The sequence below is a fragment of the Petromyzon marinus genome, chromosome 43 (assembly GCF_048934315.1).
Source record: "Petromyzon marinus isolate PM22_M1 ecotype Great Lakes invasive population chromosome 43, UKy_Petmar_22M1.pri1.0, whole genome shotgun sequence".
NCBI classification, from domain to species: Eukaryota; Metazoa; Chordata; class Hyperoartia; order Petromyzontiformes; family Petromyzontidae; genus Petromyzon; species Petromyzon marinus.
The window spans coordinates 11,194,636-11,253,735 of NC_133709.1; the positions used below are offsets into that span (position 1 = coordinate 11,194,636).

Consider the following 59,100-nt stretch of genomic DNA (forward strand, 5'->3'; position numbering starts at 1 on the left):
CGAAAATCTTGGGGGGGGGGGAGGTGAATTTTTTTATTCGTCATTAAAACTGTGGCCTTTAAATAATGTTTGTAAAACGTATATACATGTACATTCAGGTCGGTATTCTATTTCACGTCAATAATTTGTTTATTTATTTAGTTTTGAAGTCGGCGGCGAGGGGGGCGGGGTGTTTAACTCTCGTGACGTCACGTAGTCGCGCAGGATTGGCTCATTCGGGCACGTGCACAGCGGGTAGGCGTGACTGAACCGTGTGACCCTAATCGATTCTAGACCGATTCATCAACGATTCGATTCCAATTGTCGCCTGCTCATCCCTTTCGCATTCGATCTGTTTAACAATCAGATTTTTTGTGTTCATCCTTATGGGAATCCGATGAGCTGCGAAGCTCTTATTCACTCACGTCCAGTTAAGGGATGGGGGCGGATCAGAATGTTGGCCTGCCATACGCAAAGAACGAGAAACCGGTTTTTAACCGGGTGGCAACTCTTGGTACCAGGAGGTTCATCTCGTTTGCAAGAGTGACCCGTTTTCACCAATGTGACAAAAACAGAGGGGCCGTCCATAAATGACGTCACGCACCTGGGGGGGGGGTCAGACATTTGTGACGAGGGGAGGGGGGTGAAAAATGTGACGTCACATCAAAATGCGCAACTTTAAATAAATATAGACAACACGTTCTACTTAAATATACTTTTGAATAAATGTTTTCTCCTACAACATCAGAGTGCAGCGCCACATTAAATACGCACTACAATGACAATAGTTTGAAGCATGTTATATTTGGGGGGGGGGGGTGCAGAGCTTTGTGACGTCATATTTGAGAGGGGGGGGGGGGTCTGACTTTTTGTGACGCCGTGTGACCGAGGAGGGGGGGGTAAAAAATCGTCCAAAATTAAGCTACAAAAACATGAAACATATGTGGGGTGACTGGTATTAATATGTAAACAGACAAAGGTATGTGTGTCAAATGAGATTGGAAAACTCTAAAAAAGCACTGCATCCCTCCGCAATAGAGGCTGGCCCCCCACAGAGCTGGACAGCACAGAACTACTTCAGAGCTCCTGTTTGCTTGCCGTTTGTTAATAAGTCGGGTCGCCACGGTGGCTAGGAGATGTTAATACCATCGCCTGGTGTCCAGGAGGTCGTGGGTTCGATGCAGACCCTAACGCCTGCTGCTGTATATGTGGAGTTTGCGTGTCTCTCTCTCTCTCATCATCATCACGGTGGCTAGGAGATGTTGACACTCTCGCCTGGTCTAGAGGAGGTCGTGGGTTCGATCCCGACCCTGACGCCTGCTGTATATTTGGAGTTTGCGTGTCTCTCTCTCTCATAATCATCACGGTGGCTATGAGATGTAGACTACCTCGCCTGGTATACAGGAGGTCGTGGGTTCGATCCCGACTCTAACGCCTGCTGCTGTATAATTGGAGTTTGCGTGTCCCTCTCTCTCATCATTATCACGGTGGCTAGGAGATGTTAACTACCTCGCCTGGTATACAGGAGGTCGTGGGTTCGATCCCGACCCTGACGCCTGCTGTATATTTGGAGTTTGCGGTGTCTCTCTCCCATCATCATCACGGTGGCTATGAGATGTTAACTACCTCGCCTGTCCTACAGGAGGTCGTGGGTTCGATCCCGACCCTGACGTCTGCTGCTGCTGTATATTTGGAGTTTGCTTGTCTCCCTTCCCGTGGTCGTGTGGATTTTTTCTCCGGGTCCTCCGGTTTTGTCCCTGCATATTTACAATCAACATGCGTTTACAGTATTTGGGCTGATATACATTTCAACATGATAAGCCACTTTGTTGAGCTATCATTACTGGCAAGGTCGCTTCTGAAAAAGTCGGCACCGCATGGCATTCAGAACAGGGTCTCAAGGAACCTTTGTTCAGTCAAGTTGGGCAGTACCACCTGGTGAGGAAGACGTTTCCATTACGCCCCCACCACCACCACCGCCTCTTGAACGAGGCTCAGTTGGAGCTGCAAACTTTTCCACCGTCGAACCAAACTCCAGAGATTTCTCAGTGAAGTCCTAAGTTCCGTCAAAGTTTGTGCAACAATATTAATAATACAAATAGTTTGGGTTAGAACGCGGGAATGCAATTGTGTCGTTAAGCCCGCCACCGCCCGCCCGCCCGCCCGACACAGCCAATGAGTAAGGTTTGTCACGTGAACAAAAACGTTCCAAATGAGTTACTACTTCAGCACTGGCCGCTGTTTAAATGTGGGCAAAGCAGCAGCAGCAACAACACAGTCCCAGACCACACCAAGATAACACCACACACTAGTCGCTAAATCAAATGGCACATCAACATTGATGTGATTCTCATCAGGACCCACATTGATTCAAACCAGTGCGATCTCCAACTCGTATCACACACTGTCTCTCCACTCGCGCCTCTATTTACGTGCTATGAAGCAGGGGCGTTGCCCGAAACGTTGCCTATTAAATGTATGTTTTTTTTCCTTTTAAGGCCACACACGCACACACGCACACGCACGCGCGCGCAGTGTTATTGATTGCGGAACGTACTTGAGTTTATTTTTAGCCGTGAAACATATTTGCGATCGAGAGATGAATTGCTCACATGGAATCATTGTTCGCATTGGCTACCCTTGGAAGGGAGCGATAGCACGTTATTCTGCTGCCAAGGGGTTGGCTCAAAGGTTGTGAAGAGAGGCGCCCGTTGCTGGTTATGCAATAGAGCATTCATAACATTGACCAGATAATTCAATTATCCCAGCGATACTCGTGAAACATTGCCAATTCGTGCAAGCGTGACCTGGGTCACATTTAAATAGAGTACGCAGACAATAACCTCCTTCCAACCTCTCACGACACAGAACCTGGCCATATCATTGCACGGTCTAAGGGGTCGTGCATAAATGACGTCACGCACCTCGGGAGGGGGGGGGGTGAGACATTTGTGACGATGTGTGACGTCACATCAAAATGCGCAACTTTAAATAAATAAAGACAACACGTTCTACTTAATTAAATAGACTTTTAAATAAATGTTTTCTCCTGCAACATCAGAGTGCAGCGCACATTAAATACGCACTACAATGACAATAGTTTAAAGCGATTTGAAGCATGTTTAATTTTTTTTGGGGGGGGCACAGCATTGTGACGTCATATTTGAGGGGGGGTCTGACTTTTTTGTGACGCCGTGTGACGAAGGGGGGGGGGGGTCAAAAATCGTCCAAAATCGCGTGACGTCATTTATGGACGGCCCCGAAACCGTTTGGGTAGACAGCTGTAATTGTAAAGCATTATGTAAAGTTGATGGAGCATGTGTTTTACATTTATGATGTCTAATGGATAACCTTCCAAGCTGCAGTTTTGTGGGCTTTTAGATTGTAAACATTTTAATAAAAATGTTTTTAAAGATGTCTGCGTGACCTCGTGACCCCCGTGATCGCACGGGCTGCCCCCCTGAACGTTGCTGTTGCCATGCGGTGGACTCAAGAGTCGGGCACGTGACCGCTGCGACCAATCACGCAGGGTGGTATGGGAGGGGCGGGGTCTGAGGGGCGGGGTCTGGGAGGGAAAGGGCGGGGTTTGGAGGGCGGAGGGGCGGGGTCTGGGTGGAAAGGGGCGGGGTCTGGGTGGAAAGGGGCGGGGTCTGGGCACTCCATGTGATAACCGAGATCAGTAGGGGAGGAGACACTGAGACAGCGCACCCGCCTGAGTGTCCGTGAGTATCTGCACGTGTCCCTGTGTCTCTGTGAGCGAGTCTGTGTCTCTGTGAGCGCGTCTGTGTCTCTGTGAGGGAGTCTGTGTCTCTGTGAGGGAGTCTGTGTCTCTGTGAGCGAGTCTGTGTCTCTGTGAGGGAGTCTGTGTCTCTGTGAGGGAGTCTGTGTCTCTGTGAGCGAGTCTGTGTCTCTTTGAGCGAGTCTGTGTTCTCTATGAGGGAGTCTGTGTCTCTGTGAGCGAGTCTGTGTCTCTGTGAGGGAGTCTGTGTCTCTGTGAGCGAGTCTGTGTCTCTGTGAGAAGTCTGTGTCTCTGTGAGGGAGTCTGTGTCTCTTTGAGCGAGTCTGTGTCTCTGTGAGGGAGTCTGTGTCTCTGTGAGGGAGTCTGTGTCTCTGTGAGGGAGTCTGTGTCTCTGTGAGGGAGTCTGTGTCTCTGTGAGGGAGTCTGTGGCTCTGTGAGGGAGTCTGTGTCTTTGTGAGGGAGTCTGTGTCTCTGTGAGGAAGTCTGTGTCTCTGTGAGCGAGTCTGTGTCTCTGTGAGGGAGTCTGTGTCTCTGTGAGGGAGTCTGTGTCTCTGTGAGCGAGTCTGTGTCTCTTTGAGCGAGTCTGTGTTCTCTGTGAGGGAGTCTGTGTCTCTGTGAGCGAGTCTGTGTCTCTGTGAGGGAGTCTGTGTCTCTGTGAGCGAGTCTGTGTCTCTGTGAGAAGTCTGTGTCTCTGTGAGGGAGTCTGTGTCTCTTTGAGCGAGTCTGTGTCTCTGTGAGGGAGTCTGTGTCTCTGTGAGGGAGTCTGTGTCTCTGTGAGGGAGTCTGTGACTCTGTGAGGGAGTCTGTGTCTCTGTGAGGGAGTCTGTGTCTCTGAGGGAGTCTGTCTCTCTGTGAGCGAGGCTGTGTCTTTGTGAGCGAGTCTGAGTCTCTGTGAGCGAGTCTGTGTCTCTGTGAGGGAGTCTGTGTCTCTGTGAGCGAGTCTCTCTCTGTGAGCGAGTCTGTGTCTCTGTGAGGGAGTCTGTGTCTCTGTGAGCGAGTCTGTGTCTCTGTGAGGGAGTCTGTGTCTCTGAGCAAGTCCCTCGTCTTTTTGAGGGAGTCTGTGTCTCTGTTAGCAAGCCTGTGTCTCTGTGAGCGAGTCTGTGTCTCTGTGAGGGAGTCTGTGTCTCTGTGAAGGAGTCTGTCTCTCTGTGAATGGGTCTGTGTCTCTGTGAGCGAATCTGTGTCTCTGTGAGCGAGTCTGTGTCTCTGTGAGGGAGTCTGTGTCTCTGTGAATGGGTCTGTGTCTCTGTGAGCGAATCTGTGTCTCTGTGAGCGAGTCCGTGTCTCTGTGAGGGAGTCTATGTCTCTGTGAGGGAGTCTGTGTCTCTGTGAATGGGTCTGTGTCTCTGTGAGGGAGTCTGTGTCTCTGTGAGGGAGTCTGCGTCTCTGTGAGCGAGTCTGTGTTCTCTGTGAGAAGTCTGTGTCTCTGTGAGGGAGTCTGTGTCTCTGTGAGGGAGTCTGTGTCTCTGTGAGGGAGTCTGTGTCTCTGTGAGCGAGTCTGTGTCTCTGTGAGGGAGTCTGTGTCTCTGTGAGGGAGTCTGTGTCTCTGTGAGGGAGTCTGTGTCTCTGTGAGGGAGTCTGTGTCTCTGTGAGGGAGTCTGTGTCTCTGTGAGGGAGTCTGTGTCTCTGTGAGGGAGTCTGTCTCTCTGTGAGCGAGGCTGTGTCTTTGTGAGCGAGTCTGAGTCTCTGTGAGCGGGTCTGTGTCTCTGTGAGGGAGTCTGTGTCTCTGTGAGGGAGTCTGTGTCTCTGAGGGAGTCTGTGTCTCTGTGAGGGAGTCTGTGTCTCTGTGAGGGAGTCTGTGTCTCTGTGAGGGAGTCTGTGTCTCTGTGAGCGAGTCTGTGTCTCTGTGAGGGAGTCTGTGTCTCTGTGAGGGAGTCTGTGTCTCTGTGAGGGAGTCTGTGTCTCTGTGAGGGAGTCTGTGTCTCTGAGGGAGTCTGTGTCTCTGTGAGGGAGTCTGTGTCTCTGTGAGGGAGTCTGTGTCTCTGTGAGGGAGTCTGTGTCTCTGTGAGGGAGTCTGTGTCTCTGTGAGGGAGTCTGTGTCTCTGTGAGCGAGTCTGTCTCTCTGTGAGCGAGTCTGTGTCTCTGTGAGCGAGTCTGTGTCTCTGTGAGGGAGTCTGTGTCTCTGTGAGGGAGTCTGTGTTTCTGAGCAAGTCCCTCGTCTTTTTGAGGGAGTCTGTGTCTCTGTTAGCAAGCCTGTGTCTCTGTGAGCGAGTCTGTGTCTCTGTGAGGGAGTCTGTGTCTCTGTGAGGGAGTCTGTCTCTCTGTGAATGGGTCTGTGTCTCTGTGAGCGAATCTGTGTCTCTGTGAGCGAGTCCGTGTCTCTGTGAGGGAGTCTGTGTCTCTGTGAGGGAGTCTGTGTCTCTGTGAATGGGTCTGTGTCTCTGTGAGGGAGTCTGTGTCTCTGTGAGGGAGTCTGTGTCTCTGTGAGCGAGTCTGTGTTCTCTGTGAGAAGTCTGTGTCTCTGTGAGGGAGTCTGTGTCTCTGTGAGGGAGTCTGTGTCTCTGTGAGCGAGTCTGTGTCTCTGTGAGCGAGTCTGTGTCTCTGTGAGTGAGTCTGTGTCTCTGTGAGCGAGTCTGTGTCTCTGTGAGGGAGTCTGTGTCTCTGTGAGGGAGTCTGTGTTCTCTTTGAGAAGTCTGTGTCTCTGTGAGCGAGTCTGTGTCTCTGTGAGCGAGTCTGTGTCTCTGTGAGGGAGTCTGTGTCTCTGTGATGGAGTCTGTGTCTCTGTGAGTGAGTCTGTGTCTCTGTGAGCGAGTCTGTGTCTCTGTGAGCCAGTCTGTGTCTCTGTAAGGGAGTCTGTGTCTCTGTGAGGGAGTCTGTGTTCTCTGTGAGAAGTCTCCGTCGTCTTCCCATGTGTCTGTGCATCTGTGTGGTGGTGGTGTAGGTCGAGTTAACCTCAAATGAGTACTTGGTGCGGTGCGTGAAAACATCGCCACTGGGAAGAAGAGAGACAAAGGCGGCCGGGTGTGGTGCTGGGAAACCCACCCCCTCGAGTGCAGTGTCGGCCTTCACAAGGTGCTGCTCGCAAAAAAAGCACTTGCCCCAACATTCCGCGAAGGCTACACGGGGAATCTTTTTAGCCTCAGATGAGTTGCTGTACCAGCATCGCTGTGCGTAAACATCAGCGCCGGGGGAGACAAAGGCGGTCGGTCTGGTGAGGTGTTCGATAGCAGCACTTGCCCCCTACAGTCTCTTATTGTCTACACGGGGAAGCGTTGTGCTCGTGGTGTACGTGATTATGTAATTGCAGGATGTTTGCGAGTCACGTGGGTGTACGGTACGCAATTGTGTGTGTACGTGGGGAGCGGTGGCGCTTCGGTTAGCGCGCCGCGAACCCAATTCGATTACCGCTCACGGCCACCACCAACACCCGGTGACGATTATCTTGAACCGGTCCTGGGCCTCCCCTAGGTCGACTCGGCCTCAGATTTAGTACCTGGTGCGATGTGTAAACATCGCCGTTAAGGAGACAAAGGCGGCCGGGCGTGGTGCTGCTCGCTAACAGCACTTGCCCCAACGGTCTGCCAAGGCTATAGGGGTGATCTTTGTCTCGGATCGGCTCTGCTCGGCTCAAGCTTGAGCCGCTCAGTCGCTTCCCATGAGTGAGCGGCTCAGGCTCAGCCTCGTGGAAATGCTGAGCCTGGCTGGGAGCGTGGCTCTGAGCCGGCTCGAGTTTGGCTCTGGCTCTGAGCCGGCTCGAGTTTGGCGTGGCTCTGAGCCGGCTCGAGTTTGGCGTGACTCTGAGCCGGCTCGAGTTTGGCGTGGCTCTGAGCCGGCTCGAGTTAAGCGTGGCTCTGGCTCTGAGCCGGCTCGAGTTAAGCGTGGCTCTGAGCCGGCTCGAGTTAAGCGTGACTCTGAGCTGGCTTGAGTTTGGCGTGGCTCTGAGCCGGCTCGAGTTAAACGTGGCTCTGAGCCGGCTCGAGTTAAGCGTGGCTCTGAGCTGGCATGAGTTACACATGGCTCTGAGCCGGCTCGAGTTTGGCTCTGGCTCTGAGCCGGCTTGAGTTACGCGTGGCTCTGCCTCTGAGTCGGCTCTAGTTAGGCTTGGCTCTGGCTCTGAGCCGGCTTGAGTTACGCGTGGCTGTGAGCTGGCTCGAGTTAAGCGTGGCTCTGAGCCGGCTCGGGTTTGGCTCTGGCTCTGAGTCGGCTCGAGTTAAGCTTGGCTCTGGCTCTGAGCCGGCTCGAGTTAAGCGTGGCTCTGGCTCTGAGCCGGCTCTAGTTTGGCTCTGGCTCTGAGCCGGCTCGAGGTCAGCAGTGTGTTAAAGGCTAAACGGGGGATCTTTGTTCGCGTGGAGCGTTTTGTGGGCACCGATTACATTTGCGTGCTGCTGCGAGTGTCTTACGCCTGTTTCTATCAGTCTTGTGTGAGGTGCACCTAGCCTGGCACAGGACTTGTGAATGACAGCTGCTGTTGGGGTAGTTTTAGAATGCAATGGGGAGCGGTGGCGCAGTGGTTAGCGCACTGCGAACCCGGCGACCCTGAATTCTATTTTCGGCCACGGCTAACATCAGTGGCGAGTGACACTTGAACCCCGGTGGGTTTTGGGCATCCCCCTTAAAATGAGTACCGCTGTCGCTGTGCGTAAAACATCAGAACTGGGGAGACAAAGGCGGTCGGTCTGGTGAGGTGCTCGTTAGCGACACGGGGGATATTTGTGCCTGTGTGGACACGTTGTATCTGTTTGGTGGTGTACATGATTATATAATTGCAGGATGTTTGCGAGTTATGTGTGTGTACGGTATGTAAGTGTGTGTGTGTGTACGTGGGGAGCGGTGGCGCAGCGGTTAGGGCGCTGCGCTGCGAACCCGGCGACCCGGGTTCGATTCCCGCTCAAGCTCACGGCCGCCAACACCGGTGACGATTATCTGAATCGGTCCTGCCCCCCTCCTCCCTCCTAGGTCGACTCAGCCTCAAATGAGTACCTTGTGCGGTGTGTAAACATCGCCACTGGGGAGACAAAGGCGGCCCGGCGTGGTGCTGGCGACCTGCCCATCCCGTCGTGTGCCACAGTGCCGGCATTCATAGTTGCATCGCCGACAGCACTTGCCCCAACAGTCTGTTCAGGCTTCACGGGGGGGGGGGGTCTTTGTCTTTGTGTGTGGGCGTGTATGTGTGTGGGTGTGTGTGGGTGTGTGCGTGTGTCGTTGTGTGTAAGTGTGTAAGTGTGTGGGTGCGTGGGTATGTGTGCGTGTGTGTGGGTGTGTGCATGTGTGGTTGAGTGTGTTGTCGTTGTGTGGGTGCGTGGGTATGTGTGTTTGGGTATGTGTGTGTGGTTGTGTGCGTGTGTGTGCGTGTGTGTGCGTGTGTGTGGTTGTGTGTGTTGTCGTTGTGTGTAAGTGTGTGTGTGGGTGAGTGTGTATCCAATTTGGGGGGGGGGGGGGGGTGGTGGTTCTGGTTTCCCGATCAGACCAGACGCTGGTTACATAACGATCCACGGTTTGGTTGACTTTTCCCTCACCCCAACCCCAACGATGCCAACTCAAACAGCAGCAACAACAACAATCCCATTTTTTTTTATATCGACCAGCGTTCTTCTTAACTCATTTTCGGGGGGGTGGGGGGGGCACATGATAAGACATAATCAGTGTGAAGCGATGCTTTTTTGTAGATGAAACGCGGATCCGAGAGCTTCTTAGCTCACAGGGTACTTCAAAATATACTTCACTGATGCGAGGACTGCCGCCACGTCATTTGAAACCATTGGGGGGTTTGACAGCAGCACGATGATGGGGGGGGGGGTGTGGGGCTGCACATCAGGGGGCCCGTACTAAAGGCCACCAGGGGCCCGCCAGTGGCCCACTTGGGCCTGGCAGTGAAGAACCGCCGCTCTAGCCTATAGCCTGCACTCTGAACCCTGACCCAAACACGAACCATAACCCTCACTTTATCCGTAGCCCCTCACCTTAACTCCAAGCTTAATCCTGACCCGAGCCCTGACTAGCCCGAACCCTACCCTTAACTCGAAGCCTCGCGCTTTGTCTTTGAACTCGGTAACCTGACTGCAACCTAGGCCATATTGCTGACCGGCGCTGACCCCGTCCCTACCACGAAGTCTGCCCCTGACCCTAAGTCCTCACCCTAACCATATTCCTCCCATGAACTGGGCCCGAACCTAACAGCAACCCTAACTCTGACCATGCCCCTCTCGTACCACTCACTCTACCCTAAAATTATGAACACCTAGCCCTGACCTTGTCCCGAGCCCGAACCCCATGGAAATGGTTCTCTCTACGTGGGTCTTTGTGTTTCTGTGTTGAGTTTGTGGGCCGCGGTCTGCGGTCTCTGTGCGAGTTTGTGGCTGTCTGTGTAAGTCTCTGGTCTCTGCGTGAGTCTGTGTGTTTCTTTGTGAATCTGTAAGTCTCTGTGAGTCTGTGTTTCTGTATGACTGAGTCTGTGTGGGTCTCTCCGTTTATGTGAGTCAGTGGGTCTCTATGTTAGTCTCGGTGGGAGTCTCTGCGTGAGTCAGTGGGTCTCTTTGTGCGAGTCTCTGGGTGAGTGTCTGCCTGAGTCTCTGGGTCTCTGCGTGAATCTAAGTGTGAGGCTGTGCGTGAGCCTCTGTGTCAGTCTATGACTCTCTGCTTGAGTCTCTGGGTGAGTCTCTGGGTTAGTCTCTGCGTGAGTCTATGTGCGAGTACCTGCGTGAGACTGTGCATCTCTGCGTGAGTCTGTGGGTCACTGTGAATCTCTTCGTGAGTCTGTGGGTCTCTGAGTCTGTGGGTCACTGAATCTCTGCGTGAGTCGGTGCGTCTCTGCGTGAGTCGGTGCGTCTCTGCGTGAGTCTGTGCGTCTCTGCGTGAGTCTGTGGGTCTCTGTGGGTCTCTGCGTGAGTCTGGGTCTTTGAGTCTGTGGGTCTCTGCGTGAGTCTATGGGTCTCTGTGAGTCTGTGGATCACTGTGAATCTCTGCGTGAGTCTGTGGGTCTCTGTGAGTCTGTGGGTCTCTGCGTGAGTCTGTCGGTCTCTGTGATTCTCTGCGTGAGTCTGTGAGTCTCTGAGTCTGTGGGTCATTGTGAATCTCTGCGTGAGTCTGTGGGTCACTGTGAATCTCTGCGTGAGTCTGTGGGTCTCTGTGAGTCTGTGGATCTCTGTGAGTCTGTGGGTCTCTGCGTGAGTCTGGGCCTTTGAGTCTGTGGGTCTCTGCGTGAGTCTATGGGTCTCTGTGAGTCTGTGGATCACTGTGAATCTCTGCGTGAGTCTGTGCGTCTCTGTGAGTCTGTGGATCACTGTGAATCTCTGCGTGAGTCTGTGGGTCTCTGTGAGTCTGTGGGTCTCTGCGTGAGTCTGTCGGTCTCTGTGATTCTCTGCGTGAGTCTGTGAGTCTCTGAGTCTGTGGGTCATTGTGAATCTCTGCGTGAGTCTGAGGGTCACTGTGAATCTCTGCGTGAGTCTGTGGGTCTCTGCGTGAGTCTGTGGGTCTCTGTGAGTCTGTGGGTCACTGTGAATCTCTGCGTGAGTCTGTGGGTCTCTGTGAGTCTGTGGATCTCTGTGAGTCTGTGGGTCTCTGCGTGAGTCTCTGGGTCTCTGTGAGTCTGTGGGTCTCTGCGTGAGTCTATGGGTCTCTGTGAGTCTGTGGATCACTGTGAATCTCTGCGTGAGTCTGTGAATCTCTGTGGGTCTCTGTGAGTCTGTGGGTCACTGTGAATCTGTGGGTCTCTGTGAGTCTGTGGGTCTCTGCGTGAGTCTGTGGGTCACTGTGAATTTCTGCGCGAGTCTGTGCGTCTCTGCGTGAGTCTGTGGGTCACTGTGCATCTCTGCGTGAGTCTGTGGGTCTCTGTGAGACTGTGGGTCTCTGTGAGTCTGTGGGTCTCTGTGAGTCTGTGGATCTCTGTGAGTCCGTGGATCTCTGCGAGTCTGTGGGCTCTCTGAATCTCTGCGTGAGTCTGTGGGTCTCTGTGAGTCTGTGGGTCTCTGTGAGTCTGTGGGTCTCTGTGAGTCTGTGGATCTCTGTGAGTCTGTGGGTCTCTGTGAGTCTGTGGATCACTGTGAATCTCTGCGTGAGTCTGTGGGTGTCTGTGGGTCTCTGTGAGTCTGTGAATCTCTGTGAGTCTGTGGGTCTCTGCGTGAGTCTGTGGGTCTCTGTGAGTCTGTGGATCACTGTGAATCTCTGCGTGAGTCTGTGTGTCTCTGCGTGAGTCTGTGGGTCACTGTGAATCTCTGCGTGAGTCTGTGGGTCTCTGTGAGTCTGTGGGTCTCTGTGAGTCTGTGGGTCTCTGTGAGTCTGTGGATCTCTGTGAGTCTGTGGGTCTCTGTGAGTCTGTGGATCACTGTGAATCTCTGCGTGAGTCTGTGGGTGTCTGTGGGTCTCTGTGAGTCTGTGAATCTCTGTGAGTCTGTGGGTCTCTGCGTGAGTCTGTGGGTCTCTGTGAGTCTGTGGATCACTGTGAATCTCTGCGTGAGTCTGTGTGTCTCTGCGTGAGTCTGTGGGTCACTGTGAATCTCTGCGTGAGTCTGTGGGTCTCTGCGTGAGTCTGTGGGTCTCTGTGAGTCTGTGGATCTCTGTGAGTCTGTGGGTCTCTGCGTGAGTCTGTGGGTCTCTGAGTCTGTGGGTCTCTGCGTGAGTCTATGGGTCTCTGTGAGTCTGTGAATCTCTGCGTGAGTCTGTGAATCTCTGCGTGAGTCTGTGGGTTTCTGTGAGTCTGTGCGTCTCTGTGAATCTCAGCGTGAGTCTGTAGGTCTCTGTGGATCACTGTGAATCTCTGCGTGAGTCTGTGAATCTCTGCGTGAGTCTGTGGGTCTCTGTGAATCTCTGCGTGAGTCTGTGAATATCTGCGTGAGTCTGTGAGTCTGTGGGTCACTGTGAATCTCTGCGTGAGTCTGTGGGTCTTTGTGAGTCTGTGCGCGAAAGGGAGAGATTATGATTACGCAACTGACAGCAACCGGGACTTCCAATGTCCCCGGGGAGACCTGGCAGACCTCCCCGGGACGGCAGCTGCCTTCTCACCAAGTGGACGATCCAGGGGGAAACCAGGGACAGGTGGCAACCCCGTTATGACGAGGGGGTGGCGGTGGTGGTTTATTTGACAGCGGGCCCCATCGCATTCCTGGCGCTAGGGCCCATGCCAACCGCGCTGCATCGCTGCCTCTCCACCCTCCCCACCCACTGACTCCCCCCCACTCACCCCCCCACTCGCCCCCCCCCAATCCATCCCTTCTGTGCGGGCTCCGCAGGCTCTCTGCGTGTTTGCCGACCGCGGGGAAGAAGGCGCCGGAGACGAGGGGGGGAGGGGGGCACGGTGAGAGTGGCGACGATGGCCTCCATCCCCGTGGGCAGCCTCGTGGCCAAGAATGACTACTACAGGAGTGCGTGGCCTGCCCCTCGCCTGCCCTGCCCCTCACCTGCCCTGCCCTCACCTGTCCTACTCTTACCTCCCTTCACCTGCCCTCACCTGCCCTGCCCTCACCTGCCCTGCCCTCACCTGCCCTGCCCTCACCTGCCCTGCCCTCACCTGCCCTGCCCTCACCTGCCCTGCCCTCACCTGCCCTGCCCTCACCTGTCCTGCCCTCACCTGCCCTGCCCTCACCTGTCCTGCCCTCACCTGCCCTGCCCTCACCTGCCCTGCCCTCACCTGCCCTGCCCTCACCTGCCCTGCCCTCACCTGCCTTGCCCTGTACTCACCTTCCCTGTCCTCACCTCCCCTCATCAGCCCTTCCCCTGCCCTCTTCTCCACTCAACTGCTCTGCCCTTACCTTCCCTACACTGCCCTTGACCTGGTGTGGGGTGTAAACATCATCACTGGGGAGACAAAGGTGGCCGGGCGGCGTGGTGTTGTGACCACCCGCCTGCTCATGAGCCGTGCCAGCCTTCAGAGGAACTATTGACAGCACTTGCCCCAACCGCCTGTTAAAGGCTACCCGGCAGATCTTTGTCTGTACGTACGTGTGCGTGTGGGGAGCGGTAGGGTAGTGGTTAGCGCGCTGCGCTACGAACCCAGCGTCCCGTGTTCGATTCTTGGCGCTGTCCAACACCAATGTTGATTATCTGGACCGATCCTGGGCCTCCCCTGGGTCGACTCGGCCTCAAATGAGTACCCGATGTGTGAATATCGCCACTGGGGAGACAAAGGTGGCTGGGCGTGGTGTCGCCCCCACCCCCTCGTTTGCCGTGCCGGCCTTCATAGGTGCTGCTCGCTAACAGCACTTGCCCCAACAGTCTTGTTAAGGCTACACGGGGGACTTTTGTCTGTGTGCAGAGCGTCTGGGTTCCGCTTCCAGCGTGTCGTCTTGTGGCTCCACCAGCAGCAACGAACACCTGGAGGGCCCTCACCACCCTCACCACCCTCACCCCGGTGAGTACACTCACCACACACACACACGCTCACCACACACACGCTCACCACACACACACTCACCACACACACACGCTCACCACACACACGCGCTCACCACACACACGCTCACCACACACACGCTCACCACACACACACGCTCACCACACACACGCTCACCACACACACGCTTACCACACACACGCTCACTACACACACGCTCACCACACACACATACACTCACCACACACACACGCTCACCACACACACACTCACCACACACACACGCTCACCACACACGCGATCACCACACACGCGCTCACCACACACACGCTCACCACACACACGCTTACCACATACATAAACGCACTGACTACACACACGCTTACCACACACACACGCACTGACTACACGCACGCTCACCACACACACATACACTCACCACACACGTGCTCACCACACACGTGCTCACCACACACACACGCTCACTACACACACGCTCACCACACACGCTCGCCACACACACGCTCACCACACACACGTGCTCACCACACACACGCTTACTACACACACGCTTACCACACACACACACACGCTCACCACACACACACATACACTCACCACACACACACGCTCACCACACACACATACACTCACCACACACACACTCACCACACACACTTACCACACACACACACACACGCACTGACTACACACACACTCACCACACACACATACACTCACCACACACGTGCTCACCACACACACACATGCGCTCACCACACACCCACACGCGCTCACTACACGCACATCACACACACACGCTCACCACACACACTCACCACACACACGCTCACCACACACGTTAATCATCCTGATCCAAATGTGTGTACACGTGCGTGTTATCTTTTCATCAGCTGCGAAATGCTGTGTGGAAGCTTCCTTGTCTGTCGCTCCGCACGAAGCCACAGTCATGCCCTCCCTTCTCTATGCTTGTGAAACGTGGACCTCTAATGGAACATCTGTGCTGGTTAGAAACATTGAGGCTGGCCTCCCTGCGAACCATTGTGGGTTTAACCAGGCTGGCTTGTGTGAGTAGCTCACAATTCCTTGAAAGATCTGGACACATTCTCATCAGTGAGCTCCTCCGGCAGGTTGCATTAGCCTGGGTCATGTAGCCCACAAGCTCGGCTACTGCATGCCCAAGCAGCTTTTGTTTGGCCACATCGAGTGGGCTCAACGGGTACGACATGGGCTGGATAAGAGATGGACCTGATGCGGTCCAAGAGGATGTGGAGCTCGGTGGCCTTGCCATGCCAGCGGCGTGAAGATCGGCCTCTGTGGATGAGGCTCGTGAAGGACGCTGCTGCTGCTGGGCAGTTGGAGGCAGTCGCCTCTCCTGCAACAACGGAGGGCAGAGGAACGATGCTCACAACAACCAGTGAAGCGCCGGGCGGATAAAACGAAGCGAGTTGATACAGTGGAGGACCACGGGTGGTGCGCCTGCCAGCCATCTCAGTCGGTCAACCCATGGCACCTGGGTCTGGTCCGTGACCTCCTGTCAGCGAGCCTTGTACACTTCACGTGGCCTCCAAGTGCACCTGGCCTGGCACAGGCACCGTGGTGACGTCACCGTCACTCAGTGGCGAATGGCGGCTGTTGGTATTGGTGTGGCACAGTGGTTAGCGCTCTGCGCTACGAACTCGGGCGAGCCGAGTTCGATTCCATTACCATTGACAGCGAATATGTGAACTGGTCCTGGGCCTCCCCTAGGTCAGCTGACCCTTAAATGAGTACCTAGTGCAGTTTGTTATAAACATCAGCACAGGGCGTGGTGCTGGCCACCCACCCCCTCGTGTACAGGGCCGGCCCCTACACTCTGTTAAATACACACTATGGGGTGTCTTTGTGTGTACACTTGGGTATACATACGTGTATGCATGTACTGTATGCATGTACTGTATGTATGTATACACGCGTATGTGGCACAAGCGTCATGGTGACGTCACCGCCACTTAGTGGCGAATGTCGGTTGTTGTTGTGTTCACGCGTGTGTATACACGCGTGTGCGTGTGTGTATACACGCGTATGTGTTCACGCGTGTGTATCCACGTGTGTGCGTGTGTATGCGCAGCCCTGCCCAGCCATTCCCCCGGTAACTGGTGGCTTGGCTTCTTCTTCAACAAGAACCCCCCCCTCACCCCCCCCACCTCCACCCCCCCGGGCCACCACGGGACCCCCTTGGAATCGTCGGAGTTAGTCCCGACCTCCCAGCAGCCCCCGATTCTACCGGGGCTCACGGAGCACTGGGGTGCCGCCCCCCCTGAAGAGGAGGCGGGGGCGGCGGGGGCGGCGGGGGCGGCGGGGGCGGCGGGGGCAGCGGGGGCAGCGGGGGCAGGGGGGGCAGCGGGGGCGGCGGGGGCAGCGGAAGCAATGGGGGGGACAGGGGGTGCGGCTCCCCCCGGACTGCTGGCGGGGTTCACGGCGCGCATCACCGCTCACGTGGTCCCCCGCCGTGGATCTGCAGCCACGGACGCCCTGCATGGGTACGCACACCACATGCACACGCTCGCACACGTGCGCACACACTCACACTCACCCGCACACTCACCCGCACGCCCTGCGTTGGTATGCACCGGGTACACACGTGTTTACCGCGAGCAGGTGAGCAAGTGGGCGAGTCTCACCGTGAGTGAGTGAGCAAGTGGGCGAGTCTCACCATGAGTGAGCGAGCGAGCGGGCGAGTCTCACCGTGAGGGAGCGAGCGAGCGGGCGAGTCTCACCGTGAGGGAGCGAGCGAACGGGCGAGTCTCACCGTGAGGGAGCGAGCGAGTCTCACCGTGAGGGAGCGAGCGAGCGGGCGAGTCTCACCGTGAAGGAGCAAGCGAGCGGGCGAGTCTCACCGTGAAGGAGCGAGCGAGCGGGCGAGTCTCACCGTGAGGGAGCGAGCGAGCGGGCGAGTCTCACCGTGAGGGAGCGAGCGAACGGGCGAGTCTCACCGTGAGGGAGCGAGCGAGCGGGCGAGTCTCACCGTGAGGGAGCGAGCGAGCGGGCGAGTCTCACCGTGAGGGAGCGAGCGAGCGGGCGAGTCTCACCGTGAGGGAGCGAGCGGGCGAGTCTCACCGTGAGGGAGCGAGCGGGCGAGTCTCACCGTGAGGGAGCGAGCGGGCGAGTCTCACCGTGAGGGAGCGAGCGGGCGAGTCTCACCGTGAGCGAGCGGGCGGGCGGGCGGGCGGGCGGGCGAGTCTCACCGTGAGCGAGGGGGTGAGTGGGCGAGTCTCACCGTGAGTGAGCGGGTGAGTGGGCGAGTCTCACCGTGAGTGAGCGGGTGAGTGGGCGAGCCTCACCGTGAGTGAGCGGGTGAGTGGGCGAGTCTCGCCGTGAGTGAGTGGGTGAGTCTCACCGTGACTGAGTGGGCGAGTCTCACCGTGAGTGAGTGGGTGAATGGGTGAGTCTCACCGTGAGTGAGTGGGTGAGTCTGACCATTTCGGGGGCCTCTGCTTTGTCGTTGCAGCGCCGCTGACCTCGAGTTGACCTCTGCCACGGCCATGATGGCCGCCCTGGCACCAGCGGGCAACCTCACCCAATCCGACGGCACCCACCCTGGGCCCTGACCCATGAATCGCTCTACCCATCTCCTGGGCCCTGGACCCTGAATCACACCTCTCCCCTCATCTCCCTGACCCCGGGCCCTGACCCATGAATCGCTCTACCCATCTCCTGAACCCTGGACCCTGAATCACTCTACCCATCTCCTGGGCCCTAACCCATGAATCACTCTTCACATCTCCTGGGCCCTGGACCCTGAATCACACCTCTCTCATCTCCCTGACCCTGTGCACTGACCCATGAATCTATTTTTAAAATATTTGTATTTTATCAAGTAAGGCCCACTGGGCTTTACAGCGTTTTTTTAGAAGCGACAAATTGAAGCTTAATGAAGTGACTTATCGTGTGAACATTTATAGCAGACAAATAGTCTAAACGCATGATTCTAAATGTGGAGGCGATCACGGGGAGAGAGAGAGAGATACACTGCAAACTCCAAATATACAGCAGCAGGTGTCAGGGTCGGGATTTAACCCATGTCCTCTTGTATACCAGGCGAGGTAGTTAACATCACCTAGCCGCCGTGGGGCCCACGTGGTTGGCATTTGCCATCGATTTGTGCGCCATCGTCGGACAGGGCGAGGGTTGGGGTTGTAGTTCAGGGAGCCGACCTAGCGTCGAGTTGTTGGGTTAGGTTCAGGGTTAGGATTGGGGCAGAGTTATGGTCAGGGTTCGGGGCAGAGGTAACGATCAAAAGTTTAGGGGTTAGGATTGTGGGGGGTGAGGGGTTGGGTTTGGGGGGTGACCAGCGTTAGGATGGTGGCAGGACCCATATGTTTATGATTCTGTGCGTAGGTTATAATCTTTAGGGGGCGATTCCGCACACCAATGTACAATCGCAATGATTCCATCATCAGCTGTCGCTCACGCGTTTCCTCTCGGATGGCGGACAGACTCGGACTGATGGTCTGTCTGACTACTGTGGTGATGTCTGAGGTATGTCGGTGTCTGTTGAGCTGTGTGTCCAACTGTGAGTCCAAACGCGGTAATGGGTCTGTCGATACGTGGTTTTGTCTGTGGGTCTGTCTAACTGCGGGTCCGTCTAATTGTGGGACTGTCTTACTGTGGGTCTATCTTCACTGTGCGTCTGTGTAACTCTGGGTCTGTCTAACTGTGGGTCCGTCTAGTTGTGGGACTGTCTTACTGTGGGTCTATCTTCACTGTGTGTCTGTGTAACTCTGGGTCTGGATAACTGCGGGTCCGTCTAATTGTGGGACTGTCTTACTGTGGGTCTATCTTCACTGTGTGTCTGTGTAACTCTGGGTCTGGATAACTGTGGGTCCGTCTAATTGTGGGACTGTCTTACTGTGGGTCTATCTTCACTGTGTGTCTGTGTAACTCAGGGTCTGGATAACTGTGGGTCCGTCTAATTGTGGGACTGTCTTACTGTGGGTCTATCTTCACTGTGTGTCTGTGTAACTCTGGGTCTGGATAACTGTGGGTCCGTCTAATTGTGGGACTGTCTTACTGTGGGTCTATCTTCACTGTGTGTCTGTGTAACTCTGGGTCTGGATAACTGTGGGTCCGTCTAATTGTGGGACTGTCTTACTGTGGGTCTATCTTCACTGTGTGTCTGTGTAATTCTGGCTCTGGATAACTGTGAGTCTTAACTGTGTGGCGTGTCTGTACATAGTTTGTCAGTCTGCCGGGAATAGGTGTGGTCTGTGTGGATATTCGCCTGTATCGATGTGTGGGGAGCGGCCGTGTAGCGCTATGAACCCGGCAACCCGAGTTCAAAGCCCGCTCACGGCTAACATCGGCAACGATTGTTTGATCTGGTCCTGGGCCTCCCCCTAGGTCGACTCAGCCTCAAATGAGTACCTGGTGCGGTGTGTAAACATCACCACTGGGGAGACAAAGGCGGCCGGGCGTGGTGCTGGCCACCCACCTCCTCGTGTGCCGTGCCGGCTGTCATAGGTGCACTTGATTGACTGTTGACCTGTCTGGTTGTAGTCTGGGTCTGTCCGACTAAATTTTGCATTCTGCCATTTTCTGCTGAAATAAAGTTTACAGTCGCTGCCCTGCCTCTGTGCATTGTGCAGGTGTGTGGCGCAGGTGTGTGGCGGCACACACCTGCGCCACACACCTGCGCCACACACCTGCGCCACACACCTGCGCCACACACCTGCACAATGCGCGCGTTAACGACACCCATCTCTGCTCACCACACCATTTGAGAGCTATGTCACCTGAGGACGGCACCTGAGCACACACCACCTGCACGCCAACTAAATAAAGCCAGCACCTCGGGGTTGCACCTGGGGGGGGGGGGGCGTACATAAATGACGTCACGCATCTAGGGGGAGGGGGGGTTGAGAAATGTGACGTCACATCAAAATGCGCAACTTTTAATAAATATAGACAACACGTTCTACTTAATTAAATAGACTTTTTAATAAAATGTTTTCTACAACATCAGAGTGCAGCGCCACATTAAATACGCACTACAATGACAATAGCTTAAAGCGATTTGAAGCATGTTTTATATATTTTTTTGGGGGGGCAGAGCTTTGTGACGTCATAGTTGAGGGGGGGGGGTCTGACTTTTCGTGACGCCGTGTGACTAGGGGGGGGGGGGTCAAAAATCGTCCAAAATCGCGTGACGTCATTTATGGACGGCCCCTAGTACAAAAAGGGTGACGAGATGTTAACCATCTCGCCTGATATGCAGGAGTTTGTGGATTCGATCCCGACCCTGACACTTGCTGCTGTATATTTGGGAGTTTGAGGTGTGTGTGTGTCTCACTCTCTCTCTCTGTCACTGTGGGCCCGTGGATTTTTCTCCGGGTCCTCCGGTTTTCCCCTCCGCATTCGGAATCAGCATTTGTCCACGTTGATGATAAGCCCACTTCGTTAAGCTATCGTTTGTGACCGCCAGGTGACTTCTGAAAAGAGAGCCGGGCAGCTCGGTGGGCCCTGACCTGGTACAATAAAAAAATATATATACTTTAGTTTTTATGTAAAAAAAGAAACACACGGGCAAGCATCATGGACGAATGTCTCGCGTTACGCGCAGAGTGTGCAGAGCTGCGTAGTGAATGGGTTGTCCCAGGTTGTCTCGGGTTGTCCCGTTCTCACTGCGCAACTGATGATAATAAACAATCCGAGTTGCGGGTGGGGGGGGTGTGAATGTCCCGGGGAGACCGACAGATCTAACGGGACAGCAACTGCCTCAACAACACGAGGACGGTCCTGGGGGAAACCGGGACAGGTGGCAACCCTACTCACCCACCCACTGGGGGAAACCGGGACAGGTGGCAACCCTACTCACCCACCCACTGGGGGAAACCGGGACAGGTGGCAACCCTACTCACCCACCCACTGGGGGAAACCGGGACAGGTGGCAACCCTACTAACCCACTCACTGGGGGAAACCGGGACAGGTGGCAACCCTACTAACCCACCCACTTGGGAAACCGGGACAGGTGGCAACCCTACTAACCCACTCACTGGGGAAAACCGGGACAGGTGGCAACCCTACTAACACCCACTGGGGAAAACCGGGACAGGTGGCAACCCTACTAACCCACTCACTGGGGGAAACCGGGACAGGTGACAATCCTACTAACCTACCCACTGGGGAAACCGGGACAGGTGGCAACCCTACTAACCCACTCACTGGGGAAAACCGGGACAGGTGGCAACCCTACTAACACACCCACTGGGGAAAACCGGGACAGGTGGCAACCCTACTAACCCACTCACTGGGGGAAACAGGTGACAACCCTATTAACCTACCCACTGGGGAAACCGGGACAGGTGGCAACCATACTAAGCCACTCACTGGGGAAAACCGGGACAGGTGGCAACCCTACTAACACACCCACTGGGGGAAACCGGGACAGGTGGCAACCCTACTAACACACCCACTGGGGAAAACCGGGACAGGTGGCAACCCTACTAACCCACTCACTGGGGGAAACAGGTGACAACCCTATTAACCTACCCACTGGGGAAACCGGGACAGGTGGCAACCATACTAAGCCACTCACTGGGGAAAACCGGGACAGGTGGCAACCCTACTAACACACCCACTGGGGGAAACCGGGACAGGTGGCAACCCTACTCACCCACTCACTGGGCAAAACCGGGACAGGTGGCAACCCTACTAACCTACCCAGTGGGGGAACCGGGACAGGTGGCAACCCTACTAACCTACCCATTGGGGGAAACCGGGACAGGTGACAACCCTACTAACCCACCTACTGGGGAAACCGGGACAGGTGGCAACCCTACTCACCCACCCACTGGGGAAAACATTGCCACTGTCTCCCCAGTGGCGATGTTTACACAGCTACAAAATACTCGCTCCAGGCTGAGCCGACCTAGGAGACGCCCATGACTGGTTCAGATATTCGCTGTCATCGGTCGCGGTCGGCAATCGCCATTGGTCACGAAGGGGCAGTGACGTCACTACAGTGCTTGTGCCAGGCTAGGTGCACCTGGAGGCAGGGCCTTATTAACATTGTGTAGGCCCCTGGCTCCAGGTATTGTGAGACAACCCCCCCCTCCCCCCCCGCGCAGTAATATTTTCAAAAATAAAAACAAAGTTAAAGGAAAATCAAATTTTATTTTTACAAGGCTAACAAACAAAATTCAACCTTGATTTGAAGCTTGCGTGACCGCGGGAATCCATACTCTCTGGTTCGTTCGGTAAAGTCACGTGGGTAGAGAAAATAAAATACAATCACGACGTTTCGGGCGCAACACAAGCGTCCGTCACCAGGTGGGAAAGCGCCACGCGGGAGGGCGACGCTTGTGTTGAGCCGCCCGAAACGTCGCGTGATTAATTTTGGTTAGTTCATAGCCTACGTGACTTTACCAAAATCAAATTCGGCGTTCACAAATGGAATAACTTTTCACTTCATCTCTGGAGGCCCCTAAAGCCCCCCCCACCCCCACCGTGCCTTGATCGGGCCCTGCCTGGCGCGTGTCGCGTGAAGTGTCGGAGGGGTCAGCCCCCCCCCCCCCCTTGCACGAGGTCACAGGGACAGGCCCAGCGGGTGCTTTGGGTTGGGCGAGGGGACTCAACAGATGCAACACCTGTGCCCAGCCACACGAGATCCCCTCCCGCTATAGCCTACCACAGACTTCGCTGGGGCAAGTGCACGGTACAGGCCCGGCCGCCTTTGTCTCACCGGTGCTGATCTTCACTTCACAACCCAACAGGTATTTATTTGAGGCCGAGTCGACCTAGAGGGGGGGGGGAGGGGGGGGTGGCCCAGGACCGGTGTAGATTATAATCGTCACTGGTGTTGGTTGGTGGCGGCCGTGAGTAGGAATCGATTACCCCCACACACACACACAAGACAAAGATCCCCCGTGTAGCCTCGACAAACTGTTGGGCCAAGTGCTGTTAGCGGAGCAGCGCCTATGAAGGCCGCCAGGGCGCACGAGGGAGTGGGGTGGCCACAACGCCACGCCCGGCCGCCTTTGTCTCCCCCCCCACCCCAGCGGCGACGTTTACCACACCGCACCGGGTATGCGTTTGAGGCTGAGTCGACCTAGAGGAGGCCTATGTGCGGTTTAGACAATCGTCACTGGTGTCGATGGTGGCCGCGAGCGGGAATCGAACTCGGGCTGGCCGGGCTTCACAAGTGGTGCCAATCACTGAGCCCACCGTTCCCCACGTTGCCGGACACACAAAACATCCCCCCCACCAGCACTACCCCCCACCAGCACCCCCCCACCAGCACCCCCCCACCACCAGCACCACTACCCCCCCACCAGCACCCCCCCCACCAGCACCCCCCCCACCAGCACCCCCCCCACACCAGCACCACTACCCCCCCACCAGCACCCCCCCCACCAGCACCCCCCCCACCAGCACCCCCCCACACCAGCACCACTACCCCTCCCGACCAGCACCCCTCCCACCACCACTACCCCCCCACCAGCACTACCCCCCCACCAGCACTACCCCCCCCACCAGCACTCAGATGGACTCGCCCAATGAGACGCGCTGGGACCCGTGTGACAGGTAACTCGTGTGACAGGTAACTCGTGTGACAGGTAACTCGTGTGACAGGTAACTCGTGTGACAGGTAACTCGTGTGACAGGTAACTCGTGTGACAGGTAACTCGTGTGACAGGTAACCCGTGTGACAGGTAACCCGTGTGACAGGTAACTCGTGTGACAGGTAACCCGTGTGACAGGTAACTCGTGTGACAGGTAACTCGTGTGACAGGTAACTCGTGTGACAGGTAACTCGTGTGACAGGTAACTCGTGTGACAGGTAACTCGTGTGACAGGTAACTCGTGTGACAGGTAACTCGTGTGACAGGTAACTCGTGTGACAGGTAACTCGTGTGACAGGTAACTCGTGTGACAGGTAACTCGTGTGACAGGTAACTCGTGTGACAGGTAACTCGTGTGACAGGTAACTCGTGTGACAGGTAACCCGTGTGACAGGTAACCCGTGTGACAGGTAACTCGTGTGACAGGTAACCCGTGTGACAGGTAACTCGTGTGACAGGTAACTCGTGTGACAGGTAACTCGTGTGACAGGTAACTCGTGTGACAGGTAACTCGTGTGACAGGTAACTCGTGTGACAGGTAACTCGTGTGACAGGTAACTCGTGTGACAGGTAACTCGTGTGACAGGTAACCCGTGTGACAGGTAACCCGTGTGACAGGTAACCCGTGTGACAGGTAACTCGTGTGACAGGTAACTCGTGTGGCAGGTAACTCGTGTGACAGGTAACTCGTGTGACAGGTAACTCGTGTGACAGGTAACTCGTGTGACAGGTAACTCGTGTGACAGGTAACTCGTGTGACAGGTAACTCGTGTGACAGGTAACCCGTGTGACAGGTAACTCGTGTGACAGGTAACCCGTGTGACAGGTAACTCGTGTGACAGGTAACTCGTGTGACAGGTAACTCGTGTGACAGGTAACTCGTGTGGCAGGTAACCCGTGTGACAGGTAACTCGTGTGACAGGTAACTCGTGTGACAGGTAACTCGTGTGACAGGTAACTCGTGTGACAGGTAACCCGTGTGACAGGTAACTCGTGTGACAGGTAACTCGTGTGACAGGTAACTCGTGTGGCAGGTAACTCGTGTGACAGGTAACTCGTGTGGCAGGTAACTCGTGTGACAGGTAACTCGTGTGACAGGTAACTCGTGTGACAGGTAACCCGTGTGGCAGGTAACTCGTGTGACAGGTAACTCGTGTGACAGGTAACTCGTGTGACAGGTAACTCGTGTGACAGGTAACTCGTGTGACAGGTAACCCGTGTGACAGGTAACTCGTGTGGCAGGTAACTCGTGTGACAGGTAACTCGTGTGACAGGTAACTCGTGTGACAGGTAACCCGTGTGGCAGGTAACTCGTGTGGCAGGTAACCCGTGTGGCAGGTAACCCGTGTGACAGGTAACCCGTGTGGCAGGTAACTCGTGTGGCAGGTAACCCGTGTGGCAGGTAACCCGTGTGACAGGTAACTCGTGTGACAGGTAACCCGTGTGACAGGTAACTCGTGTGGCAGGTAACTCGTGTGGCAGGTAACTCGTGTGACAGGTAACCCGTGTGACAGGTAACTCGTGTGACAGGTAACCCGTGTGACAGGTAACTCGTGTGACAGGTAACTCGTGTGGCAGGTAACTCGTGTGACAGGTAACTCGTGTGGCAGGTAACTCGTGTGACAGGTAACCCGTGTGGCAGGTAACTCGTGTGACAGGTAACTCGTGTGACAGGTAACTCGTGTGACAGGTAACTCGTGTGACAGGTAACTCGTGTGGCAGGTAACTCGTGTGACAGGTAACTCGTGTGACAGGTAACTCGTGTGACAGGTAACTCGTGTGGCAGGTAACTCGTGTGACAGGTAACTCGTGTGGCAGGTAACTCGTGTGACAGGTAACTCGTGTGACAGGTAACTCGTGTGACAGGTAACTCGTGTGACAGGTAACTCGTGTGACAGGTAACTCGTGTGACAGGTAACTCGTGTGACAGGTAACCCGTGTGGCAGGTAACTCGTGTGACAGGTAACCCGTGTGGCAGGTAACCCGTGTGGCAGGTAACTCGTGTGACAGGTAACTCGTCTGGCAGGTAACTCGTGTGACAGGTAACTCGTGTGACAGGTAACCCGTGTGGCAGGTAACTCGTGTGACAGGTAACCCGTGTGACAGGTAACTCGTGTGACAGGTAACTCGTGTGACAGGTAACTCGTGTGGCAGGTAACTCGTGTGGCAGGTAACCCGTGTGACAGGTAACTCACTCGTGTGACAGGTAACCCGTGTGACAGGTAACTCGTGTGACAGGTAACTCGTGTGACAGGTAACTCGTGTGACAGGTAACCCGTGTGGCAGGTAACTCGTGTGACAGGTAACTCGCCTACCGCCGCTGTTGTAGTGCGAACCCTGCACGCTCATCGCTGCTTCACCACGTGGGGGGGGGGGGGGGAATGGGGGGGGGGCGTGGGTGGGTCACCCCCCTCCCCCCCCCAACACCGCGCCCGAGTGAACGTGCCCAGAGAACGCCGGGACACGCATCGAGCGCCCGCCACGATCCGTAGAGGCGGGCGCCGCAGACCGCTGCCCGCCCCTCCCCCTGCACTTTGCTGGCAGACGGCACTCACTGTCGGAAGGAGTTGTGGGTGGGTGGGAGGGTGGGAGGGAGGGAGTGGTGGTGGGGGTGGGGGGGGAAAGAGCTTCACAGCTAATCGGATTCCTCCAGTCCGAATAAAGATTGAGATTCTGGACACCGGCGAGTGAGTGAATGTATGTCAGGGGCCGTCCATAAATGACGTCACGCGATTTTGGACAGCTTTTGACCCCACCCCCTCGTCACACGACGTCACAAAAAGTCAGACCCCCCCCCCTCAAATATGACGTCACAAAGCTCTGCCCCCCCCCTGCCCCAAATAAAACACGCTTCAAATCGCTTTAAACTATTGTCATTGTAGTAGTTGCGTATTTAATGTGGCGCTGCACTCTGATGTTGTAGGAGAAAACATTTTATTTAAAAGTCTATTTAATTAAGTAGAACGTGTTTGTCTATATCGTCACAAATGTCTGACCCCCCCCCAGGTGCGTGACGTCATTTATGGTCGGCCCCTATGTTGAACTTTTTTTTAGCACCGTACGTAGGCCAACCGCGCTCATCGGAGGTGTGTGAACTCCTTCCAAGTGTGGAATGTAAAGAAACCTACCATCCAGGGTTTCCCAAAACTCCAATCCTCGCCACCCATGCCCCACTCACCATCACATCGCTCTAACCTACTAACTCCCTGCCCCCCCCCCCCCCCCCATTCGAATACTAATTTCTACTCGGTTACCTAATTAACGCAGGCAGCGGTTAACCGGTTAACCTTCATCATGAACTAACTTTACTACCCGGCTTCGCCTGAGACTTGGATTCTTGTCTTGGATTAATACACGGCCTACAGGGAGGGGGGGGGGGGGGTGGGTGGGATGCGTGACGTCACTATGCACACTGCGTGACGTCAGAAGGCACACTGCGTGACGCTGCCGCATGCGGGTGACATCACAGATGTGACGTCACCGCTCACTTGCCGTGCAAAATATATCCATTATTGCGCTCGCCCTCCACCCCCCCCAAAATACAAAAGTATATTTTTATACTTTTTCCATTGTGTACAGTCTGGAAGCTACCCACATGCCAAATTTCAAGTTTGTTGCATGCTGGGAAGCATGCTAAACATTTCGAACAGACGCACACATTCACAAATTTCCCTTTCTTACATATATAGATAATTTTGGTCGCGACTTCTCCACTACAAGTCACACGCAACGAGTTGCAAAAAACCTCAGCATCCCCCCGACGTGTCCGGTCCGCAAGTCGTGCCAACTCTACGGCTCTCAACCGCACGTGACTCGTGCATTGGCCCGAAGTTGCTGTGCAGTCGTACGGATGTCCCTCGCTCTTCGCGGTAGTCGCGGCAGTGGTGGTGGTGGATGCGTTTCAAAACAAATGGGGGAGGGGCGCACAAAGCGAACCCGCACGAGAACACATAGCTGCTACCTAAGACGAAGATCCCCCGTATGGCCCGTAACAAACTGTAGGGGCAAGTGCTGTTAACGAGCAGTATCTATGAAGGCCGGCACGGCACACGAGGGGGGTGGGGTGGGGTGGGCAGCACCACGCCCGGCCGCCTTTGTCTCCCCGTTGGCGATGTTTACACATCGCGTTTGAGGCCTAGTCGACCTAGGGGAGGCCCAGGACCGGTTCAGATAATCGTCACCCGGTGTTGGCCTTGAGCGGGAATCGAACTCGGTTGGCCGGGTTCGTAGCGCTAACCGCTGCACCACCGCTCCCCATACACACGCAGTACAAAGCGTCCCACGTCCGAACCGCATAGCCGTGAATCTGAGCGAGTTCAAACCGCATAGTAGAGCGAATTTTGGGGGCTAGCTATGTCGGTTCGCCGCATATACACAGCGCGAAGTCGCGCAAACCGAACCCACACAAAGCGAGGGAAACCTTGTGTGTATATATATATACTGCCTAGGGTTGTTGATAGATCCATTTCTACATAACCCCCCAAAAAGCATGAAAAACCGGTAAAACCGGTTACCGGTTTGCCGCTCGAATAAACATGTCTTGCAAAAAAAAAAGACGTTCAAATTTTTAGTTTTTTCGGTAAAGTCACGTTGAAGAGAAACAACAAAATAATAAAATATATATAAAACAATAAAAAATTCTCACGACGTTTCGACCATAACTCAAACGGTCATCTTGAGATACCTGAAGATGACCGTTTGAGTTATGATCGAAACGTCGTGAGAATTTTTTTTATTGTTTTATATATATTTTATTATTTTGTTGTTTCTCTTCAACGTGACTTTACCGAAAAAACTAAGAATATGAATTACTGCAGTCACGAAAGCTTTAAATCAAAACGTTCAAATTCGTTTACATTTTTTTACAAAAACTTTGAGAAATGACGAGAAATGCTGCAACACCACCACCAACCACGCGGGTGACTTGGAGGTGCCGTGCCGTTTCCGACTTTCGTAACCGCTAACCGATACCGGTTTAGCCGGTTACCGATTAAAAAAGAAACCCAACAACATCGGCAGCGCGAGTCCTCGCTTCGCGCGTGGCGCTGTTCACATTGCGACGCGGTTTCGCTGCAACGCGGTTCTTCCATTGGAGAACGTCTCTCGCACAACGCGAATCGCGCGTGCCGCTCTAACGCTGAACACGCGCTCCACTATAACACTGAACACGTGCACCACCATAACACTGAACACACGCACCACTATAACACTGAACACGTGCACCACTACAACACTGAACACGTGCACAACTATAACACTGAACACGTGCACCACTACAACACTGAACACGTGCACCACTATAACACTGAACACGTGCACCACTATAACACTGAACACGTGCACCACTACAACACTGAACACGTGCACCACTATAACACTGAACACGCGCTCCACTATAACGAGCTACTTTGTTGAGCTGCGCGGCTGAGCGGTACGGTACAGAACGAGGAACGTTCCGGTGAACGTGGTGGCTTACCCTCAGCTATTCGGCCCGGCACATCTCAGCGTGCGCGTGAGCAGTGGTGTATCGTACCTCGCCAAACTCTACCGCGACTACTACTTTGTTTGATGGGGACATTGCATCGGCCTGACGCGTTTTTTTCGCTTTGCGGTGTGTAAAATAATCGCCACTGGGGAGACAAAGGCGGAACGGGCGTGGTGTTGGCCAATCCATCCCCTCGTGTGCCGTGCCGGCCTTAATAGTTGCACACTTACAGCACTTGCTCCAACATCTTGGCAAGGCTATACGGGGGACCTTTGTCTGTGGTATGTGTGTGGGCTCTGGTGTGTATGCGCTGTGTGTGTGTGTGTGCGCTGTGTGTCGGGGGTGTGTGGTATATAGGTGTGTGCTGCGAGGTTTGTGGGGTGTGGTTTTGTGTCACGGTTGTCTGCGTGTGTTCGCAAGTGTATGGGGTGTGTTTGTACGTGATTAGGTGTGTCATTAAACCTACGTGTTAATCATGAGGTCGTAAGTGGCGTCCTGTGTAAGGGGTGTGTGTGTGTCAGTGCGTGCGAGTGTGTGTCATTGTCAACTTCGGTGGACGTCAGTGTGTGTATGGATGCATGTGTTTGTTGGGGAGCGGTGGTGTAGCGGTTAGCGCGCTGCGAATACGAACCTGGCGATCCGGGTTCGATTCCCGCTCACGGCCAACATCAGTTAAGATTGTCTGAACCGGTCCTGGGCCTGCCCTAGGTCGACTCAACCTCAAATGAGTACCTGGTGCGGTGCGTAAAGACATCGCCAGTGGGGAGACAAAGGCGGTCGGGCGTGGTGCTGACCACCCACCCCCTCGTGTACCGTGCCGGCCTTCATAGGTGCTCGCTAACAGCACTTGCCCCAACAGTCTGTTAAGGCTACACGGGGGATCTTTGTGTATGTGTAGAGCAGTCGAGCTTGCTTGTTGTTACTGTGTTGTCAGGCACTTCACAATGTTTTTATAGATTATAATCGTTTCTTACACTCGCGATTAGACACACCTTTAATATATTTGCCTTATCTCGTATACCCAGTGCTTAAGTCCCGAACAGTCCGCAATTTATTTTGGCCACACCACATATTCATCTCGATTTACATTGCCCTACACCTGTTCACACGACTGATTAAATGATAACTTAACATAGGGTACTAAAATACAGGAGCATTTAGCATATGCATATACCATACGAACTCTCGTGGTGTGTATGTAATTGCGTTGGACTTCTTTCGCACCGTACGCAGCCAACCGTGCTAATCGGAAACAATGGCGGAGCCAGGATTTTCAGGTGGGGGGGGGGGGGCATCCTCCCCTCTAGCAATGGAATATGCTAGGAGTTGTTAGTAAGTAAGGAGTTGTTAGTAGTAAGTAAGGAGTTGTTAGTAGTAAGCAAGGAGTTGTTAGTAAGTAAGGAGTTGTTAGTAAGTAAGGAGTTGTTAGTAAGGAGTTGTTAGTAAGTAAGGAGTTGTTAGTAAGTAAGGAGTTGTTAGTAATAAGTAAGGAGTTGTTAGTAAGTAAGGAGTTGTTAGTAAGTCAGGAGTTGTTAGTAAGTACGGAGTTGTTAGTAAGTAAGGAGTTGTTAGTAAGTAAGGAGTTGTTAGTAAGTACGGAGTTGTTAGTAAGTAGTTGTTAGTAAGTAAGGAGTTGTTAGTAAGTAAGGAGTTGTTATTAAGTACGGAGTTGCTAGTAAGTACGGAGTTGTTAGTAAGTAAGGAGTTGTTAGTAAGTAAGGAGTTGTTAGTAAGTAAGGAGTTGCTAGTAAGTAAGGAGTTGTTAGTAAGTAAGGAGTTGCTAGTAAGTAAGGAGTTGTTAGTAAGTAAGGAGTTGTTAGTAAGTAAGGAGTTGCTAGTAAGTAAGGAGTTGCTAGTAAGTACGGAGTTGTTAGTAAGTACGGAGTTGTTAGTAAGTAAGGAGTTGTTAGTAAGAAGTTGCTAGTAAGTAAGGAGTTGTTAGTAAGCAAGGAGTTGTTAGTAAGTAAGGAGTTGCTAGTAAGTAAGGAGTTGTTAGTAAGTACGGAGTTGTCAGTGGTAAGTAAGGAGTTGTTAGTAAGTACGGAGTTGTCAGTAGTAAGGAGTTGTTAGTAAGTAAGGAGTTGTTAGTAAGTACGGAGTTGTTAGTAAGTACGGAGTTGTTAGTAAGTAAGGAGTTGTTAGTAAGTAAGGAGTTGTTAGTAAGGAGTTGTTAGTAAGTAAGGAGTTGTTAGTAAGTAAGGGGTTGTTAGTAAGTAAGGAGTTGTTAGTAAGTAAGGAGTTGTTAGTAAGGGTCGAATTCGAACCGCGTGGTGTGATCGGCATCATGCTCGCTGAAGGTGCTGATGCCTTCAGGGAAGTCGTGTCCTGTATACACAACTACGCACAATTCTGTGAGTCACTTGTAAACTGCTTTGCCGTTACTTATTGCCAATGATGGACCTAGACTATTGTCCTATCATCTCATAGAGTCCCTGGCACGTAATAATAATAATAATATGCTACACAGTGGCAGTCGCAGAATGCCGATGTATTACTAATAAACCCAAATGATCCGATCGAAATTAGGGATTTCGATCGGATCATTGGGGGGGGGGGGGCACGTGCCACCCCCCCCCCCCCTTACTGACTCCGCCAGTGATCGGAAAGATGCGGGGGAAGGACGACAACAAACGAAACGCAAAAAGCAGTTCTATAAGAAATGGGTTTTAAATGTATATTTTAAAGTGCTTCCTAATATCGGTACGAAAGAGCGTTCCAGACGGCCGCAGAAGCGCATGGTCGTGCCTTACGCCGTGAAGTAAATCCTCAAAGGCAAGTTTATATTGGTTAAACTTACTTTGGCTAAATTTTGATTTAAAGCTTTCGTGACTGCAGTGATTCATATTCTTGGTTCTTTCGGTAAAGTCACGTTGAAGGGAAACAATAAAATAATAAAATATACATAAAAAATACAATTCTCACGACGTTTCGACTGCAACACAAGCAGTCATCATCAGGTGTGAAAACCAACGGCAAGAAACATTTGAAAGAGGTGGCGGTTTGTATATATATATTTTTTTATTTTTTACTTTGGCTAGACCAGGTGAGAAGGCAGGAGGCCGGGATGATGGAGGTTCATTTGCAAGAGAGCGGCCTGGCTCACCAGATAAACACAAACACGCTGGCGTCGTTCCCGCAAATATCACGCGTGGAGGTGAGGCCCCGATTATGATAGACATTGAACTGACTGTGTCCACGGTCTCCAGCAGAAGATACTGAGCGATGCAAAGTTACAAGATCACAGCGTGACATGGGAAGGAGGAGATGGAGAAGAAGGAGATGTAGGGAAGAGGACGTACATGGGGAGGATGAGGAAGGAGACATGGGGAGATTTTGGAGACATGGGGAGGAGGAGGACACGGGGGAAGAGAAGAGAAACAGGGATTGGACGGTTAAGAGACCAAACAATTCCGAAATCAAAATCGCAACCTCGAATCGCAACGATTAATCGAATCGCGACGTGCCAATTCAAGAAAACGCATTTGCTCTCATATATTACAATCATAGTGCTGCTTGTTGCTGGCCGTTTGATGTTTGGGGCGGTGGACCTTTGGCTTGTGCCCCAGCAATTCTATAATACAGGTAACTCCTCTAGTTACGACCATTTGACTTACGAACTTTCAGAGATGCGAACAAACCTGTCCCTATGTCGAGATGCCTGTTCGGATCGACAGTCGTAAATCCAACCGCCGCGTAATGAATGACGGTGGTGACATCTGCAGAACGTGAAAAACCAGTGGCATCGACAGGAGATTATGCAACATTTAAAGACATTCCCCGTGTGTAATGTACGCGCCGTAAAACACGTTTGGAATCGACAGGAGTAAAAGTTGGACTTACGAACAGACCTCTGGAACCTAACTCGTTCGTAGGTAGAGGAGTCCCTGTAGTAATAATAATAATAACCATATACGAGTCGAGGCTGTGGCTGGCCCCGGTCGCATTGAGGCCCAGGGGTACGGGATTGGTGGTGGTGATGGTGGTGGTGGTGATGATTTAGATAATGATGGTAATGATGTTGATGTAGGTACTGTACGCATATGGCGGTGATTTGATGTGTAGGTGATTAAAGTGATGATAGTTTAGGGTGATTATGGTGATTATCATATGTAGGTAATGATGATGGCGGTGGTGATGATTAAGATGTGTAGATGATGGGAATTTATTGTGATCCGGATGTGTAGATGATGATGGTGGTGGTGGCGATGATACATTTGATATGTAGGTGATGGTGATTTAGGGTGATGATGGTGATTTTCACATGTAGATAATGATGAAGGCAGTGGTGATGATTAAGATGTGTAGATGATGATGGTGGCGGTGATGATGACGACATGGGGTTAGGATGATAGTGATTTAAACGATGATGATGACGACGACGATGGTGGTGGTGATTTAGATGATGATCATCATGGAGACGAGGGTTATCGATTATTATATAAAAATGTTATTCATCGCGGGGGCCAAAGGCGGCCGCTGGTGGCCTTTAATGCGGCTCCCGAACAATACAGAGAGAGTGAAAGCACCCACCCCAAAGGCTTCAAATGTGTGGCGGAGGCACCCTTACACTGATGATGTCTTCTTATCGGCGAAATGCCTCCCCCCCCACCTCTGAAAATGAGTGATCACTGCTGCAGAACTTGGCGGCGGCAGCGGCGATGATGATCATGGTGATGTTAATGACGCGATGTGATGGTGATTTAAATTACGATGATTGATTTAGACTCTTGGTAATACGAGATAATAGTGGCGATGACGATCTCAGGGTGATGATCTCAAGGTGTTGATGATCTCATGGTGATGATCTTATTGTGGTGATCTCACGGTGATGATGATCTCATGGTGATCATGATCTCAGGGTGATGACATCATGGTGATGATTATCTCATGGTGATGATTATTTCATGGTGATATCTCATGGTGATGATCTCACGGTGATCATGGTTATCTCATGGTGATGATTATTATCTCATGATGATCTCAGGGTGATGATGATCTCATGGTGATGATGATATCATGGTGAAGATGATTATCTCACGGTGATGATGATATCATGGTGATGATGATCTCATGGTGAAGATGATTATCTCATGGTGATGATGATCTTATGGTGGTGATGATGGTGATCTCACGGTGATGATGATTTAAACTTACTCTCCCTCGTCCCACGTGACCAACACCCAGGCACATAATGGCCACAACCCATACCATCCCCTCTGTACATAAAACCCTTGACACCTACCCAAGTAAAGTACATTACATAGAACGACTTACGCATACTATATATACAGAAAGTTCGCCACCCCCGTATCGTCCTGAGCCAAGTGCTGTTAGCGAGTAGCAGCAGCAGCAGCAACCATGAAGGCCGGCACTGTGGCACACGACGGGGTGTGGATTGCCAGCACCACGCCTGGCCCGCCTTTGTCTCGCCAAGTGGCTCACTTGAGGCCGAGTCGACCTAGGAGATTCCTGGTCGCCTGGGTCCGTAGCGCGTCGCGACAGCCGCGAGACACAAAACCACAATCAGCTGCCATTCTCGACGCACTGTTGGATGAAGGCTCCCCCCCCGCCTCCCACACACACACACACAAACAATTGGCAAACAGCGCTCCGTCTCCGCTCAGGTGGTGTCACCGCCCCGCCACACGCCACGCTATGCCGTGGTATCCATCTGTGCGGAGTCCTCGCATGAGTTAAAAGTAAAGTTCTGCTCTCGGTACACACGGGGTGATGGGGACTTGTGTGCAGCTGGGGATCAGGACTTGAGGGTTTTAAGGTGCAGGGTTAGGACTCACGTTGAGGGTTAGGCGGTTAATAATAGCTTGAGGTTAGGGGTTAGGTTAATGGTGGAGTTTAGGGTTTACAGGGTCCGGTGATGCCCGGGATGTCGCTGTGTGGCCAGGTGCAAGACTCTCACGGTCAGCAGCGTGTCCAGGTGAGACGAATCCATCCAGGTGAGTCGACGATGACAATAAAGGCGGTAGTCGTGGTGGTGGTGGTGGTGGCCGTGGTTGACGGGACCCTTCCGAGACCCCCATTCGGGCGAGACGGGGGTTGTGCGTGCCAGGGGGTTGCCGGCACGACGTGGGCCTCTACCACGCCTAGTAGAGGCTTCTCCGCACCGCCCGGGCCGGCGAGACCCTGGGGATCACGAACATCGGCCCCCGGCCAGACGCCGGATTCCACGCGGCCGAGGTAAACCCGCCCGCGCTCCGCAGGGGCCCCGCCGGGGCCGCGCGGCGCAACCGCGAGGCGGGAGACTCGGCGAAGACGCTGCCCCGGGGCCGGTGGCGCAGCATCATGGCCGGGGAGGAGGAGCAGGCGAGGAGGGGGGCCCGCGGGGCCTCGGCTGGGCCGCGGCCGTCGACGACGACGACGCCGCCGCCGCTGCCGCCGGGCCTAGCGAGCTCCTTCCTCTCCGCGTTGCCGTTCACGAGGTCGGTGATGGTGGTAGTGCCGCTGCTGCTGTTGTTGTTAAGAGGCCGATGCTGTTTATGGGGGTACTGGTAATGGTTCACGGGACTCAGGCCGTGACCGTCATCGTCGATGTCCTCCTCTCCGTTGACGTCGCCAGACGCCTTCGAGGTCTCCTTCCCCTCGTCCATCGCCTCGTCCATCACCTCGTTGTCCTCCTCCTCCTCCTCGTCCTCGTCCTTTGAGAAGATTTTCACGGTATTCCTCTCCATGACAAACACCACGCTCCTGGTGCCGCTGCTGCCGCCGCTGCTGCCGCTGCTCTCCGCGGCCCCTTGCGCGGTCGGCGACCTCCTCAGGGCCGACTTGAGGGCCCGGGTGGCGGGCGACATCTCGGGGGTTAACAACTGAGGGGGTACCTGGGGGGACGCCTGAGGGGACATCTGAGATGAGATCTGAGGGGATACCTGAGGGGATACCTGAGGGGATACCTGAGGGGATATCTGAGGGGGCATCTGAGATGATATCTGAGGGGATACCTGAGGGGATACCTGAGGGGATATCTGAGGGGGCATCTGAGATGATATCTGAGGGGATACCTGAGGGGATACCTGAGGGGATATCTGAGGGGGCATCTGAGATGATATCTGAGGGGATACCTGAGGGGATACCTGGGATGATATCTGAGGGGATACCTGTGGGGATACCTGGGGGTGTACCTGAGGGGACGCCTGAGGGGATACCTGAGGGGATACCTGAGATATCTGAGGGGGTACCTGAGGGGACATCTGAGATGATACCTGAGGGGATACCTGAGGGGACATCTGAGATAATACCTGAGGGGATACCTGAGGGGACACCTGAGATGAGATCTGAGGGGATACCTGAGGGGACATCTGAGATGATATCTGAGGGGATACCTGAGGGGACGCCTGAGATGAGATCTGAGGGGATACCTGAGGGAACGCCTGAGATGAGATCTGAGGGGATACCTGAGGGGACATCTGAGATGAGATCTGAGGGGATACCTGAGGGGACGCCTGAGATGAGATCTGAGGGGATACCTGAGGGGGCATCTGAGATGAGATCTGAGGGGATACCTGGGGGTGTACCTGAGGGGATGTCTCGGTGGGTACCTGAGTGTATAGCTGAGGAGATATCTCTTGAGGCGCCTGAGGGGGTACCTCAAGGGGTACCTGAGGGAGGATCTGAGTCAGGACCTGAGCGGATGACTGAGGCAACACCCCAGAGGGTGCCTGAGGGGTCACCTCATTCGGTAGCTGAGGGGATATCTGAGGCACGAATACCTCAAGGGGCGCCTGAGGGGGTAACTCAGTCGGGACCGGAGCGATTACCTCCGTGGACACCTGAGTGGGTACCTGGTGGGACATCTCAGCCGGTACCTCAGTCGCTCCCTCAGGGGGTGCCTGAGTCGGTGCCATGCGGGGCCCCTCAAGGGGACCCGTGGACGCGAACGTGGCCCCCGGGGGTCCCAGCAGCGCCTCCATCCCTGCGGCACCCGACGCCCGGGTGACCTTGCAGACCCTTTCTTAGTAGGCCGACGAGGTGTCCGGCCGGTCACCTGGATATCTCGCTTGCCTTGGCTGGTTATCGTCCTGCTCGATCGCCGCCGAGTCTTGCGGGTTTCTCCCCTCCCCCCACCCCCGCCCCCCCGACGCCCTTGCGTGCCTTGGCCAGGTAGGCGTCTCACTCCGACAGGTGCCTGGGAAGGAACCAAGGCGTCTCGAAAGGGCCCCGGTGACGCCTGGCCACCAAGGCGGGCGGCCTCGCTCCTCTCCCGTCACCGGCGTCCCGGCGCTCGCGATGCCTTCGCGCCTTCGTCTCGAGTCATCGGCTTGCCGCAGGTCGAGTCTTCCCAAGATGCCCCCTTGTGCCCTGGACCCGGGGGTTGTTGATGGGGGTGGTTCACACCTGCAACGCCAAAGACAAAGGATGCCCCAGATAGACTTTTTAGCAGACTGCCAAGTGCTGATGTGTCACGAGCAGCACCTCTGAAAGGCAGACACCGAGGGTGGGGTTAGGAGTGGCAAGCACCGTGCGCGGCCGTCTTTGTCTCTCCCCCCCCCCCCCCCCGCTGGCGATGTTTACGACCCACCGCGCCAGGAACTCACCTGAAGGCGAGTCGACACCCCTGGAGAGGGGAGGGCCCTCCAGGACCGGGTTCGGATGATCCTCGTCGCCGGTGCTGTTGGGGGATAGTTCGTGAGCGGGGAACCGAAGTCGAGTCTCTGACGGGATCGTCGCGCAGCGCTAAGCTCTGCGCCACCGCTCCCCGTACACCAACACCAGCGCGGTGTACAGGTGTGTGTACAGGTGTGTGTACAGGTGTGTGTACAGGTGTGTGTACAGGTGTGTGTACAGGTGTGTGTACAGGTGTGTGTACAGGTGTGTGTACAGGTGTGTGTACAGGTGTGTGTACAGGTGTGTGTACAGGTGTGTGTACAGGTGTGTGTACAGGTGTGTGTACAGGTGTGTGTACAGGTGTGTGTACAGGTGTGTGTACAGGTGTGTGTACAGGTGTGTGTGTGTGTGCACAGGAAGCCGCGTCTTCCTTCAACGCGCGCACCACACACACGCACACGCACAGGTACAAAGTTAAAGATCCCCCGTATATCCTACAACAGACTGTCGGGGCGAGTGATGTTAGCGCGCACCTATGAAGGCCGGAACGGGACACGCTAGGGGTTGATGGGCAGCACCACGCCCGATCGACAGGTACACACAGGTACACACAGGTACACAATGATCCCCCCCCCCACCCGTATAGCCTGAACAGACTGTTGGGGAAAGTGCTGTTAGCGAGCACCTACACAGGTAACGCCGCACAGGTAACGCGCCGCAGGTAACGCCACACAGGTACGCACATCGGCCCGTGTGCGTGGCGCGATACGTGTACGCACCTGGGGCCCACCTGGGCGTAGACCTGTGGGAGGTGGTCGGGCAGCGATGATTGCTCAGCGTCACGACGATCCCGCACCCTTTTCTTTGTGTGTGTGTTGTGTGCGTGTGTTGTGTGTGTGTGTGGTGTGTGTGTTGCCAGACGGCCCATCCCATTTTAAACGTCGCATACCAGGGGTGGCGTGCGGAACCCGTACCCCACCCAAGTCTGAGGCTTCCACCCCCCCCCCCCATCATTCCCACCACCACCACCACCACTCCCACCACCACTCCCACCACCACTCCCACCACCACTCCCACCACCACTCCCACCACCACCTTACCTCTCTGTCAGCTCTCATTCAGACGTTTTCTTTTTCCTCCCTCCCCCCCTAGCTGATGGTTGCCAGGCACTGACTCAGATGACTCTGGAGAGAGTGAGAGAGTGGGGTGTGGATGGGAGAGTTGAGCAGAGTAGTTACTGTATGCACGATCCACTGCTGGATGAAGGGTTTACCCTCGTCTCTCCGCTGATGTGCGGCGGTTATAACAACGGCCGCGGCAGCGACAGTCGCCGTGCGCCACGAAGTTTCGGTGAAGCCCCCACGGCGCTTGTGCCAGGCTAGGTGCACTTCGAGGCCACGCGGAGTGTCGAAGGCTCGCTGGCCAGGAGGTCACGGGACAGACCCTGCAGGTGCCACGTGGGTCGACTGACTGAGATGACTGCCAGATGCACCGGCTTGTGACCCCACTCCTGTGCCAATTTTTCTGCGTGCCGTTCGCTGTTGTGACTTGAGCACTGTACGGCAAGGCCGTAATTATAATATATATTTGGGGGGGGGGGCACATATTGGGGGGGACACATCCCCCCCAATATTAAAATACGCTCAAAATGTCCCCCCCCCCCCCAATATATTGCTATGAAATAGATTAATGTTTATGTGACTGTGGTTATGGTTGTACTTTTTAAATCCCTAATCTCTGCCATTACAAACAACGAAACAAGAAAAGGTAAACAAAAATAATAAAAAAACAGAGCAATGTAATACAATAACACTATTAGACATTATTGTAAAAAATAAATAAAAAGTCTATCCTATGTGTTAGTGAATTTTTTTTATATTTTAGGCAGGAAATGAGTTTTCAAATTTCGATGTTTGTCTGGGGGGGGACCCCAGACCCCTTTGAAGATTTGCCCCCCCCCCCCAATGTTCACATCATCGCTACGGCCTTGCTGTACGGACGCTCCACCGCTGGATGAATGTTCATCCTTCACCTCTCCACCGCCGTAGCGCTGCTTATAACAAAGCACGCGATCTCGAGCCATCCATCCCCATCATCATCATCGTCGACAACATCACCGCCACGACACCCAAGACCACGACCGTTGCCACAATCCCATCAACTTGCAGCAGCCCCGTCCCCACGTGACTTGGCAATGGCCAACTCGTGAGAGTGATGGCGTTGCTCTTATTTTTTGTTTGTTATATAAATAAAAATATATAATATACGTTCGGTTGTTTAAAATGTGCGGGGGATGTATGCCGCGCTGATGAGTCACGCGTCATCGTTCGGAGCGGGTTTATCCATGCTTCGCCACGCTGGTCAATGCGAAGTGGTGAAGGCGCGGCGGGCGGGGGGCATAGGAGTATCGTACAACAACTGATATTGCTGCTCTCTCTCTCTCGTTTTGCGGCTGAGTCGACGCAGAGGAAGTAAGTCCCGAGACCGGTTCTGATCATCACTCGACGCTGCTGTTAGCCGTGACCCGAAATCGAACTCGGGTCACCGGGTTCAAGGCGCAGTGTGCGCTAACCACTGCGCCACCGCTCCAAGGCAGGTGATAATTTAAGGATGAGTCGCCCGATGTGAGAACCCAATCCGGTTTTATTTTTTTTACGAGTAACCTCGGGCAACAGCGTGCGTCACAACCGGGCATTCAACTCAAATTGGCGGCGTTATGGCAACGCGAATATACAAAGTCAAAGGTTCCTGCTCCCCCCCCCCCCCGTGTAGCCTCTCACAGACACGGGCAAGTGCTGCGAAGCGAGTTAGCAGCGGCGAAGGCCGGGGCAGGCGCACGTGGCGGTGGTGGCTGGCCAGCACCACGCCCGGCCGAGGCTTTTTGTTGTTGTTGTTGTTGTCACATGCTGATGTTTACACACACATACCCACACAACGCACCAAGGTGCCGTCACACGGCGTCACAAAAAGTCAGACCCCCCCCCCCTCAAATATGACGTCATGAAGCTCTGCGCCCCCCCCCCCAAATAAAACATGCTTCAAATCGCTTTAAACTATTGTCATTTGTAGTGCGTATTTAATGTGGCGCTGCACTCTGCTGTTGTAGGAGAAAACATTTATTAAAAAGTCTATTTAATTAACGTGTTGTCTATATTTATTTAAAGTTGCGCATTTTGATGTGACGTCACATTTCTCAACCCCCCCCCCTCGTCACACATCGTCACACATGTCTGACCCCCCCCCCAACCCCCCAGGTGCGTGACGTCATTTATGGACGACCCCATATATACAGACGTACAAAGATCCCCCCGTGTAGCCTTTTCACAGACTGTCGGCGCGATGTTGAACACCCTCACGTTCATGCCGTTTCACGGGGTGAGCGCTTAAGAGGCAATTACCGTGGCATTCGTGAGCGTGACCTGCGTTTGCAATAACGACAAGCACTGTTCGCTTGTAGCCCGTGGACAACGCCACGCCCGGCCGCCTTTGTCTCCCCGAGCGGCGATGTTTCCAGACGCAGCAGCAGCAGGTACACGTCTTTTTTAGGCTGAGTCGATCTATTGGGAGGCCCAGGACCGGTTGAGATCATCGTCACAGTGGGTGTCGGTGGTGGCCGTGCGTTGGAGTCCAACTCGGACGTCCGGTTCAGTGGCGCGGCGCGCGACCGCTCCCCACTAACACAAGGCAAAGCTCCCCCGTATAGCCTTCCAGGCTGTTGGGACAAGTGCTGTTAGTGAGTTAGCCCCCGCGAAGGCCGGAAGAGCAGGCGAGGGGGTGGGTGGCCAGCAATGAAGACAAAGATCCCCCGTATAGCCTTACCGGTGTTTTTGGGGCAAGTGCTGTTAGGGATCACCTGTGAAGGCCGGCACGGCAGACGAGGGGGTGGGGGGTGGGAAACACCACGCCTACAGCGATGTGGACTCGAATGCACTCGGACACATACCTACAAACATCTCTGCACATACCTAGGTATACATAAATCAGGATGCCTACAAAGACAAGGATTCTCCGTATAGCCTTAAGAGACTTGGCGCAAGTGCTGTTAGGGGGTGGGTGGCCAGCACCACTCCCGGCCGCCTTTGTCTTCCCAGGAGCGATGTTTACACGTCACACCGGTTACTCATTTGAGGCCGAGTCGGTCTAGGGGGAGGCTCTGGACCCGGTCCATGTCACCGGTGTTGTCCACGAGCTGGAGTCGAACCCGGGTTGCCGGGTTCGTGGCGCAGCGCGCTTAACCACACGCTCGAGACAAACAATCGCCGCTCGCCACTACGTGACGGTGACGGCGCCTGTGCCAGGCTAGGTGCACTTCGAGGCCACGTGAAGTGTCGGCTGCTCGCTGCTGGCCACGAGGTCACGGGACAGACCCAGGTGCCATGGGTTGACTTGAGATGACTGGCAGATGCAGCGAATGCGCTCCCCACGGTGCCGCCACGCTCACTCTTTGAGGACAAATCCCCGGCATTGCTTGTGACGCACTGTCGGGGCAAGTGCTGTTCGCGAGCACTTACGAAGGCCGGAACGGCACACGAGACGGCGGGGGGTTGGGCAGCACCACGCCCGGCCGCCTTTGTATCCCCAGTAGCGATGCTTACCGGGTTACTCATTTGAGGTTGAGTCGATCTGGGGCAGGGACCCAGCACCGGTTCGGATAATCGCCGCCGGTGTTGGTGGCCGTGAGCGGGAATCGAACTCGGGACCGGCCAGGTTCGTAGCGCAGCGCGCTAACCGCTACACCACCTCTCTCCTCACACAAAGACAAGGACCCCCCCCCCCCCACCCCGTGTAGCCTTATCAGACTGTAGGGGCAAGCGCTGTTAGCGAGCAGCACCTATGAAGGCCGGAACGGCACACGAGGGGGTGGGTGGCCAGCAACCACGCCCGACCGCCTTTGTCTCCCCAGTAGCGATGTTTACTACACACCGCACCAGGTACTCATTTGAAGCTGAGTCGACCTAGGGGAGGCCCAGATAATCGTCACCGGTGTTGGCCGTGAGCGGGAATTGAACCCGGGACGCCGGGTTCAGAGCGCAGCGCAGCGCTCCCCACTACACACTCACTGCTCACTCACCATCACCTGCGGGTCTCTGGACTCTAAAGCGGAATAAATATTTAATTGGCGCGCAGTGAGCGGTAATGCGAGGCAATTGCTGCCAGGGACACTGTTAGTGAGGGGCGGGGGGAGGGAGGGGCGGGGGGTGGGTGGGGGGCGTAGTGGGGGGTCATTACGAACTCCAACAAACCAGGATGAGGAATCCCGGACCCTCGATCCAACGCAAGTCACCTCGCCTCGTATCACCAAAGGTCCCCCGTATAGCCTCAACAGACGGTTGGGTCAAGTGCTTTTGGCGAGCACCACCGCCACCATCACTACAGCCACCATCACCACCACAGCCACCATCATTATCCGCACAAAGTTATGGCAGTAGATGCGGACCCCCTGATGCACAAGTGGAAAAATGTAAAAATTATCCAGTCGCCGTGGTGCGACTGTGGTCATCCAGATCAGAGACCTACAGCGTTTAACGACCCACAGACACGAAGAAGGCGACATCGCCCGTTGCGATGATGATGATGATTCCACTACTCCATGACTACGGTTGTCTGCAGGCTTGACCACTTCAATGTGAAATTGTAGCTGTTGGCTCTGCATCTACATCAGCAGCCGTGCGAAAGAAGATCACAGCCACCAACGCCCATTACCACCACCACCAGCATCATCATCACCGCCAACGCGTGCTCCACTGATTGTTGGTCGCGAGCTGGAATTTTCCTCGGGTCGCTGGGTTCGCTAACCGCGGCGCCACCGCTCCCCTACTTCCGTGACAAATCACGAGCGTAACCACTGTCCACACCATTGTGTCACACACACACACCCTTGTAGTAGTCTTATTAATATACACAAAGACCCCCCCGTATAGCCAGTGCCGGATAAAGCGCGTGCCGAGGTCTGTAGCCATGTGTTATAAAGGGGCACTAAATAAGAAAACACGTAAATATTAAAACACACAAATGTTTAACTTGCATAGTAAAGTGATTGTGTGTTTTTTTCATTTGCTATACAGCCAGGATAATACGACAAATCGCTGACCGTAAACACCCAGCCGTTCATAAAAGTTGAAGGCGGTATAGTACTATAGTAATAGAGCAAGTGCAGAATCACCGGACCGGAATTGATAGCTTGAAAGCATTTAGCGCGGGGACCTTTAAAGTGTAGTAGTTACTACATGTGTAGCTACATGTGTAGTTACTACATGAGTAGCTACTACATGTGTAGCTACTACATGTGTCGTTACCACATGTGTAGCTACCACATGTGTAGTTACCACACGTGTAGTTACCACACGTGTAGTTACCACACGTGTAGTTATTACATGTGTAGTTACTACACGTGTGTAGTTACTACATGTGTAGTTACCACATGTGTAGCTACCACATGTGTAGCTACTACACGTGTAGTAGCTGTACGTTTAGTAGCTACTACACGTACAGCTACTACACGTGCAGCTACAACACGTGTAGTAGCTACTACACGTGTTGTAGCTACTATACGTGTAGTAGCTACTACACGTGTTGTAGCTGCACGTGTCGTAGCTACTACACGTATAGTAGCTACTACACGTACAGCTACTACACGTGCAGCTACTTGTGCTGCTCGGACAATCCGGCACTGTGCGTATAGCCGTAACAGACACTATTGGGGCAAGTGCTGTTGGCGAGCACCTACGGATGGCCGGCACGAGGCTTGCGCACACGCCCGGCCGCCTTTGTCTCCCCAGTGCTGCGGGTTACACACCGCACCAGGTACTTAATTTCAGACCGAATAGGGGAGGCCCCGTGGACCCTTTCATAATGTTCGTCACCGATATTGGTCGCAAACCACTGCGCCACCACTCGCAATTTCTTCCACACAACCCCCCCCCCCCGCCATGTAGCCTTCAGCAGACTTGTGGAGCAAGTTCCACACACACGCACACAGAGACACCGAGACACCCTGCCCCGCTCGCCCGTTCACCTCTCCCCACGTGCACGCGCACGCAGCGACAGCAGAGGGCGCCACGGGCACGCGCGCAGACGAGACGGTCCCCCAACACCACAGGAAAAAGGAGACGTCTTTCTGCGTGCCTATGTGTGTGTCTCTCTCTGTGTGTCTGTGTGTCTATGTGTGAGTCTCTCTCTCTGCTTGTGTGGCTGTCTGTGTGTCTCTCTCTGTGTGTCTCTGTGTGAGTCTCTCTCTGCTTGTGTTTCTGTCTGTGTGTCTCTGTGTGTGTCTCTCTCTGATTGTGTCTCTATGTGTGAGTCTCAGCTTGTGTGTCTGTCTGTGTGTCTGTGTGTGTGTCTCTCTCTCTCTGTGTCTATGTTGTGTGTGTGTCTCTCACTGTGTATCTCTGTGTGAGTCTCTCTCTGCTTGTGTGTCTGTCTGTGTGTCTATGTTGTGTGTGTCTCTCTCTATGTGTCTCTGTGTGCGTCTCTCTCTGTGTGTCTGTTTGTGTGTCTGTGTTGTGTGTGTCTCTCTCTGTTTGTCTCTGTGTGAGTCTCTCTCTGCTTGTGTGTCTGTCTGTTTGTCTGTGTTGTGTGTGTCTCTCTCTGTTTGTCTCTGTGTTGTCTCTCCCTGCTTGTGTGTCTGTCTGCGTGTCTCCGTGTCTGTGTTTTGTCTCTCTCTCAAATGTATCAATCTTTGGAAGAACGTAAATCAACCAGGTGGGGTGTTGACTGTTGTGTTGGCCGACTCTCTGTGCTGTATCGCATTTTATTTCCAAGTTTACTAGCTTTGTTTTCTCATTCATTTGTACCTAATGATGGTTGCGTGTGTTGCAATCGAAACGTCGTATTCTATTCTTATTTAATTTATTTCTACCCGACTTTACCGAAAGAACCCAAGAGCAACCACAGTTAGGGTTCGATACCGGAACGAGGGGCTTAGCGGTCGCTGGAGCGGAGAGTTCGTGGAGAGGAGTGGCGTGAGATGAGAGGGGAGAGGTAGGAGAGAGCGTGGAGGGGAGTGGAGTGAGATGAGAGGTAGGAGAGAGCGTGGAGGGGAGTGGCGTGAGATGAGAGGGGAGAGGTAGGAGAGTGCGTGGAGGGGAGTGGAGTGAGATGAGTTTAGGCAACTTAATACACACGCGAGGCAATCAATGCAATCAGTGTGTGTAGTAGATGGGTCGTATTGTACTCTTTATGATACTTGGCATCGTTCAACTGTGTAATCACACACGTAGGCTTACACATAAATACAAACGCATATCTAAACACACGCACGCATACATACACGCACACACACACGCAACAGTCGTCATTCGCCACTAAGTGGCGCTGATGCCGCTAAAGAATGGTGCCAGGCTAGGTGCACTTTCAGGCCACGTGAAGTGTGCAATGCTCGCTGACAGGGGGTCACGGACCAGACCCAGGTGCCATGGGTTGACCGACTGAGATGGCTGGCAGGCGCACCACCCGTGGTCTCCACTGTATCAACTCGCTTCGTTTTATCCGCCCGGCGCTGCGCTCGTTGTTGTGAGCGTCGCTCCTCTGCCCTCCGTTGTTGGAGGGCGACTGCCTCCAACTGCCCAGCAGCGGCGTCCTTCACGAGCCTCCTCCACAGAGGCCGATCTTGGCACCGCTGGTACCGGTCATCGGCAAGTCCACTCAGCTCCACATCCTCCTGTACCACATCACTCCATCTCTTCTCTAGCCCGTGCCGCGCCCTTTTAGACCCCTCTGTCTAGCCCAGGGGTGGGGAACGTATGGCCCGCGGGCCGTTGAAGGCCCGCGGGCCGTATGAGGCCCGCGAAATCATTTGGTGTGGCCCTGCCAAGGCAACCGCAGGCGGGACTCGAAATTCAATAAATCTAGGAGCTGGAAAAGCAGTTGCGAGTAGCAGCAACATCGTCAATACCGGCTAACATCATCATCACCACGCCTCGCCAAAGAGAATCGGTTCCAGCCCATCGCATTAGGGGCGAGTTAATGAAATGTTTGACACACATATAACGGGCTAATTTTTGAGTTGATCATTTTGTATGGCCCGCGAATGATGTTACATAAATATCCAAATGGCCCTTGGCAGAAAAGAGGTTCCCCGCTCCTGATGTAGCCGAACAGAAACTGCTTGGGCATACGGTGACTGGGAAAGCGTGTTAAATGACCCAGCCAACGCAGCCTCGCCGATCGGAGCTCACTGATGTGACCGTGTCCAGATCTTTCAGGGATCAATGATCTCCTTTCACTGTAATCCAGCCTCGTTAAACCCAGGATGGATTGTAAGCAGGCCACCCTGAATGCATCAAACCGGCGCAGATTATATATATATTTGAAGGGCTTCACATTTCGCAAGGATTGCGAAGGGAGGGCACAACTTTGGCCGAGAAGACCCGTAGCTTCGTGTCAGGTAGCTTCCACACAGCGTTACGCAGCTGATAAAAACAAACTATGAAACGTTTAATTGTATTTTACCAGGTAAGGCCCCACTGAACTACCTAGCTCTTTTTCAGAAGCGACCTGGCCATCACAAATGATGACTCAACGAAGTGGCTTATCACGTGGAAATGTACAGCGGCCAAAGACTCTAAACGCGTGACGTTGATTCAAAATGTGGAAGGGAAAAACCGGAGGACTCGGAGAATAACCCACGAGACCACGAGAGAGAGAGAGACACGCTAACTCTAAATTTACAGGCGTCAGGGTTGGGAATAAACCCACGAACCTCCTGTATACCAGGCGAGGTAGTTAACATCTCCTAGCCATCGTGATGATGATGAGAGAAAGACACGCAGACTCCAAATATACAGCAGCAGGCGTCAGGGTCGGGATCGAACCCACGAACCTCCTGTACACCAGGCGAGGTAGTTAACATCTCCTAGCCCCCGTGATGATGATGATGAGAGAGACACGCAAACTCCAAATATACAGCAGCAGGCGTCAGGGTCGGGATCGAACCCACGAACCTCCTGTACACCAGGCGAGGTAGTTAACATCTAGCCACCGTGATGATGATGAGAGAGAGACACGCAAACTCCAAATATACAGCAGCAGGCGTCAGGGTCGGGATCGAACCCACGACCTCCTGTACACCTGGCGAGGTAGTTAACATCTCCTAGGCACCGTGATGATGATGATGAGAGAGAGACACGCAAACTCCAAATATACAGCAGCAGGCGTCAGGGTCGTGATCGAACCCACGAACCTCCTGTACACCAGGCGAGGTAGTTAACATCTCATAGCCACCGTGATGATGATGATGATGAGAGAGAGACACGCAAACTCCAAATATACAGCAGGCGTCAGGATCGGTATCGAACCCACGCACCTCCTGTAGACCAGGCGAGGTAGTTAACATCTAGCCACCGTGATGATGATGATGATGATGAGAGAGAGACACGCAAACTCCAAATATACAGCAGCAGCAGGCGTCAGGGTCGGGATCGAACCCACGAACCTCCTGTAGACCAGGCGAGGTAGTTAACATCTCCTAGCCACGGCTGCATTCGCCGTAGCATCATCCCGCTCGGCTGATTCGGAGCGAGACCTCGGCGAGCCAAGGCGGAGGGCCGTCGTGAGCACACTGCCCGGGTAATGGGAAAGCTGTGAGCGACCCTCTCGCAAACACAGAGCGTTCATTACTCGTTGCGGAGTTGAGGTGGAGAGGGGCTGGGTGGGTGGGTGGGGGAGCGTTCAATGTGGCAGAGAACCCGGGCAAGGTGCGTCGTGTCGGTGTGGCTGACGGTGAGGAATTTCGGAGAACGATCCAGAGCCCGAGGCTCGCAGAGCGAGTGGTGGTGGCAAATGTCCGAGCAAGGGAGCGAGCGAGTGGGTGAGTGGCTGTGTGGGTGGGTGAGCGGCGGGGGGTTGAGTCGGTGAGTGGTTTGCGTGAATGCTTCGGTGGGTGGGGGACGAGTGGGTGGGTGGGTGAGTGACTGAGTGGGGGAGTTGGTGAGTGGATGAGTGAGTGATTGAAGTGAGTGGTTGCGTTACTGCTTGAGTGGGCGGGTGGGGGGGGGGGATGAGTGAGTGGGTGGTTGATTCGGTGAGCGAGTGGGTGAGTTGGTGAGTGGGTGAGTGAGTGACTGCGTGAATACTTGAGTGGGTGGGGGATGAGTGAGTGGGTGAGTTGGTGAGTGACTGAGAGGGTGGGTGAGTAGGCTAGTGGTTGAGTGAATGTTTGAGTGAGTGGATCGGTGAGTGAGTGGTTAAGTGAATCGTTGAGTGAGTGGTTAAGTGAATGTTTACGTGGGTGGGTGAGTTGGTGAGCGAGTGAACCGGTGAGGGAGGGTGTCGGTTGTGTGCATGACGTCTTCTTTCAACTGCCTGGACCGCAGGATGGGTCTCGCCGCTTTGGAGAGGCACACACCCCACACACAGACGCACACAAAAGACAAAGATCCCCCGTGTAGCCTACACGGGCTGTTGCGGTAAGTGCTATTATCGAGCATCTATTAAGGCTAAACGCACACAGAAATACACACAAACATACAATGCAGTGAGATAGGATTACAAGCGCACGCGCGCACGCAGACATTCGCATTCACTGACAAAAAGACAAAGGCCCCCTGTATAGCCTTAACAGACTTTTGCGGCAAGTGCCTTTAGCGAGTAGCGCCTATGAAGGCCGACTTAGCACGCGAGTGAGTGGGTGGCCATGAACGTTCCTGGGCCGCCTTTGTCTCCCCGGTGCCGATGTTGACACCGCATCGGGAGGGGTTTGGTGATCATCGTCGCTGGTGATGGTGGCCGTGAGCGGGATTCGAACTCGGGTGGCCGGGTTCCGTAGGGCAGCGTAGCGCTCACCACCGCACTGCCGCTCCCCACTACACACAAAGACAAAGAACCCCCTTGTAGCCGTGATGGACTCTTGGGGCAAGTGCTATTAGCGGGGCACCGGACGCGCAGACACGCAGACACACACAGACACACCTACGCACACAACACAGCACACACGCAGACACAGCACACGCAGACACAGCACACACACAGCACACACGCAGACACAGCACACACACAACACAGCACATGCAGACACAGCACACACGCAGACACAGCACACACGCAGACACACCTACACACAAGCAGACACAGCACACACGCAGACACACCTACACACACAACACAACAGACACAGCACACACGCAGGCACACCTACACACGCAGACACAGCACACACACAACACAGCACACACGCAGCCACAGCACACATGCAGACACAGCACACATGCAGACACAGCACACACGCAGACACACCTACACACAAGGCACAGCACACACGCAGACACACCTCACACAACAACACACACACACACTTACACACAACAACAACCGCCATTCGCCACTAAGTGGCGGTGACGTCACCACGACGCTTGTGCCAGGCTATGTGCACCTTGAGGCCCTGTGAAGTGTCGAACGCCCGCTGGCAGGAGGTCACGGGGCAGACCCAGGTGCCACGGGTCGACTGACTAAGATGACTTCACAGACACACCCACACACACAACACAGACACGCGTACACACACAGACACACCTACACACACAACACAGACACGCGTACACACACAGACACACCCACACACACAACACAGACACGCATACACACACAGACATGAAATATTGTCACCGTAATGCATTAGCGTTACATATAAAACTAATGAATTTATGGCATAATTATTATTGAGCTAAATGACGTTCATTGTATACATAATACATTTTTTTTAACCGTGGGCGTGCGTATATTGAATTGCAGCAATATTCTAGACATGAATTATTGATGTCCGCATATTTGAGCTCGTATAAATACGTACACTCAAAGAGATCTCGTTCGGTCGAGCAAAAGTGATGTCAGCGGGCACCTATAAACCCTTTCTGGAAGATTTATTTTTTTGCTGTTTTTTGTCCCTGGATGTCTCTGTTGCGAAACGTCACTTTAAGATGTTCTTTGTCCATGGTTTTTGTTTGTTGCGGTTTCACCCGAGTCACGAGCCTCCTCGTGGCTTACAGGGCTACAGCCGAATAAATGAAACTGAAAGCTGGAAAACTTTACCGCCTCTGTCTCGCCCCCGGTGACGTTCGTGATAACACCGCACTGAACGCGACAGCGTTATATAAATACATTTAAGGCTGAGTAGATCTAGGGGAGGTCTGCAGGACAGGTTCAGTGTGTGCGTCATGGCCAGGAAATCGAACTTCGGGTCGCCGAGGTGGTAGCGTAGTGTGCTAACCACTGCACCACCGCCCCTCGTATGCTGAATATAAAGACAAAGATGTCCCGTGTAGCCTTCACAGACTGTCGGGACAAGTGCTGCTTGCGAGCACCCTCCACACACCAAAGACAAAGATGTCCCGTGTAGCCTTCACAGACTGTCGGGACAAGTGCTGTTTGCGAGCACCCTCCACACACCAAAGACAAAGATGTCCCGTGTAGCCTTCACAGACTGTCGGGACAAGTGCTGCTTGCGAGCGGCAACCAAAACAATCGGCGTCTCGGGCTGGCGCGTTCTCAGCAGCATCAACAACATCAACAACAAAAGGGGGCCGGGTCCCCCTTCAAAATGTCTCGTGACAAATAAAAGAGTCTGGTAAGCAAATTAAAATCGTGGCACGTCGTGGGGGGGGGGGGGGCTCTCTCTTTCTCTCTTTCTCTCTCTCTCTGTGTGCGCGTTCGTGTGGCCGCGGCGATCCACTCCACCAGCCCGGGGTTTGAACCCGCGAGGCTGGATCGTGCTCCAGAATACTCGCACGGATCATTGAGCTGATCTGGAATCGCCAGTCCCATCGGTGAGCTCCTCACGGCGGGCGATGCTGCGTCGGCTGGGTCACCGCCGCATGCCCAGGCAGCTTTTTTTGGTTTTGTTCGGGCGGATAGAGGGGGGGTTAAAGTGGCGCGGCACGGCAGTGGAGAGGAGATGGAGCTGATGGGGTCTCAAGATGACGTGGAGCTGAGTGGACTTGCCGATGGCGGGGTAGCCAGCGGTGTCAAGATCGGCCTCTGTGGAGGAGGAGGCTCGTGAAGGACGCTGCTGCTGCTGGGCAGTTGGAGGCAGTCGTCCTCCAGCAAAACAACGGAGGGCGGAGGAGCGACGCTCACAACAACGAGCGGAGCGCCGGGTGGCTAAAGCACAGCAGGTTGGCACAGTAGGGGGCACAGGTGGTGCATCAGCCAGTCGTCTCAGTCAACCTGTGGCACCTGGGTCTGCCCCGTGACCTCCTGCCAGGGGGCGTTCGACACTTCACGTGGCCTCAACGTGCACCTAGCCTGGCACAAGCGCCGTGGTTGTTGTGTCCACGTATGCGTGAGTTTGTGTATGCTCGTGTGTCGGTGCACGTGTGCGTGCGTGTGTGTGCACGTTTGTGTGTATAAGTGCGCACGTGTGTGAGTGTATGTGTGTGCGTGAGTGTATACGTGTGTGGGTGCACGTTTGTGTGTGACTGTGTGTGTGTATGTGGGGAGCGGTGGTGTAGCGGTTAGCGCGCTTCGCTATGAACCCGGCGACACGAGTTCGATTCCCGCTCACGGCCAGCACCCAGTGACGATTGTCTGAACCGTTCCTGAGCATCCTCCCCTAGGTCGACTCAGCCTCAAAATGAGTACCTGGTGCGGTGTGTAAACATCGCCACTGGGGAGACAAAAGCGGCCGGGCGTGGTGTTGGCCACCCACCCCCTCGTCTGCCGTGCCGGCCTTCATAGGTGCTCCCTAACAGCACTTGTTCCAAAAGCCGGTAAGGCTATAGGGGGATCTTTGTCTTTGGGTTTACGTGTGCACGTGTGTGTGTGTGTGCACGTGTGTGTGTGTGCACGTGTGTGTGTGTGTGCACGTGTGTGTGTGCACGTGTGTGTGTGTGCACGTGTGTGTGTGCACGTGTGTGTGTGCACGTGTGTGTGTGTGCACGTGTGTGTGTGTGCACGTGTGTGTGTGCACGTGTGTGTGTGTGCACGTGTGTGTGTGTGTGCACGTGTGTGTGTATGGTGCACGTGTGTGTGTGTGTGCACGTGTGTGTGTGTGTGCACGTGTGTGTGTGTGTGCACGTGTGTGTGTGTGTGCACGTGTGGGTGTGTGCACGTGTATGTGTGTGTGTGCACGTGTGCACGTGTGTGTGTGTGTGTGTATCTGCCAGTCACCCGTATTGTCTGGGGCAGCCGGGTGACCTCCCTTCAGTCAAACTTCACCTCTCCACCCACAACGCCCTGGGTCTGCCCTCTGACCTTCCGTCAGCGAACTGCGCGGCGCACCTAGCCTGGCACGGGCGCCCCGCTCACATCTCCTTCGCTTCATTGGCCAATTGTTGGGAGGCCGCGCTTTAAGGGAGGCCTGGGTTCGATTCATGGCACGTGTTGACGTTGTAAATCTACATCTTATTTTTTAACACATCCCATCAGCTTTCCGCAGTGCGAAATTAAAGCAGCGTTGGGCATCTCCGGGCGAAGTTTCCGACGTTCAAATTCATCATCACGTTCTGTTCTCAAATATCGGTGGTAGCAGTGGGTAGCACAGCAAGTAGGGAGGGGTCCCTACGTGTGTCTGTGTGCAGATTGAGTTGGGGTGGCCGTGCAGCTTCGCCACGAACCCGGCGACCCTCACCGAGGTCGACTCCCACTGCGATCTATAAACATCGTCACTTGGGAGACAAAGGCGGCCGGGAGTGGTATTGGCCCACCAACCCCCCCCCCCCCATTCGTGTGCCGTGACACGGCCATCATAGGTGCTACTAACAGCACTTGCCCCGACAGTCTGTTAAAGGCTACACGGGAGATCTTTGTCGTTTTGCCGATTGAGAGCTCTCCCCACGGATTGTGCGTGGGGGTTTCTCCCGGTTGTCCGCTTCTCCTGTCACACAACGCCAAGCACTCACGATTAATTAAAGAGGGGTGAGTGGCGGGGGACATTGAACACACGCGTCAGGGTAGCAGGAGCCCTCCTGAACAGGGGTCTTGAGACTCAATGAGGTTTTATTTCAATAATTGGGGTTGTTGTTGTGTGTTGTGTGTTTGTTCTTGTGATCGGTGGGCAGGGTGATTTAAATGTCAGGAGGGAGGGGATTGGAGGTGATGGGGAGGGATTGAGAGAGAGAGAAATGGGGAGAGATGGAGAGAGAGATGGGGAGAGATGGAGAGAGAGGGAGTGAGGCAGAGATGGGGAGAGATGTTTTTAACATTTGATCTACATAACGACACCTTGCCGATATTAACTATGTTACCCTATTTGTATTTTTTATTTTTAAATTATATCTTAAAGCTATTTTATATTCGATATTTATTTAATTTTATATACTTCAGCCCCTTGGTGTTAGACTTTAAACCCTTATTATAGTGAGACTTGTTTAAAACTTATTTAAGATTTTAGATTCCTATATGTTGAATGTATGCACCATCCTGCCAAAGTAAATTCCGTGTCGGTGTGAACTTACATGGCGAATAAAACCCTTTCTGATTCTGATTCTGATGGGGAGAGAGGCAGAGATAAAAAAGAGAACGGGGAGAGATGATGGGAAACATTGGGAGAGATGGTGGTGGGATACATGGGGAGAGATGGTGGTGGGAAACATGGGGAGAGATGGTGGTGGGAAACATGGGGAGAGATGGTGGTGGGAAACATGGGGAGAGATGGTGGTGGGATACATGGGGAGAGATGGTGGTGGGAAACATGGGGAGAGATGGTGGTGGGAAACATGGGGAGAGATGGTGGTGGGATACATGGGGAGAGATGGTGGTGGGAAACATGGGGAGAGATGGTGGTGGGAAACATGGGGAGAGATGGTGGTGGGAAACATGGGGAGAGATGGTGGTGGGAAACATTGGGAGAGATGGTGGTGGGAAACATGAGGAGAGATGGTGGTGGGATACATGAGGAGAGATGATGGTGGGACACGTGGGGAGAGATGGTGGTGGTGGGACACATGGGGAGAGATGGTGGTGGGAAGGAGGAAGGGGGGATGGAGAGATGTGGAGAGCTCGGGAAGGGAGGGATGTAAGGGGGAGGGAAGGAGGGGGAGCAGGAGGAGGGGGGAGGGAATGGTGAGGGTAGGAGGGGTGGACGGGGGCATCTAGACCACATCAATCGATAACACTGCTCTCTGATTGGCTGCAGAACACAAGGTGGTCCAAGCCATTGTTTTAGATAGCCACACACACACGTACACATACACATGTACACATGTACACACACACACACATGCCACATAGCATTAAGACAAAGATCCCCCGAATAGTCAACACGGGCTGTTGGGGCAAGTGCTGTCAGCGAGGGGGTGGGTGGCCAACACCACGCCCGGCCGCCTTTGTCTCCCCAGTGGCGATGTTTACACGCCGCGCCAGCCACTAATTTGCGGCTGAGTCGACCTAGGGGAGGCCGTAGACCGGTCCAAGCAGTCGCGACCGCTTTGGTTCGCGAGCGGGAATCGATAACGGCTGGCTTGGCTTCGAAGTTCACAGTACGCTAACCACTCCACGTGTATATACAAATATCAAACCTCTCCCGTATAGCCTTAGCAGACTGTAGGGGCAAGTGCTGTTAGCGAGCACCTATAAAGGCCGGCACGGCACACGAGGGGGTGCGTGGCCAACTCCACGCCCGGGCGCCTTTGTCTCCCCAGTGGCGATGTTCACACATCGCACCAGGTGCTCATTTGAGGCTGAGTCGACCTAGGGGGAGGCCCAGCAATCGGGTCGCAGTGCGCTAACCACTGCGCCACCGCTCTCTCCACCACACTTTTACATATGCGCACATTTTTCGGCTCCAATTAAAACGCGCGCGCACGCACGCGCGATATGCATCCACGCAAATACCCTAAACACACAACGCACTCACACAAAGACAAAGATCTCCACCCCGTGTAGCCTGTAACAGACTGTTGGGGCAAGTTGCTGTTAGCGAGCAGCACCTATGAAGGCCGGCACGGCACACACGTGGGGGGTGGGTGGCCAGCACCACGCCCGGCCGCCTTTGTCTCTCCCCTAGTGGCGATGTTTACTACACACCGCACCAGGTGCTCATTTGAGGCTGAGTCGACCTAGAGAGAGGCCCAGGACCGGTTCAGATAATCGTCACCGGGTGTTGGTGGCCTTGAGCGGGAATCGAACTCGGGTGGCCAGGTTTCGTGTTGCGCAGCGCGTGGCTAACCGCTGCACCACCGCTCCCTCCACACGTGGTTCCGTGGCCAGCACACCGATCACGGCTTTCATCAGTGGCGCGTGTTAGCCGAAGCGCTCACCTCCTATCACCACACCCGCGCCAACGTTCAGCGCGGTGAAGTATGGTCAAACAAGCCCCCCCCCCCCCCCCCATGATCGAGACGTCGTGATTGAGGCCACCACCATCATATCCAGCAGTGGATGCGGTGGTGGTGGTGGTTCAGGATGATCGTCACCGGGGTTCGTGCAGTGCAATCGCGCTAACCACTGCGCCACCGCTCTTTAATTTCCCTTTCACACACACTGCACACTGCACACACAACACTGCACACACACACTGCGCACACACTGCGCACACACACTGCGCACACACTGCACACACACTGCACACTGCACACACACAACACACACTCTGCACACTGCACACACACAACACACACTCTGCACACACACAACACACACTCTGCACACTGCACACACACAACACACACTGCACACTGCACACACACACACACACTCTGCACACTGCACACACACAACACACACTGCACACTGCACACACACAACACACACTGCACACACACTGCACACACATAACACACACTGCACATACACTGCACACACACTCTACACACTGCACACACTCTACACACTGCACACACTACACACACACCACACACACACCACACACGCACTACACACACCCTCTGCACACACTCTGCACACACACACACTACACACACACTGCACACACACACACTGCACACACACTACACACACTACACACACATACTACACACACACACTACACACATACTACACACATACTACACACACACACTACACACACACCACACACACACATACACACACACTGCACACACTACACACACACACTGCACACTCACACACACTACACACGCACACACACCACACACACACTCACACACACTACACACGCACACACACTACACACACACCACACACACTACACACACATACTACACACACACACTACACACACACACGCACACACACCACACACACACTCTACACACACCCTGCACACACTACACACACTACACACACACCACACACACACTACACACACACACTACACACACACACACTACACACACACACTGCACACTCACACTCACACACACTACACACTACACACACACACTACACACTCACACACACTACACACACACACACCACACACACACCCCACACACACACAGAAGTTCACACGCACGCCCCTACCTACATTCAAATGCACGGGCGACAAAAGCCCGGCAGGTGAGCCCCGCGCGCTGTCCCGGGGGGGTCCCCCCGCGTGTGAACGCGCAACGCCCTCGCCCCTGAGAACGCGCCCTGGGTTGCATATGAACACCCAGCGCACACACACAGACACACACAGACACACACACAGACACACACACACAGACACACACAGACACACACACAGACACACACACAGACACACACAGACACACACACACAGACACACACACAGACACACACACACAGACAGACACACACAGACACACACACAGACACACACACACACACAGACACACACACACAGACACACACACACAGACACACACACAGACACACACACAGACACACAGACACACACACAGACACACACACACAGACACACACACACACAGACACACACAGACACACACAGACACACACACACAGACACACACACACAGACACACACACACACACAGACACACACAGACACACACACAGACACACTCACACACAGACACACACAGACACACACACACAGACACACACACAGACACACACAGACACACACACAGACACACACACACACACAGACACACACAGACACACACACACAGACACACACACACAGACACACACACACACACAGACACACAGACACACACACACAGACACACACAGACACACACACACAGACACACACACACAGACACACAGACACACACACAGACACACACACACACACAGACACACACAGACACACACACACAGACACACACACACAGACACACACACACACACAGACACACAGACACACACACACACACAGACACACACAGACACACACACAGGTCCCCCGTATAGCCTCGAACGGACTCTTGGGGCAAGTGCTGTTCGCGAGCAGCGCCTATGGAGGCCGGCACGGCACGCGAGGTGGGAGTGGAGAACACCACCACCACCACCACCACGCCTGGCCGCCTTTGTCTCCCCGGTACTGATGTTTACACAGCGCACCAGGTATACTCATTTGAGGCTGAGTCGACCTAGGTTGTGGGAGGCCCAGAACCGGTTCAGACACTCGTCACTGGTGTTGGCTGTGAGCGGGAATCTATGAGCCTCTATGCATATCTGTGGGTCTCTATGTATCTCTAGATGTCTCTAGGTGTCTCTATGGATCTCTGTGTATCTCTGTGGGTCTCTATGTATCTCTAGGTGTCTCTATGAATCTCTATGGATCTCTGTGTATCTCTGTGGGTCTCTATATGTCTCTAGGTGTCTCTATGAATCTCGATGAATCTCTGTGTATCTCTGTGGGTCTCTATATGTCTCTAGGTGTCTCTGTGAATCTCTATGGATCTCTGTGTATCTCTGTGGGTCTCTATGTATCTCTAGGTGTCTCTATGCATCTCTATGTATCTCTGTGTGTCTCTATGTATCTCTACACACACTCCCTCCTAGACACACTCACTCTTACACACTCACTTTTACACACTCCCTCCTAGACACACTCTCACTCTTACACACTCCCTCCTAGACACACACTCACTCTTACACACTCCTTCCTAGACACACTCACTCTTACACACACTCCCTCCTAGACACACTCACTCTTACACACTCCCTCCTAGACACACTCACTCTTACACACACTCCCTCCTAGACACACTCACTCTTACACACTCACTCCTAGACACACTCACTCTTACACACTCCCTCCTAGACACACTCACTCTTACACACTCACTCTTACACACTGCCTCCTCGACACACTCACTCTTACACACACCCCCTCCTAGACACACTCTTACACACTCCCTCCTAGACACACTCACTCATACACACACTCCCTCTTACACACTCACTCTTACACACTCCCTACTACACACTCACTCTTACACACTCACTCTTACACACACTCCCTCCTAGACACACTCACTCTTACACACTCACTCTTACACACTGCCTCCTCGACACACTCACTCTTACACACACCCCCTCCTAGACACACTCACTCTTACACACTCCCTCCTAGACACACTCACTCATACACACACTCCCTCTTACACACTCACTCTTACA

General features: G+C 54.0%; 2 long non-coding RNA genes across 2 annotated transcripts; one reads left to right on the forward strand and one right to left on the reverse strand.

The window, feature by feature from the left end:
- The first annotated feature begins 16,352 nt into the window (after positions 1–16,352).
- Positions 16,353–19,606, forward strand: LOC116951448 (uncharacterized). Its single transcript, XR_004404237.2, has 2 exons — positions 16,353–16,525; positions 17,494–19,606. It is a non-coding gene; the product is annotated as an uncharacterized LOC116951448 (long non-coding RNA).
- Positions 19,607–37,180: 17,574 nt separating this feature from the next.
- Positions 37,181–38,638, reverse strand: LOC142930810 (uncharacterized). Its single transcript, XR_012946783.1, has 3 exons — positions 38,427–38,638; positions 37,638–37,711; positions 37,181–37,437 (listed from the first exon to the last, which is right to left on the reverse strand). It is a non-coding gene; the product is annotated as an uncharacterized LOC142930810 (long non-coding RNA).
- Between the last annotated feature and the right edge of the window lie 20,462 nt (positions 38,639–59,100).